The sequence below is a fragment of the Eschrichtius robustus genome, chromosome 11 (genome assembly GCF_028021215.1).
Source record: "Eschrichtius robustus isolate mEscRob2 chromosome 11, mEscRob2.pri, whole genome shotgun sequence".
In the NCBI taxonomy this organism is placed as follows: Eukaryota; Metazoa; Chordata; class Mammalia; order Artiodactyla; family Eschrichtiidae; genus Eschrichtius; species Eschrichtius robustus.
In genome coordinates, this window is record NC_090834.1 from 85,467,618 (window position 1) to 85,539,706 (window position 72,089).

The window sequence follows — 72,089 nt, forward strand, 5'->3', positions numbered from 1 at the left end:
TCCTCACTTCCTTCTGAATCCTCACTAGTAGTCATTAACATCCATATTTCTACTAACAGTCTGTTCAAGGCAATATATATGTTTTCTATTATTCTGCTCAAAATTTTTCCAGCCTCTGCCTGTTTCCCAATTCCAAAGCCACTCCCATTTCTTTTTTCAAAAAAATTCATTCATTTATTCATTGTTTATAAACACTACTGAGTAGCAAATACACACACACACACACACACACACACACACACACACAGAGAGATAGAAATGATGCATCCTATGCAAGGTTTATACGAGTTTAGAGAGGAAAAAAAAAATTGCCCTGTCCTTAAGAAGCAAAGATATTTGGATATCTTACTGGAAATGAGAATAAGTATTTGCTTCACAGGGCATTGTGAGGATTAAATGAGTTAATGAATACAAACTCTCTTTACAATTCCTGGCACATGATCAATAACCATTTCTTGTTATTACTAACATCAGTTGTTGGTAGAACTGTAAGAGATTACAGCCCAGTGGTTCTCAAACTTTCACATGCATCAGAATCACCTGGAGGACTTGTTAAAACCCCAAATGCTGGGCCTCACCCCCCAGAGTTTCTGATTCCATAGGTCTATGGTGGGGCTTGAGAATTCGCATTTCTAACAAGTTCCTAGATGATGTTGACACTGCTTATGTGGTCGTCACACTTTGAGAACCCAGGTCTATTCCAGCCTCCTCATTTTACAAATGAGTAACCAAGTTTCAAGGGAGTTGAACTGATTTGCCCAAAGACTCATCTCTAACCAGCTCTTCTGACCCACACCTATAATTATTACTCTGATGCCTCTCTCTGATAACTGCATATCATATCAGAGATTTTTATTTTATTAACCTTAAAGAAAGCAGTTTTATAGATACTATGTTTATACACGTTTGTGCATGGATAGGTGAGAGGAGGGGAGAGATCTCTGGACAGGGAGGCTATACAGGTGGTCACCCGTACAACCCGTATAACTCATCAATCAGTTTGAAAACCACTAGTATTCGTTACCTATTGTAGGGTAAAACATTCCCGCCCCAATTTTTTTTTTTTTTATTTTAAGTCATACTCCCCCAAAAGGGGAAGGCCCCGGGCTGTGGAATGTAGAAGTCTTAAACATAGAAGCTCCAACAGTGAACATTTAACCCAGTTTCTGAGCATCAGGAATTCAGGCATGACTTAATTGGATGCTCTGCTTCAGAGTCTCTCACAATACTGCAATCAAGATGTTCAATAGGGCTGAGGTCTCATCTGCAGACTTGACTGGACAAGGATCTGATTCCAAGTTTACTTACATGGTTTTTGGTAGGATTTGGACTGAACCCCTCAGGTCCTCACTAATTATACTGGCCAGAAGCCTCTCTCATTTTCCTTGCCCTGTGGGCCTCTCCAGTATATTAGCTTGCTTCATCAAAGCCAGGGAGACAGAGGTAGAGAGAGTGTGCTGGCAAGATGAAAGTCAGTCTTTTGATACCTGATCATAAAGGTGACATCCCATCACCTTTGCCATAGTCCATTGGTTATAAGCAAGACACTAGATTCAGCCCACTTTCAAGGCAAGAGGATGACACAAGGTGCAAATACCAACAGTGGAGATGATTGTGAGCCATATCCAAAGCTACCTGCCACACCACTCATATAAACAAAACTCTTCATTTTACAGATGAGGAAATTGAGGCTCAGAAATAGCAGATGGCTTCAATAAGATCACATAGCCAGTCTACATCCCTGACTAGAACCCTAGTGCTTGTTCTGTTATACATCAGTACAAAATTCTCTCCATTTCATCTCTTTTGCAGACATCACAAACAATACATCGATTAAAAACAAAAGAACAAGAAAAAAATGTTCTGATGGAATAAGAGCTTATAAGTTTATCATTCCAAAACTGTAATTCTAATAGAATTTGGAAGGCATTTGCCTAATCATCACCGTCATCATCAAGAACCCAAGAAATAAAAATGTAATAAAATAGTGCTAACGAATAATCACTTATTGGGTGCTTTGTTCAAATAACACAAAGATAAGCATTTTCTTTTGGATCTTATCTATACAGTCTAGAAGGCAATTTCCTTATCTCTTTACCAAGAGAATGTATATCTCTCTAGACCTTATGAGGTTCTCCTATATCTTTCAAAACTAAATGTACCTTGTAAATATATATATCATAGACCTCCTCAAGTGATACTTATTCCCCAGACAGCTGACTAGAAAAGGCTCATTTCAGTTTCAGTAAACATTTATTAACCACTAATTGTAAGTAAGGTATATGCTCACCGCAACTAGAGAAAGCCCGCGCACAGCAACGAAGACCCAACACAGCCATAAATAAATAAATAAATTTATTTTTTTACAAAAATTAATCATTGGTAATTTTCATTAATGACGAGTCATTAGTGCTGTATCATTCGCAATCCCCTTCCCAACAACAATGGGTAAAGGGATGCATCAGAACAGAGAGCTCTGAGTAAAAGCTGGGATGCCAGCCACTCAGGAGAAGCTGGAGGGTGATGCATTTGCTGAGTAGGAAATGCGGCTCACCCAGAGGAAGCCACAGCACTTTTTAAAGTATTTTTTACAATGCCATCTAGTGGACGTTAAGATCACTGCACAACAGTCCAAACACCTATGTTCTAGTCCTTGCTCTGACACTTAGCTCAAGCCAAAAGCTGATACCAGTCCCTGAACACTTTTGTTCAGTGAGTAATACCAAACATCATTTTTGCCATTACAATAACCTGTAAGTCTCCTTTATCTATAATATGGAAGGAAACAACAGCGACCTCTCAGAGTTGTTATGTCAATAAAGTTATTTTCAAAGGCTGGAGTTGTAGTACCTGGTTAATGGAGAATAAAGGCAGGAAAGGAGGAGAGAAATCCTTGAAATAGTCAAGAGTAAAGATGGTAAATGGTAGCGATGAGCTGGCCAGGAGCTTCCTATGGGTGTCCCAGTGTAACCAAGAAATGGCCAGTGTAGAAGAGAAAACACAGACTGAGGAATAGATAAAGGTGGATCAAAAGCTGATTCCATAACTTAATAGTGTTGTGACAACAGGAAAGAGGCTACCCTTTCAGAACCTGTTCCTTCATCTATAAAACGTGGTAGCTATACCTACCTCACATTGGTATTCCTAAGATTAAGAGAAAACACTTCCAAATAGAAGATGCTTATGGATGTCAATTCCCTTCCCACTTTCTGCATCAAACCCTCAGCTGGTTTTAGGGCTCAAATAATTCATTCTTTTCTATTAGATCACTTGAAGTTAGGGTTTTGGCTCTTCCAAATCCTCTTAATCCCTTCCCACCAACTTCCTACTCTGACACTCTTCACTCCAAGGAAGCAACTGGTTCCAATCAGGCTGTCCATCACAAGTCAGACATTTCTAACTAGACTTTTCCCAGAAGTTGCTAGAAGGCTATTCATACTTCTGTCCGCTCCTCACAGAAAATCTATAGTAATTGTTCTTCCCATGGGTCACCCAACACAGAGAAGAGAGCTGCAGCAGCCTGCTGACCCTTGACCCAGAAGATAATTTGCTCAGCTGATACTTTTTTCTGCCCATTTCCCCTCATTCTTCTCTCACCTTCAAAGTTTTTTGTTTTTAATTCATCGGAACATCAGTCTGCTGTCCTCACAGTATGAGACAGCTTTTTGCCTCTCTATCCTCTATGCCTAACTGAGTAATGCCCCGGAGCTGGGAGAGTAATAAAGGATGACAAGGTTTTTAATTCAATGCTGAGAAAAATAAGTATATGTCCCCTATGTCTATGTAAAGGTTCATTCTTAGTCGGAGGGACGTGCCATCACTTCAGAAAGGCTTCCTTCCTTCCTGATGTTGGTTTGTTCCTCTTGGAGACAAAAATAATATTTTCCTCAGCAAAGGTGATTTTCCTCCTGTGAAGCCTGTGGACAACTGAATTGATTTTTCAAGCCAAAACAATTTTAGAGTCTATTTATCTTCTCAGGATGATCACCTTCACTAAATCATTTTGTCATCTCTTTGCTGTCGGTTTCCGTAACAGAGAAGATTGTAGGCCTTCATACTTTATTTTCTTTTAACATCTTTATTGGAGTATAACTGCTTCACAATGGTGTGTTAGTTTCTGCTTTATAACAAAGTGAATCAGCTATACATATACATACATCCCCATATCTCTTCCCTCTTGCGTCTCCCTCCCACCCTCCCTATCCCATCCCTCTAGGTGGTCACAAAGCACCAAGCTGATCTCCCTGTGCTATGCGGCTGCTTCCCACTAGCTATCTATTTTACATTTGGTAGTATATATAAGTCCAAGGCCTTTGAAACAGAAAACTAGATACGGAATAACACAACGGCATCCATGTAACAGATAGGAGTTAAATGCTTTATTATTTTAACACTCTAGACTGGTTTTCTCCAATAGCTCTCCAAAAATGATTTTATAGATAAAATTTAGTAAAAGTGAGAGTTACTATAAAATAACTATATTGAAGACTCAATTTTTTCACATTTCTTTTTCTTCCCTTTGGAACGTTGAAAAAGACGCTTAAGACATGAATTTCACTTTTCCATTATAAAATCAATGCATATACTGGTTAAAAAAGAAACAACATAAAAAAGTCTAGAAGAATTTAAGATGAAAAGTAAGTCTTCCCCTACCTTTATCCCCAGATATAATCTGTATATAGAGTTTTATGTGTGTAAGTATATAGGTATATACACAAATAAAATCCTATTACCCAGCTTCTTCTATATAATATATTTTGGAGATCTTTTTACACCAACACTTATAAATCTACCTCGTGTTTAAGTGGCCACATATCACAAATATTTCTGCATCTATCATAAGTTATTTACCCAGTCCCTGATTGATTTTTTTCAGAAATTTTAGCAAATAACAATTACAAACTATGCTTCATAGAACATCCTTTAAAATCTATCTTTATATTTTTGGATGGGTAAAACTGCATGATATAGATGAGCAGTGGAATTGTCGGGCCAAAATGGTAAGAGGGGCAAGAGAGAGGATGCAAAGCTTTCCAGTTGACATGTTTGCAAGTCCAGTTGACAAGCAGATGCTGAGTCCTTAGTATATCTACCCCAATCTTTCTGGGAGAATGATGGAGCTAAAAATCAGCACAAGGTAGATTATAATCACATGAATCTTGCCACTTTAAATTCTCTACCATTTCTTCGGGTTTTTTGTTAGTTAGTTTGTTCGTTTTAGCTTTTCCCCATTTCCCCTCTTCTTACCTTCTCCCTATTGAAGTAGAGGGGAATAGCTTGCATAATATCATAATGATGGGAGAGGCCTCTAATCCAAGTTTTGTCCTCCTGAGCCTCCCTGATGCCACTGAGGTGTGGCTGGTCTGGTTTTGTCTCTGGACTTTCTTCCCTGATACCTGATCAGGTTGGCTGACCTGTACCAGGTTTTGAGCTTTTGCAGGTCCACTGCTGACAACCACCACGGACTTTACCGTTGCCTCTGGTCATGAATTCCCTATACTTTACAACCTTCCTGTACTAACCCCAGATTTCTTCAGTTCACTTGTCCTCTAAAGCAATTCCATGCTTCTTGATTAAGGCACAAAGTACTTACTGAATTTCCTAGGTGCTATGTCCAGGCTGGGGACAGCTGGGAGCACCATCTCAGGCTCATGCACATCAACACCAACCTCCCCCAAGGCTGCCCTACAGCTCCTGGGCTACGCTGCACGTGGCAGGAGGCAAAGCCCCAACCTGCATAAACTTGGGTCCTCCCTCCACCTAGTATCTTTGGTTCTTTGGGGCAAGTAAGTGGCCATAGGAATCCTATTGCCATTCTCAGGGTCCCAGGTTGTATCAGAACCTAATCTAATCCCCTTCAGATTTTCTCTATTTTCATCTACTCCTTTTACTTTATTTCCTTTCACAGTTTGGGAAAGCTTTTGCCATCATATACCACCCCTCTCTACATTATGGCTTTTTGAAAAACTCTCTGCTCAGGATCTCCAGCTTAATTCTTGATACATAAAGGGAAGTTTTTGGAACCTTGTAAATTCTTTATTCTCTTAGTAACACCAGTCTTTCAAGATCATTGACTTGCTATGGACTAAACAAAAGCCTAATTTGTAGCTCAGTGGTTCTTATATTTTAGGGCCTCTCTGCCCTAATCTGGAAGCAAGGCTTATTACTGATCAATAGGTGGAGAGTCTCAGAATGTCATGATTGACTGGAAATCAAAATATACAGGGAAAACTTCCTGGAATCTACAATATTCCTTTCCAAAAGGTCCAATACCAACACCTTTGGCATCAAGTGTCAGGAAACACATACTCCAGAATGTGAAGCAAGGGGCTAGAAGACAGTTAGCTAAGCAGGCTACCTGAAGGATAATCAAAGTCTGCAATAATGGGAGACAATCCTGCTGGCCTTCTTGGCTTGCCCACCAGGGTGTTTTTTCTTAGTCAAGCAACACTCATGGAACACCCTTAAAGTATTTTATGTTGATGCTTCTTTAATTTTTTGGGCTCCATAAAGTTCAAGTTGGTTTACAGAGTGGCTTCACATGATTATATTCTTTACCCACAGCCAGGCCCCTGGGCGCTGGGAATTTATTTTCTCCCCCTGCCCTAGAGAAATGGTATGAGCAGGTATAGCCCAGGGGCCTATCTAGGTCCCTGGATACACATTTCAGTAAGTTTGAGTTTAAACATTTTTGTATGATAATTTATGATAATTGCCCAGAAGTGGCAATTATATGGATAGAGGTTCGATAGGGGACCAGAAAGAGTCTTCGACAATATTTTATCATTTTCACATTTTATTTGTTATTATTAAAGAGCACTAAGCCTCATGCAAATACAGAAGTTCAGAAAGAGCCACAAACGCTATCAAGAATGCAAAAGAACACAAAGACCCCAAAAATGAACCAAAACTGTACCTGACTCTCAGAGTACCCCTCCTCATTTCTACCTACCCTGACTCTATTCCCATATCAGTTAACAATATTTTCTTAACAGCAAAAAGAGTTCTTTTGTCAGACTATCTCCATCTTATCTTAGCAGGTGAATAAATCATCAGGAAATCTCCATCTCAGTTGAGCCATGTGAGAGAGAAGGAAATCACACGAACTCAAGAGTAGGGAACAAAAATATACGTAAATCTTTCAATCTGTAACACCAAGATTAGACCCTAACACACAGTTTCTTTTTTTCTTCCTCCCTCCCTCACTGACCTTCCCTTTCTTCTCTCCCTTCCTCCTTCCCTTCCTTCAGTTTTTTTTCTTTTTTTTCCTTTCCCTTGTCTATCTTTTTTTTTTGCTCTTCCCTTCTATCTTTGTGTCTTTCCTTCATTCTTTCTATTTATCTTACTTTCCCTCCTTCTTTTGTCATTCAACAAACATTTGAGTGTCTACCATGTAACAGGCACTATGCTTAACACTAGCTATAAGAGAAAATAAGAGAGAAAGAGCCCTTGCCTTTTCAAGTTTACAATCTAGTAAGTGGGGCTCACTGCATGCTGATAAAGTAAATAAACATTTCCTTCACCTTATGGCTCTTTGTATTCCTAAATAGAATGGTTAGGAAAATCATCAGCGCTAAACAGCTCTAAAGAAGACTACTTCCAGTGCAGGGACCACTAACTATAAAGTCCTATAGGGCCAAGCAGGTTTAAAAAAAATAATTGAGTGAAGCAGCTCATGTCCAAAAATAGAAAGATGTAGGGTCTGTGGCAAACTGGAAGCACATGGCCCATCTAAATCGGGCAAGTGCTACTCAGCTCTCACTGATGGTTTTCACGCAGCAGTGTAGCCCTGTACTGCTACATCTCCAACTTTTTCAAGAGAAAGTAGAAATATGCATTGTAGCATAATTATCTCATTTTTAAAACACCATGTCGCCCAAGCAGGAAATATCTGAAAGCAAGATGCAACCAGGGAATTACCAGCTTATGGACCCCTCTTCTAAATATTCATTACCCTCAGCTTGTCTTAATAGGGAAGCCATCCTATCAGATGTATGGCAAAAGCCAGCCCAACCCAAGTTTCAGTCTTGGCCTTTTAGAACCCAACACTTGTGACTTCCATTAGTCCATATGTCTTGTAGATTCTTATAGTAAAAATGAATGACAAGGAAATATTGCCCAAATAGAATTCTATAAAAGTATGTTCTTCTTTTAAGTCATCTTTAGGTCTAGTAGAGAAGGATAAGTATTGAGAAGTAAGGCCCTGGGTAGTTAGCAGGGTTGATTTCTATGTTTGCATTGGAGTTCCTGAAAAGTCTAGAAATTCTTTCTAGCCAGTCTAATGCACATCCTAGCTTGACCATCTGGCCCTCCCTTTCAGCTTGCGTATTCGTTTGAGGGTAGTGAATACCGAGATGATGACTTCCTCTGCCAAACTAAATGGAGGCTTGTGACCAAGCTTCTTGGTCACATCAGAAGAATATATATATAGTATCTTTGACAGGTTATACCTGTGATTATCAAACTGTTCTTCTAGGTCTGTCTTCCAGCTAAATATGCAGGTCACAAAAAAGTTCTGGCTACCCCCTGGAGCAGCATTTTCTAAAATGTGTTCTGTGGAATTCTAGACCCAAGATACTCTATAGAAAAAAAGAGGGGGAGGGGACTCCATATTCATATATATTTAGGAAATACAGTAAGATATACTATACACACTGTACACCATAAATATATACACACAAACATATATATGCAAATTTTTTGGAAACGCCTCAAAAAAATTGGCACATCAAAAGGTCTAAGAAGTTATAAATATAAAATCTTGATGAGCTTTAACTCAGTGTTTTCCAAATTGATACAACAAGGAATGCTTTCTTGTGTAATACCCATTGACATACCATCAGAACACACTTTAGACATTGTTGATTGGAACTAACAATATGATTTCCCACAAAGGTGAAGTCATATTTAACAAAAAATAATATACATCTTCATTTATGTCAAAATGCTTTTTGGGCTTCCCTGGTGGCGCAGTGGTTGAGAATCTGCCTGCCAATGCAGGGGACACGGGTTCGAGCCCTGGTCTGGGAGGATCCCACATGCTGCGGAGCAACTAGGTCCGTGAGCCACAACTACTGAGCCTGCGCGTCTGGAGCTTGTGCTCCGCAACAAGAGAGGCCGTGGCAGTGAGAGGCCCGCGCACTGCGATGAAGAGTGGCCCCCGCTCGCCGCAACTAGAGAAAGCCCTCACACAGAAACGAAGACCCAACACAGCCTAAATAAATAAATAGCGTTCCCTTTAAAAAAAGAAAAAAAAAAAAAAGCTTTTTGAATGGGTTTATGTTTCTGCATTTTCTTTACTGAACTGATCCAGTTTAAGACATAGTCTAGTGTGGGACCCCAGCAACGTCATCATCAAAGCAATTTATATAGCAATGTACACATTACATAGCATTTTCACAAATAGTTCTTCATTAAACCTTTGGGACAAACCTCTCAGGCAAATATCTCCTGCGCTTTGTTTGTTCATCTCAAAATAGGGAAAACAAATGAGCTGCCTAAAGTCATCAGCTGATGTGAGATTGCAATCCTATTGGCTCCTGGTACATAGCTGCTGCAAAACTCTCATTCAACTCTGTGATTCCTGATGGCTCAGAGTTTCAACTGCTCTTCCAAACTTCAGGGCTTGTGGTAATAAGCATTTTCTATGTTGATAATGACAGTAATTAAAGGCATTGACTCATGCTTAGAAAAGAGGCAGGCCCATCAGAAATTTGTGATGAGTGTAAATTAGAAAGGCAAAGCAACATAATTCATTGTAGAACTCCTTCACTCATGTGTAAAGAGCAAAGCTATCCATCAGTTCAAACATTTGTACATGGAAGTTACTGTAACAGACAGGTTAGGAAGATGAGTAAGACATATTCCCCCCCTTCAAACAATTGGTTAAGAAAAGCAACCAACAGCTTTAAGACAACGTACATGATCATCTTCCAAAGGAGAAATTCAAAGGAGAGAAAAAAATGAGGCAGCCCAAGCAAGGAAGCTGAGAACTGAGAAAATGCCACTAAATTTCAAACCTGAAGATGTCTGACCAGTGTCCTTAGAGAGAGCAGATTGCTGTGGAAGTAGATCACAAAGGGTTAATTCATAAGTGGTTACATCTGAGAACACGCACCTCCAGTCTAACCTAAGTTTAGAATTTATTGTCAGAAATCGCAGAGCTTTGGATAAACCTCATTAGCTACAACACTGCAATGTGTTTAAAAAAAAAAAATGCTTTCATACCGTCCTTCTTTTCAACCTTGAAGAGAGCAGAAATGCTGTATTTTTCCACAGGCATAAATGAGTTTGCCTCTGCTACTTTTGAGTAGGAACTAAAGGATGCTCTCAAAATGCCTCAGCTTCTCCCTAAGACATACAGGCTTCCAGTAGCTGACCACAAACAGCCCAGCTCTGTATGTTAACCAGGCCAGGATGAAGGGAAGCCCCATAACTCCCTAGCTGCAGGTATTCTCTATCTGGCCTGACAGCTGGAAGCATGTACAGCTCTGATGTGCTGGAACCAGGAAGCTCCAAGGGCAGCCTTGAGGGACGCAGGGAAGGCGTGAATCCAGTACTCTCCGCAATTGTTGTGTCTTTGAACCTGACTCATTGCTGGCCTTAGATGTCCTCACCAAGGGAAATAGTAATGACACCGGCAACAGACTATGTTTTCCATACACCACACAAAGCTTAAGAGTCTTGCTATTACATTTGAGTGTATTACTATTCACATAACCCCCATAACCTATTCATGGGCTCCTTGGGATGTTCCATCTCCTCCTGTCTAGTCCATTCCTACTCACCCTTTTGAGGTCCTCCTCAAATTAGTCCTTTTCTTTTGGCAGGCCATTCTGACTGCTGCAGCCCACAAACGAACTTTCCCAGTTACACACTGCCGTGATTGTTTTCCAAATATTTCAGATACGACCTCTGCCTTGTCATTAACATCCAAGTAATTGGATCCAATGATCCAATCCAAATAATGGGACAGCTATGTAACTGACAGGCTTATGTGCTAAGCACTCTACCAAGTTCTAAGAATTGCCCTATGTGATTGAAATTAGTCTCTCTCTTTCACAGATGAGGAAACTAAAGCTCAGAGGTTCCCAAAGTCATGCAGCACAAAAACTATAAAGTCAGGACTTGATGCTAACTCTGTCGTAAAGCCCTTGCTTCGTCCAAGTGCCCCGCTGACTTTCACATTGGAAGTTACAAACTATGTTATATGTGCTAAGGCTTTGTGTATCTTAGGCTTAGATGTACTGTTCCATTTCTCCAAAGGTTAGAGGGTAAAAATACTTTGTCAACCAAGAAAGTGAAATATCACCTGTTGAACCATGAAGGAGAAATTGCAGCAAATGAAAACTCTTCAAAAAATAAAGCCATCTAACAAAAATGTCTGATCAATAGTGGCAAGGGTTCTATATGCTAATGAAACCAAGGGCTATATAAAAAATAAGTCTTCCTTTGTTCTATGATACCTCCTCAGTATTGAAGAGTATCAAAGAGACATAGCATATTCCAGGCACGTCAGCCTTAGTGGTAACAATAAAAACTGGGGCTTGCTGAAACATCTCTACTATTCCTAGAACTTGAAGCCATCCTGACATTTCACTTCTAGTTTCTCTGACCTTTTATTGTCTATTCTGTGCCAGGTACTGTTACGCAAAGGTGATGCTGTGTATTCCTGAGTACACTGTCTAATGGGGGAGATATTTTAGGGAACATTTGCAATAGAGTATGGTGAGTATATCAGACATATAATAAAGAACACTGATGACACAAAGGAAGGAGTAATCAACTCTGCTTAAATGAGTCAAAGAAAGCTTTTGCTGAGTTGCTTGAGTTGGGCTTTAAAGAGTCAAAGGATCACCAGAAATTGCCAAGAGTATTCAAGACAGAGGAATAATATTGGAAACACACCATGGCATGAAAAATCAGAGCATTCCTTTCCTCTACAATATAAGAGGCATGAGATAGAATGGTGAGGAATGAGGAAAAGAGGTAGGCAGGGCTAGGCTGGCTTCCATAAGGCTCCTAGGAAACACTTCTTAATCTGACTTGAAAAAATTCATTAAAGAGCTAAAAAGAGGTTTGCTTGTTACTATAGTATACTTTCCAGAGAGGCCATATATTGAAAAGGCTGATAGAAACACAGATTGTTCAATTAGACGTGCTTAGGAGAAAGGCAGGTCTCAGCCATTCTTAGAGCACAGGAACATGTGCATATTCAGGCCAGAGAGGGTGAAGAGCTGGAAAAGCTGTAGATGCCACCACCCTGGGATATAAACATGACTCTACGGGGTTAGGAAAAGAAACTGAGCCTCGAGTTTGTAATTTCTGGCTACAGGTCCAACCAAGCAGCTGAACACCATCCATCTCACATTTTTTCATTAATTCAACAAACATTTGTTGAGTTCGTACCACGTGCAAGGCCCTGTTTAAATGCTGGTAATAAAAAAAAAAATGAACAGAGCAATTTCCAGTCTTCATGGAATATTCGTTCTAGTGGAAAGAGACAAAACAATACACAGAGAAACAAGTACATCAGAGGATGATAAATGCCATGAAGAAAAATAAAACAGGTTAAGGAGTCCAGGAAGTATGGGAGTGAGTGGAAGAGGAATACTATTTATGTAGAATGGTCAGAAAAGGCCTCTCTAACAGGTGGTGTTTGAACCGAGACCTGAAGGAAGTAAAGGAATGAGCTGTGAAGCTCTCTGGAGGAAGAGCATCATGTTTGGCATGGCAGGGAATCAGTTAGGACGGCTGTGTAGCCCAAGAGGATTGGTGAAGAGGGAGAGACAGACAGAGAGAGAAGGATAAAGATGAAATCAAAGGTGACAGGATAGCAGCAAGTAGGGCCTCAGAGGAAGGGTGACTGTAGACCTGGTCAGCTTACATTTATATATGGCTATTGTCTGGACATAATTATTAATAGCATCTTCTTTCTTTCCCAAAATAGTCCCACTTGGGATAATAAATTATATGGTCACCCTGCTCACAGGTGATTTTAAGAGTGCTGGCTTTGACACTGAATAAGATGGGAAGCCCTTAGAGGATTTTAAGCAGAGGGATGCCATGATCTAACTTACACTTCAAAAGAATCACTCCAGCTTCAGGGATGAGATGCAAGGGTTAAAGCAAAGAGACCCTGTTGGGAGGCTATTGAAATCATCCAGGCAAGAGAAGAGATGGTGTGAACCAGGGCATAAGTGGTAAAGATAGTAAGGAGTAGCAGATTCTGGTTATATTTTGAAGGGTGAACTGATAGGATTTGCTGAGCGATTGGAAGTAGGATGTAAAAAAATGAGAGAAGCTCAGCTATGCTCTGCGTGTCTCTATGTGGTCTTGGTGCTTATGTCTGGCCTTTTTGCCTAAGGAAAAAGATAATTGTTGTTTGATTTTTTTGTTGTTAAGTATTTTCAAATTTGTAGAAAAAAATTGCAAGGTCAGAAACAAAGAACATCTATAAACCCTTCACCCTTTTCCCCCAAGAATGATTCCAAGGTTTGTGGACTGAGTACTTGGACGTTACTTACCTATTTCTCTTGCAGAAGTAGACAGTCCTTAAGACCTAGAGGAAAGTTTCGTCAAGTTTGAAATCTCACAAAAAGCTAGCAATGCTTTTTGACCACCTTGTTCCACACCTAAGAATCTACTCTCAGTGTAGAATGGTGTAATACAAGTAAAAACATATGTTTGTAGGAATCCTAACAGTATTATCTAGAAGACAAGAAAATGTAAATAATGGAAAAGTTAACCCTTAGAGACAGACTTTTATAAATTATGGCATAGTAACAAGATGCAAGAAAGCAGGCCTTCAAAACTAAAATTACATAGAAACATGGACAATTATAAATATGATAGGTTAAAATGGCATACCTACAGAGGAAAATGTATACTGATTGCAATACTGTAAAAATATTTATACATATGACAGCCAATATGAAAAAAAATTATTCACGGTGTTAAGACAGTAGACTAATGAGTTGCTGCATTTTTAAAAACATTGTTAATTCTTGTTTTATTCTTTTCAATAACAACAGAAAGAGGAAGTAGTTGACTCAGGAAAAGACTTCCTACTTTGATTCAGTAAGCCAGTTTCCTACCTTTTCCTCTTTTTTTAAAAATCTTTCCTGGGGGCTTCCCTGGTGGCAGAGTGGTTGAGAATCTGCCTGCCAATGCAGGGCACACGGGTTCGAGCCCTGGTCTGGGAGGATCCCACATGCCGCGGAGCAACTAGTCCCGTGAGCCACAATTACTGAGCCTGCGCGTCTGGAGCCTGTGCTCCGCAACAAGAGAGGCCGCGGTAATGAGAGGCCCGCGCACCGCGATGAAGAGTGGCCCTCACTTGCCGCAACTAGAGAAAGCCCTCGCACAGAAACGAAGACCCAACCCAGCCATAAATAAATAAATTTTAAAAATCTCCTTTCCTCACTATCTCCTGGCCATCCCAATCCACAGAATGAGAATAAAGAAACAGCAAAGGGAAGAGAGGGATAGGACACAAAGGAGAAGAAGCAGGGACCATTGATTTCTCCCTTGAAATGGGTCTTACATTCCACCAGGCGCACATCTGCCTCCATTCCATTCTGCCACTCCCATCCAGTGAGGACCCTCCACCCCCTGGACTCTGATAAAACCACCTAGGAAGTCTCTTCCTTCTATTCCTGTGACTGCCTGCTCACAATTCTTCCACAGCACGCCAGCCAAAGTAATTCTTAAAGCACATATCAGATTACGTCACTACTCTTGTTCTAACTGTCCTCTATCTCGGTAGTTCCCCTTTCCAAATCCTTAGCAGGGTCTAGAACAGCAGTTCTCTGGGCATCCCTGAGACCAGTTCAGGGGATTTATAAGGTCAAAAATATTTTGATAATAACACTAAGCCGTTATTTGACTTTTTTACACTTGTTTTCTCATAATGTACCAACTGAATGCAAGATACAAGAATCCAGCTGTCTTTTATTAAGCCAGGTATTAAAGAGATTTGCAATTCCATACCAGCCTGTAATAGCTCCCTATTTCCTATCACAACAAATTTTGAATATTTGGCATGATCTGACTCACTCTTCTTGTCCAACTATACATTTCTTCCTACTCCTTACATATACCCTTTCCTCTATTCGGGTCAGCATCTTCAATCTCTCCGAAACAGCTATGTTCTTCACCATCTCTACACTCTAGTTCCCATAGTACTCCTTCCCAAGATTTCTTATCACTTGCCCAAAAGCCACCCAAACTTCAAAGCCCAACTAATGTCATCCCTTCTACTGGGCCACACAGGATACTTCAAGCATTCATGATGTCCCTTTACTCTATGCCATACAACTTGGCACAAGAATTGGAAGTCAGTTTCATCTCAAGCACTAAATTCAATCATTTGTTAGTGTTTGTCTGAAACATGGTGTTGAGAAAGATGCTGAGTCTTAAAAGGGAAAGGAATGCCATGATTGATTAGCCGTATCAGCCAGTGGGCCCTGGCAGAGGGAGAAGGATCTACTTAGCATTTACTAATGGGTTCCTGGGCATCGGTTCCATATAACCTCTGCGTGTAGCTAATATAGCCCAATATTCCTATTACCCAGTCTTTCCTTAGCAAAGAAACATGGAGTAACTTGAATCCTGAAGGTAGGAAGAGTTTTGATTAGCTCCTCCAGTCTCCTACTAACTTCAAGTCAGAGCCCAGCAGAACCCTCTGACCTGGCTTCATCCATCCACTTTTCAGCTCTCTCCTCCCGAACGAAGGGAGAAATAGCTGTAGGTAGCAGGTTTTGGGTGTCTCACTTTTCTTTACCCTCAAGGCTGCGTTGCAGAAATATTGATTCCAGCTCTCTGGGCAAGTTTATTTGCCCCTTTTATCCCCTAACACATTTTTGTCTACTCATTACCAAAATCATCTAAATGGTACATTTCCTAAGACTGGAGTGTGTCTCTCAACACGGCCCCCACCACAACACACTGTGCCCAGGACAGAACTAAGGTCAAAGTAGGTGCTTAGTATGGCTTGAATGAAAAAGAGGGGAAGCAGGCAACTACCTTATGATTTTGAAGCTTAAGGGGCATTTTGTCATGACGCAAAGGAAAGCACAATGATTCTGGGATATTCCGTATCCACAATCAATTTCACTTGCCATGTTTACAAACACCCCTCTCCCCACTTTGAATGGAATTCCATCCAGATTTCTAATAGCAACAATCACTTTAGTATAGAGATCTCATCAGAGGTAAAAGCAAGAAAAATTAATATATGTCAAGGGGCAAAATATCGGGGAAAGTTCTATATACCATCAGTGGACAGCTCAGTTAAAGCTAAAGCTTGGTGTCAACCTGATTTTCTTTCTTTTATCAGGAAAATACAATATTCTGGTTTAACTTCCGTAACCTAGCTTTAGGATGCTAAGAACTCCCTTATCCTCTCTGGATTCCAGCTCGCTCATCTGTTAAATGCAGGGGCTGGAGGGAGAGATGGGTTTAACATTTCTTCCAGCTTTAAAGTTCATGATCCATCATCTAAATTGATGTTTTAAGTATTGAATCTGCAAAATGAAATTATTTTGATTAATATTTAACACAGAACGTGTTCTGTGATAAAGGACCTGCTTGGATTTTAAACATTTGGAGGAAGCATTTGGTTATTTTAGAGCATGTGCTTTAATCAGCCTATCTACCTACACTTTTGGAAAACACTTTATAATTGGAGAAGTGGGGAGACTGGATTTGATCACAATCTCAACTGCCACTCAATGTATTCTTTGCCAATGCAGAGTGACCTTTTTACAACTTTACTGTCTCCTCATTCCAAATGCAATTTCAAAACCAGCAAAGGCAGAGCTGCCACTGCAGTTGGAGATATTCTTTATCAAATGATACAAACTTAAATGTCCCTTCCTGGTTCTTCATTTTCTCGTTTCATTATCTCTACTTTCTGCCTCTGTCTCCTTCAACTGCTTGTAATCAAACCAGCCTGCATGACTGCCTCATTCTCTATCCAAATATTTCGCCACGTAAGATCCTTCTCTGAGAATTCAGGAGTAATGACCTCTCCCTATGGTAACAGGCTGCTTCTCTAAATGAAATAAAACTGGAATCCTACAGCTTTCTCTTTAGAAGGATAAGCCAACCTTATTACACTTTCTTTGTCCTATAGCAGTTTCTTCTGCCTGAAACAACTGTTCCCCCAACTCTTGGCAAAGCTAAATTACTCTTATCCCTACATTTCAACCCACATGTTACTATCTTCATGAGGCCTTTGCTGATCCCCACCCTTCCAACAACTGCCGTTCTCCCATTATCTCCTTATATGCTTCCAAAATAACTGTAGTAATTACATCATGCTTGAAAGGACTTTTTCAGTCTCTATAACCTGCCCTAGAATATAACTGCACGAGGTCAGGGACTGTGTTTATCTTATTCATCAGCTCATCAGTATCCTGAACTATGCCAGGAATGTTCTAGAATGAATGGAAGGCAGAAAGGAGAGAAAGAGTGAAAGAGATAGGGAATGAGTGGGCCTGGCTCTGTCTTAGAGTGTTACCTTCCCCTTGAGTTCTCTGTCTTTTATCACTGCCACTGCCACTGCCACCACCATGATGCTTCTAGCAAGAGAAGGCAGGATGGTATTGTGTGGAAAGACCTAGATTTAAATTCAAGTTCTGCTATTTACTAACTCTAGGATTTGAGCAAGTTACCTAGCCTGGCTAAACATGATTCTTTGTGTAGAATATTCTTTGCAGGGTTACTGTGAGGACAAAATGAGATCATGTCTAAAAAAGTACAAGATGGTTGCTCAATAAATATTAATTATTCTCTATCTCCGCTCTCCCCCAGCCCCCATCCCAAGTGTGCTATTGTTCCTTTAACACTTTGGCTCAAGTGTGGACAAAAACATCTTCTCTTGGTCTCCTTAGCACATCCGAGACAGACTGGCACTTTACTAATTGCTAAGGGAATAACAAAAGGTAATTAAACACAGAGCAGTGGCAGTATAAAGCAGCCTGGCTTCCCCAGAACAGGGTTTAGTTTCCATCATAGTTACTTATTTTTCAGACTCAAAGGCCCTATTATATTCCAAATGGGGTTCTAAAGAGAAAGAGAATTCTACAGAGCAAACTCTTTTAGTCATTCATCTCTTCATTCATTCATTCATTCAGTAAAAATTGGTTGTGTCCTAGTTAGCATGGAATTGGTGCAAACCACCTGGCCTCTAGGCCATACAGCACTGTAGATAGACGGCAAAACCTTAGCTCAGAGAGAGAAAAAGAACAGCAGAAACTAATAGCAATACAAGGAAATGGGGGTAAAATTGTGGTCCTCAAGCTAGGAAGGTAGAGTTGCCAGGTTTTAAGGGGGAAAAAATCAGGATACCCAGTTAAATTTTGAAAAATAGCCCTGTCATATTCTTGCAATTTTTTGAAAACAAAGCTCAAATCAGGATGCTCAGGATGTCCTAAAAAAGTCAATATATGATGCAAGTCAAAAAACAGACATGTCTTGTCAATACAGGATGCCTGGCAAACTTGCCCCAAGGGGAAGGGCCGATAATTAAAGGCCAAGGTCTACCCATTAACATGACATTTGAGAGGAGGTTGGATGAAGGGAGGAGCCTTCAATCACTGGCAGACCTGCTGCATGCAGAGGGACTAGGGACAGACCGCGTGGAGGACTGGAGGGGCTTGAGCACAGTGAGGAAGGGTGGTACTAGGTCCCAGACGTGGAGCTGGCAGGGCCAAAACAGAACATCAGCAGGATGGGAAAGAAGGAGAAACCTGCAGGACCAAGAAGGAGCTCAGGGAGCAGCTCAGTTACCCCCTGAAAAGGGGTGGTACTCAAAGTATTTAGCAGCTGGGAAGCAGGCACCAGAGCAATCAGAAAGGGTGCATCCTGGACTCCCTCTGCCATCCCAGGCATTAATTCTTCAGTTGCTGGACCACAGGGAGGTCCAGGAGGTCCTGGAGAGGGTCTAAGATGGCCAGGGTGCCGGTGGGAGGGGTGTGGTTATTCAGGGGGCTAAGAGCAGAACTATTTACTCCTGGGGAAAAAAAGTATTTCAGTATTTTAACAGCTAGCATAGCTGTTTCACTGTGTCCCACAGAATGGCAGACCTGCCCCCAATCAGTTCTCAGAAGGGGCAACGTGCCCACGAGGCTAAGGAATAGGCTTTGGCACTTATTCTGAGCCCTGATGGTTGTAGCCTGGTCCTTCTGACTATTAAACATCTGTAGAGGATGGTTGAGCTGACTTTGTGACAGGCATCTGGTATTTTTTTGGAGCTAGGGGAGAGGGTGGGATAGAGACCAGACCAAGCACACATTATACCTGTATCACCTATCTCACATCGATCTCTCCATGTGGTGAGGACGAAAGCAACGTCTCCTGGACTAGAAACTCCAGGAGGAAAGAGACTAAGATAAGTAAACACTACGATAATATCAGGTAAACTGGGGTAATAACATCAGTGTGGAAGGGTTTAAGCAATCTGAAGGTCATCTGTTTACTCATTATGCATTCATTTTTAGCACCTACCATGTGACACGCACTGTGCTGTACCCTAGGATAATAATAATTAAAAGTATTTTTAAAGTATTTTATTTAAATATTAAAATACTAATATATTAAAATACTAATACTAAAATACAAAAAAAGTATTTTATTTTTTAAAAATGCAGTTGATGTAAAACAGACATACTGATTTTTGAATCCCACTCAAAATATTGACTATATATATATATATATATATATATATATATATATACACACCCATACATACATATATGCTAAAAAATAAACTCTGTTAAAAAAACAAACAAACTTTATTTTACAAGATTCCAAAGTGAGCCATACTCATCTTCCTTGGGAAGCACTTTGTATTGCCTTGCTTGGCAACAAAAAGGGGAGCCAGGGCTTCCCTGGTGGCACAGTGGTTGAGAATCTGCCTGCTAATGCAGGGCACACGGGTTCGAGCCCTGGTCTGGGAAGATCCCACATGCCGCGGAGCAACTGGGCCTGTGAGCCACAATTACTGAGCCTGCGCGTCTGGAGCCTGTGCTCTGCAACAAGAGAGGCCGCGATAGTGAGAGGCCCGCGCACCGCGATGAAGAGTGGCCCCCGCTTGCCGCAACTAGAGAAAGCCCTCGCACAGAAACGAAGACCCAACACAGCCAAAAATAAATAAATAAATAAATAAATAAAATTAAAAAAAAAAAAAAAGGGGAGCCAGTATAACCATCAATCTGAAGTTACAATAAGTATCATCTTTCCTACAGACAGAAAAACAGACAAAATTAATTCCCTTTTGGTCCTGTGATTATTGCAATGTTTACTCTGACTTACTCTCCGTGATAAGAATGAGAACTACATGGCACAGAATTTAAATGCATGAAGGCTTGCTACGTGTTTTTTTTCTACTTTGTTCACCATGCTCTAGATTTGTAAATATGTACAATTTTCTGGGCATGGGGGTGTTCCCTGGGAGTCTGGCTACCAACACAAGCCACGACATACGTCTTTACCTCAAATTAGAGATAAAACATGTATGGGCAAAAATTCTGACAGCTAAATAAATTAACTTGAAAGAAATTATTTGCTGAGTAGGTATTAAGATTTTTATTCATGGTCTATACATTTAGATATATGCTTTTCTTGGACAGTAATGATGTCTATTTCTTTAACAGATTATGTACTAAAGGGAAACCACACAACTTATTCAAATGAGGATAATCTGTAGAGTGAAAGGGGAGTTATTAATAATTATGCCACAGGGAGATCAGCTCGGTGGTCTGTGACCACCTAGAGGGGTGGGATGGGGAGGGTGAGAGGGAGGGAGACGCAAGAGGGAAGAGATATGGGAACATACATATATGTATAACTGATTCACTTTGTTGTAAAGCAGAAACTAACACACCATTGTAAACAATTATACTCCAATAAAGATGTTAAATAAATAAATAAATAAATAAAAATAATAATAATTATGCCAGGACAACAACAACAAAAACAGATGCTAACTTGCATTTATTGAATGCTTCCATTGTATACTTCTATGCTCTGCACTTGAAATACATGTCTTCATTTAATATTCAAAAACTCTCTGTGAAGGATATTATTAGACCCATTTTACAGATGGGCTGGCTGAGATTTAGACAGTTAAGGCTGCTATTAAGTGGCAGAATCAGGACTTGAATCCAGGTCCATATGACTCTAAAAAACCTCACCTTAAAGAAAAAAGAAAAAAGAAAACCCACCTTCTAGCAAAGGAGAAAAACTCATAAACAAGCAGTAACAGTGCAGGATGATAAGAGCTCTGATAGAGGAAAATGCAAGGTACATAGGAACCCAAAGGTGAGCCCCTGGTCCAGACTGGGGATCTTAAGAACAGGCCCTCAACACATCCCAAAGGTGGCATTTGAGCTGGGCCCTAATCCCAAATGATTCTCAAATCATTCCAAAATAACTAAGTCAGCAACTATACACACTGACTAATTTACTTAAATATACCAGAGGCAAAGCATTTAAGAAATGATTACACCATTGGAGAATTTCAACAAATTGCCAACAAGACAGGGTAATAGGAAAAACGTAAATCTCAGTGAACAACTCAAAAGTGTAATGGGGCGCCTGGTAAACATCCCAATTATGTATTATCATACATCCTGTCATGGTGATCGATGCTACAGAATATAATTTCACTGAAATACTATCTGTCTTGTCAATAAGACAAGTTGTAGCTGCCCTCTGATGGCTGTGTGCTGCCCCAATCCTAAAGGAAAAGGAGTGGATGCTAATTCCTAGGAACGGTAAGAATGGCATAAGACACTGAGAAATAAATAGTAAGTGAAGGGCTCACCGTAAAGTGCTGCTCTTGGGTTCAGACTGTTCTCCCATTCACCAGCAGCGGATAGCCTTAAAAATAGAGTAAGTGGTAGAAGGGGTTGGTTGCCGTCAATAACTCCCAGGTACGGGGATGGCAGGACAGAGCAGAATGAGCACCAGCCTAGGTCTCCACGACCGCACTGCTCATCCCAGCTCTCGTACTGCATCGCAGTGTGGTCTTGGGCAAGTTCCCTAACCTCTCTGGATCTGTTCCACCTCTATAAAAAAGAATTCAGTACCAGGAATTCATCATCTGACATCCTTTCCATCTCTAAACCATGAGCAACTCACCAGGCCAAATTCAGGGTTAGTAACTAGAAGAGCCATTCACCTAAGAAAGAAACTAGAAAACCTTTGGTTCTGTGCCTAAAGATGGTCCACTCAGAGGTATCGTACTCTTTGGAAGACTATGTTTAATGACAAAGGATTAGCTTTCCACTTTTTTCCTCACAAGACTTACTAAGGCAAAATGACATCCTCTCTGATTTTTGACCTGGTTTCACATCCTTTTCAATATTAAATGAAATGATGTAACTAACATGCTCACCACAAGATCTGGCACTTATTAAATGGCTCCTTATAAATATTACTTCTTCTGCTTTCCCTAAAGGTTTTGGGTGTCTAATATTCAATTGCCTTGCTGGATTTGTGTTTTCTAAGTAGAGATTTTCTTTTTTTTTTTTAGTGTGATAAAGTTTTTTTTGTTTTTTGGTTTTTTGTTTGTTTGTTTGTTTTTATTTGGCTGTGCCGGGTCTTAGTTGTGGCACACGGGATCTTTAGTTGTGGCATGCGGGCTCTTAGTTGCAGCATGCGGGATCTAGTTCCCTGACCAGGGATCGAACCCGGGTCCCCTGCATTGGGAGCCTGGAGTCTCAACCACTGTACCACCAGGGAAGTCCCTAAGCAGAGATTTTCTAATCCCTGGTTGATACATGGAAACTTCCTCATCAGACATCTCCACTCGGCTAAAGAGACCAACTGTGTTGCTGACTCTCAGAGGCTTGCCAACATTGTCTCCTATAAGACTCAAATAAACAGCACTCTATATCCATTCCTGAGTCCCCAGAATTTTGAGAAATAGAACGAGGAATACATCAGAAGGAATCCCACATGTCCCCCTTATTACTGAAAGAGGCTAAATTGAAACACAGCAAGGTGTGAAAAACAACACTGGTCTACTAACTCCTCTCCAAAATTAGGTGGACACCCACTGAGGCAGAGGTTGGGCTCCCCCTAGAAAAGAGGAAGCGCAGTGGAGGAATGTTCTCTGTGGGCAAGTCCATGTCTAAGGAAGGAAGGGCAGAGCCAGGTCAAGCAGACCCAGCATTTCCTTCCATGTTTACAATCAGGTAAAACCCTCCATCATCCCAAGGGTGGAGCAGTAAAGATTTCCAGGGAGGCTAGGACAGCTCTTAAGGAAAATCCCTCCATATGGAAACCGGGAATGGAAAAAAGGCATTCTCATTCATGAAAGACTGTCCATCCAGAACATCATGGAAGAAATAAATGAAGAAACAAACTAAAAACCAGTCTCAGTTACACTAGGGAGAAAGGGTAGAAGCAGATCCAGGCAACTGAAGCCCTAACCTGACCACACAGAAGCAGTCAAGATGATCAGATCTCCATTTCAAAATCTCAAAATTTCTAAATGTGTGCCCTTCACGTCCAAAGAGAAGGGAGGCTCGGGTTAAAGTCCTGACCATTTTGAGGAGCAAGGCTGGGGTTAATTTGCTGTGGCCAGGGAAATGGAGGGAGTTGTATTAAGGGAAACGATGTCCTCTGGGATGATCACTCGGTTGAAAAGTTACTTGACCAAACACAAGCAGGTGGCAGCCCCACTGCCCAGAAGGGGGCCAGCTGCTAATTACAACGCCTCTCTGGAGAAGTGCTTCCAACAGTATTTCTGAGTTGTTAGCCGATTAGGTTTCAGTTAAATCGATAAAGCCTTTAGAGTTAACTATCTAGAAGATATTGCTCCACAATTATAATGCACAGAAAAGTGTTTATTATCAGCTTTCTCTTGTTTTGGCTTAATTATTTAAGCACTCGCGATTCAGTGGCTGTCTTCCTGCTGCCCCAGAAACAATCTGAGAGGGAAACCGGCGAACATTTCAAAGAAACCAGATCTATTTCTAATGGACAAATGAATCAAATGAAAAACGGGCTTTTTCTCAATTATATTCAGGAGGAGCACAATTATTCAATAAATCAATGTGCATTTAGCTTAGGACAGTAAAAGCCCCAATGTACTGAGTGCTCACCATGTGTTAGGTTTGAGCTAAGTGCTTTGCCAACACTATCTTATTTAATCTTTATAATTCCCTTGAAAGATAAGTAGTATTATGCCCATTTTCAGATGTGAAAACATGTCAAGTCAGTAAGAGAAAGAGACAGGATTCAAATTCAGATCTGTTGGTGTTATGGGTTGAACTGTGTCCCCCACCAAAACTCACATATTGAAGTTCTAACCCCTGTACCTCAGAATGTGACCTTAGTTGGTAACAGGGTCATTGGAGATATAACTAGTGAAGTTAAGATGAGGCCATACCGGAGTAGGGCGGGTCCTTAATCCCATATGTCTGGTGTCCTTATAAAAAGGGGAGATTTGGACACAGATGCACACAGAAAGAATGACATGTGAAGATGAAGGCAGAGATCAGGGTGATACTCTACAAACCAAGGAACTCCAAAGATTGCCAGCAAATCACCAGAAGCTAGGGGAGAAATATGGAACAGTCTTGCTCACAGCCCTTGGAAAGAACCAAATCTGCTGATTTTGGACTTCTAGCCTCCAGAACTAAGAGACAATAAATTTCTGTTAAGTCGCCTGGTTTGTGGTACTTTGTTATGGCAGCTCTAGCAAACTAATATAGTTGGGTCCCCAAAATCTGTGCCTTTCTGCTGGGTCATGCTAGAGGTCTAGGTGGGCAGAGTTCCTTGCTGCTCTTGAACCAACCCATCTGGTTAGACACCCTGGACCAAGCTTTACTGCAGTTTGGACTGAGATGGTAGAAGTAATCTCTGACAACATGTCTAGTGTGGCTTCTTTCCCGCCTTCCCCTGGCTTGACTATGTCTCCACCTGTCTTAGTGTTTCTGAGAAATCAATATTGCCTCACTCTTTGAGTTAGCAGACCATGTGTTATTCACTCATTCACTAAAAAAATACTGAGCTCCTTCTTTGTTCCCACTAGTCTCTCATGGAGTTCACAGTCTAGCAGAGGAGCATGATGTCAAGAAAATTACCACACTGAAAATTATGACAGCTATACAAAAAATGCTTGTCTTAGAGACCCCTACCAAAATTGAGACTGATCTCTTCTCTGTTCCAAGCTTTACCTTGATTCTTTTTAAAAATAATAAGATAGATATGTCAGAACACCAAGAAACAGAGGCCAAAGAAAACTTAATTGTTTTATTTATTCTGTATTCAAGGCAATGATAAGCAATATTTGGCAATTATCTGCAAATTTTCTCAAATTTAATAAAAACTATAAACCTGTATATCCAAGAAGTTCACTGAAACCCAAGTAGGAAAAACCCAAAGAAAATCACACCAAGGCACATCATAAATAAGCATAAATTCAGCAAGGCAGGCTGAAAATTTATGATAAAGATAAAAATCTTTAAAGCAGTCAAAGGGAAACAAGACACATTACATAGAGAGGATACATATATAAGACTGCAGAATCCTCATCAGAAACAATGCAAATAAAGAATATGAAGTGCTGAAACAAAACTACCAACAAACAGACTTCCTAACCTAGAATTCTATAACTAGAAAAACTTTCTTCAAAAATTAAGTTGAATTAGGACATTTTTAGTAAATTTAAGATTGAGAGAATGTATTGCCAGATAATGTGCATGACAAAGAATTTTAAAGGATGTTCATTAAGCAGAAGAAAAATAATATGTTAGAAAAGGTAATATATGAGTAAATATAAAACACTTTTCTAATTTTTTAAGTGTTTAAAAAATATAATTGACTATTTAAAACAAAGATAACAACAATGTATTGAGGGTAGAATAATGTTGAAGTAAAATAAATAACAATTCACACAGGATGAGGGTGGAGGAAAATGAAATGTTACAAGATACATACTTTAATTATGTGTGAAGTGGAATATTATTGAGATAAAGTATGTATTTTAAACTTGAGAACAAACAAACAAATAAATAAAGCAAGCTGATAAGCCAATTGTGGAAATAAAACAAATACTAAAAAATAACTAATTCAAAAGAAGATAGGAAAAATGGAAAAACAAACAAAGAAAAAATGAGACAAATAACAATATGATGACCATAAACCCACGATTATCAAAAGTATATTAAACATAAAGATTTTGAGCACTCCAATCAAAAGGCAAAGATTATCAGACGAGATTTTTTTAAAGGCAACACTCAACTATATGCTGCCCAGATGAAATGCACTTTAAATACAAAGACACAGGATGGAAAAATATACATTTGAAAACACTAATCATACAGTTAGAGTGACTATATTAATACCAGGTGAAATAGAGCTCAGGAGAGGGAATATTACCATGCCTAAAGAGGAACATTTCATAAAATAAAATGGTCAATTCAGCAAGAATATGAAAAAATCCAAAATGTACATGCACCTAATAACAGAGCTTTGAAGTGCACAAAGCAAAAACTTATAGCCTTATAAGCCTTAAGGAAGAAATGGATAAAATTATGGTTGGAAATTTCAACATTCTTCTCTCAGTAATCAATAGAACAAGCAGACAGAAAATGAGAAAGCATATAGAAGAGTCAAACAACACTATCAGGTTAAATTCATCAATACCCTTAGAACATTTCACCCCAAAACAGCAGAATGCACATTCTTTACAAATGCAAACAAATGTTCAACAAAACAATCCATAGGCTGGGATGTAACATATATCTCAAAAGGTTTAAAACGATAGAAATTACATAAAGTGTGTTTTCTAAGCACAATGGAATTAAATAATCAATAACCAAAATATCATGAAAATCCCTCCAAATATGGAAATTAAACAACATGCTTCCAAATGACCCATGGGTCAAAGAAGAAAGCAAGAGAGAAATTAGAAAATATATTTAACTGAATAATGACAACTCAACATGAATTAAGACTTGGGGATGAATCTAAAGCAACACTTACAGGGAAATTTGTAGCTTTAAATTTTTTGTTGTTGTTGTTGTTGGCTGTGCCACGCAGCATGAGGGATCTTAGTTCGACAACCAGAGATCAAAAATGTGCCCCCTGCATTGGGAGCACGGCGTCTTAACGACTGGACCACCAGGGAAGTCCCTTAAATGCTTATATTAAGGTAATCCTCTGTGACTTTTTTTTTTAATTGAAGTATAGTTGCTCTACAATATTATATAAGTTTCAGGTGTACAATATAGTGATTCACAAGTTTTAAAGGTTATACTCCACTTATAAAATATTGGCCATATTCCCTGTGTTGTACAATATATCCTTGTAGGTTATTTTATACCTAATAGTTTGTACGTCTTATTCCCCTACCCCTATATTGCCCCTCCCCTCTTCCCTCTCCCCACTGGTAACCACTAATTTGTTCTCTATATCTGTGAGTCTGCTTCTTTTTTTATTATATTCACTAGTTTGTTGTATTTTTTAGATCCCACAAATAAGTGATATCATATAGTATTTGTCTTTCTCTGTCTGATTTATTTCACGTAGCATAATGCCCTCCAAGTCCATCCATATTACTGCAAATGGCAAAATTTCGTTCTTTTTGAGGCTGAGTAGTATTCCATTGTGTGTGTGTGTGTATGCCACATCTTTATCTATTCGTCTGTTGATGGACACTTAGGTTGCTTCCATATCTTGGCAATTGTAAATTGCCAACATAGGGGTGCATGTATCTTTTTGAATTAGTGTTTTTGTTTTTTTCAGATATATACCCTGTGACATTTTAATCCTTAAAAAATTATATGAGGATTTCTGAACTGTACTGTGTTTCTCTTGTGTCAAAGAGTGCTTGCTGAAGCTGAATGTGATGGTGGAGTTTGGGGAGCAGGTTTACTTCAGTTCAGTTTGACTGGGTCAAAATACATGACAGTTAAAATACTTTGGGTGTCTAATTGCTTGCTTCCCAGCCCAGGATGAAGTCAGTAGTTTTTGCTTCCTTTTCTGTTGTTGGAGAGCAATGTGCTGCAGTAGCTGTGAGCTAACCAACATTATCATCACAGTAGAGAAAGAGGAATGTGGTCTCTGTAAAAGCATCAACACCATGTGGTGTGCGGGCTACTGCTATACCCAGGTAGGTACTTTGCTTTGAAGGAAGTGAGAGTGCTGAGGGTCTGGATGAGGCAGGCTTCATTTATTCCCACTTTGTCAATATTTTGTCTCTTCTGAATAACAGCCACGAGCCCTTTAGTCAACACTGTCTGTGTTGTGATTGAGGTAATTTACCATGATATCATTTAGATGTTTGGGTTTGGATTTAATTTGGGTAAAATAAATTCGGGACAGCTCAGATTGATGTAAATGAATGCTTCAGTAATGTGCCAACTCTGCATTTTAAAAGAGCATTTTTCTGCTAGCTTTACCTATTGAGGGATAAACATGGGCATGAGTACATATCTATATTTAATCATGGAATTTTGCCAATAGTCTTAAAAAGCCAATTGCAATAATAAAAGGCATACCTCTGCAACAGGAATAGTAATAACATTCATTTTAAAGCCAAATAACAAATGCAAGCAGCCAATTATAAAATTCATTTTATTGGCCCATCTTTAATACAATACCAACGAGCAGCCTGAGAGCAATCAATGCCTGTAGACTAGAACCAAAATGAATCATCAAACCCACACCCTTCTTTATGCTGTTAAGAAAATCAAGGAATAGAGGTATTAAACCATTTGTCTACAGTCTCACAGCTTCTTCAAAATAAACCAGTTAAAGGGGAAAGTGTTTCTTTGCCATTTTTCTGTTGTACCTGGCTGTGCAGAAGTTTGATAAACTGAAATTGAAAGTGGCTGCTTTTTAATGAAAATACTTAGTTTGATATTAAAAGAATTGATCAATAAAACTCAACTTACTGCACTTTGGGTGAGATATAGACCCAGTGGCCAGCTAGGGAAATGAATTAACCCCCAGTCCCCTTTCTCCCTCAAAGCCAATTATTTTCTCATTGGGCAAGTAGAAGAGTGAAATATATTTGGCCTGATTTAGATGTTCTGATAGTGAAACTGTATCATATACTTTTGGATTAAGAACCCCACAAAGGTACAGAATTTAAGGCAGTGGCAAGGAAGAATCTAAAAGGCAATAGAATATCCAGAATTCAATATGAGAATTCCCAAACACTTTAGGCAAAATATCAATAATTTAGCTTACAGCTCTTATTCCTCTCTTAAATATACACAGAAAAGAGTACTTGGAAATATTTTTCTTCCAAGTGCTATGTTTTTACCTGTCATTAATATAGCTTAAGATTACAAGGTACAAAAAAAAAAAAAAAAACACCCATCCTTAAATTGCAAAGGTCATATCTTCTAAAGATATCCTTTATCTTTACATGTTTTTATGCCATACAAACTCAAAGGTTTTATAGAGTTTCAGAAATATTAAATATGTGGGTACTCTCATGGCAGAGAGAAAAGAGACAGTTATATTTTCTATAACACTTCCACGACAGTTCAGAAAAGTGGTATAAATGTTCCTTTATGAGGTCAAGTTTCCTGTGCTTAAGTATCCTAGAAGCTGATCTTCTGAGAGCAAATATTAGAGCAAGCAGTATTAAATCCCTGTCTTATATTGACTAAGCCAAACAGAAGCTTGCAGAATATTGTAACCTAACTCTCTCTCTCTTAAACCACTCAGGATCTAGTGTACAAGGATCCAGCCAGGCCCAACATCCAGAAAACATGTACCTTCAAGGAGCTGGTGTATGAGACGGTCAAAGTGCCTGGCTGTGCTCACCACGCAGACTCCCTGTATACGTACCCAGTAGCCTCTGAATGTCACTGTGGCAAGTGTGACAGCGACAGCACTGACTGCACCGTGCGAGGCCTGGGGCCCAGCTACTGCTCGCTCAGTGAAATCAAAGAATAAAGAGCAGTGGACACTTTGAGCTGCCTACCCTTGACCTGAAGGACCAAGACATCCAAGACGTCTGTGTGTACATGTGCCCAGGCTGCAAGCCACTGTGGGAGACCCCACTGATGCCTGCTCTCCTGCAGAGGGGGAGCTCCAGGAATGGAGAGTGTTGGGGCCTGGGGCCTGTCACCACTCAACCCTATATTCCTAGTTCTGGGCTCTGTCGGTTTCATTCAACTTGAATGCAGGGGCTGTAAGCTGTTTCCCATTTTTAATAGACTTAGAGGTCCTCTAGAGCAACCCTGTCATTTTACAGATGAGAAAACCTAGACTTAGGAGAAGGAAGTCTCAAGATGATGGAGTGGGAGAACTAAATGGAACACAATCTCCTGTAAGATATATGGCCTGCAAGAGCAGAGCTGGTATCGCTTTAGTGTCATGGAGCAGGTACCTAACTCTATGTCTAATTGTTTCATTATTAAGAGGAGAGTCAGGAAGGTAGGGATACTAAATCAAGACTATCCACTTTATTGCCAGCCTATGCAGGTGCTACAACAGTTCCACCTCACCTGTGTTTTCTGGCAGAGAAGTTGTTGACTTGAGAAGGTGGGAGTAGGTGTGGGAGGGTGGTAAGCTGGGAAACAGTGCAACCATTCACAATTTGCAGCCTTAAAAACCACATCTTAATTTTTATTTCAAATTTGAATTAAGAGCCAAGATGAGAACTATGAATTTGGGTCTGTGGAAATTCAGTTGCAAGATCAACAAATATCCTTTCCTAACTTGCTAGCCCCTATGTACTTTGCCACTTAAATAAACTTGATCAAGAACTTCCAGCCTTCTCAAAGCTCCCCCTCAGGCAATAAGGCATATCACCTGTCACTCATTGCTGTGCCACCTGTACCAGAAATCTCCTCCATTGCTGGGATGGGAACCTTGAAGTCCACGTGACAGCACTTTAGGCAACTTAACAGGCTACATTTAACTTACTTGCCAATTAACTTTTCAGAGAAATAGTTCTCTCAGAAAGAGTTGGCAGTCTAGAGAGAATAGCTGTATTTTCTGGGCTCTCTCTACATTTGCTTTATCACTTGACTACATGTTCTCCCAAATCTATGATTTCTTTCAAAAGGGTGCACTCTGAAAATGCTTCGTGACTTAAATTACTTTTAAAGATAATAACTTTTTTTTTTTTACCTGAATGTTGAAACATACTTAAAAATCAAAAATGTTGTCTAACAAAGGCACAACTTTGGATTTTTCCATGCTCTTGAACTACTTGCTCATGACACATACATGTGTATTTTCATAATATAAGTGGTGACATTACTAGAAATCTATTTTTAAGTGCTTCTATAAATATCACCTGTGCTTACTGTTCACTTGGGAATATCAATAAGAATTTTGTTGGATTTTAGTGTTCTTTTTTCCCTAAAATAGACCTTCTGTCATTTCTTGTACCATCACTTTCTTAATTTATTCCTACTCTTAACCCCCAGTCTACACTAAAATTGATTTATTCCCAGAAAGCTCTTAGCATGTCTTATCTGTAACTCAGACTCAATGGGAAGTTTTCCTCATAACCTTTGGAATCTAGTTAAGTACTAGAGCTGATACACTTTCCAGCACATGGATATCAAGGATTATTCTTCTCAGGAGATGCAGAAAAAGCATTTGACAAAATTCAACATCCTTCATGATAAAAACTCTCAACAAATTGGATATAGAAGGAATGTACCTCAACATAATAAAGGCCATATATGACAAGCCCACGGCTAACTTCATATTCAATGGTGAAAGATTGAAAGCTTTTCCTCTAAGATCAGGAATAAGAGAAGGATGTCTACTCTCACCAGAGAATATTCCAACATTACCAGAAGTCCTAGACATAGCAATCAGGCAAGAAAAAGAAATAGAAGTTTTCCAAATCAGAAAGGAAGAAGTAAAACTGTCTGTGATTGCAGATGACATAATCTCATATGTAGAAAGCCCTAAAGACTCCACTCAAAAACTGTTAGAACTAATAAATGAATTCAGCAAAGTTTCAGGATACCAAATCAACGTACAAAAATCAGTTGCATTTCCATATACTAACAACAAAACTATCTGAAAAAGAATTAAAGAAAATAATCTCATTCACAATAGCATCAAAAACAATATAATAGCTATGAATAAAGTTAACCAAGGAAATGAAAAATCTGTACAATAAAAAATATAAGACAATGATGAAAGAAATTGAAGAAGACACAAATAAATGGAATAATATCTCATGTCCATGGGTCAGAAGAATTAATATTGTTAAAATACCCATACTACTCAAAGCCATCTATAGATTCAATGTCAAAATTCATCTTTTATAGAAATAGGAAAAACAATCCTAAAATTTGTATGGAACCACAAAAGACCCTGATTAGCCAACTTGAGGAAGAAGAACAAAGCTAGAGGCATCACAGTTCCTGGTTTCAAACTATACTACAAAGCTACAGTAATTACAACAGTATGATACTGGCATTAAAAAGACACACTGACCAATGGAACAGAATCAAGAGCCCAGAAATAAACCTATGCATATATGGTCAACTAGTATTTGACAAGGGAGCCAAGAATACACAGTGGGGTAAAGATAGTCTCTTTATTAAACGATATTGGGAAAACTGGATATCCACATGCAAAATAATGAAATTGGACCACTACTTTACACCACTCACAAACTAACACAAAGTTAATTAAAAACTTGAATGTAAAACCTGGAACCATAAAACTCCTAGAAGAAAATATAGGGGTAAGCTGCTTGACATTGGTCTTCGCAGTGATTTTTTGGATATGACACCTATAGCACAAGCAACAAAAGCAAAAATAAATGGGACTACATTTAACTAAAAATCTTCTGCACAGCAAAAGAACTGATCACCAGTTGAAGAGGCAACCTAGGGAATGGGAAAAAATATTTGCAAACCACATATCTGATAAGGGGTTAATATCCAAAATATAACTCAGTATAAAAAAAAAATCTTATTTTAAAAATGGGCAAATGACCTAAACAGACATTTTTCCAAGCAAGACACATAAATGGCCAACAGGTACATGAAAAGGTAAAACAGCACTGATCACCAGAGAAATGCAAATCAAAACCATGATGAGATATCCTTTCACACCTGTTAGAAGGGCTATTATCAAAAAGATAAGAGATAACAAGTGTTGGCCAGTATGTGGAGAAAGGGAACCCATGCACTGTTGGTGGAAATGTAAATTGGTGCAGCCACTATGAAAAACAGTAGAGAGGTTCCTCAAAAAAAATTAAAAACTGAACTACCATATGATCCAGCAATTCCAATTCTGGGTATATATGAGAAGGAAATAAAGTCACTATCTCAAAGAGATACCTGCACCCCCATGTTCATTGTAACATTATTTAAAATAGCCAGGACCTTGAAACAACTTAAGTGTCTGTCAGTGGATGAACAGATAAAGATGATATGGTATGTACACACAATTGAATATTATTCAGCCATAAAGAAAGAAGGAAATCCCTCCATTTGTAACAACATGGATGACACTTGAGGGCATTATGCTAACTGAAATAAGTCAGAGGAAGGCAAATACTGTATGATCTCACTTACATGTGGAATCTAAAATAAACCACAGAGAACAGACTGGTGGTTGCCAGGGGCGGGTGGTCAAGGAGGGAGAAATGGGTAAAGGTGGTCAAAGGATACAAAGTTCCAGTTATCAGATGATATGGGATCTAATGTACGTCATGGTGACTATTATTAACAATACTGTATTATATACTTGACAGTTGCTAAAAGAGATCTTAAAAGTTCTCACCACAAAAAGTAAATAAATAAATAAATAAAAATAGAAATAAATAAAAAGGTAACTACATGAGGTGACAGATGTGTTGACTAACCTTACTGTGGTAATCATTTCACAATGTATACATATATCAAATCATCATATTTCACACCTTAAACTTAATGGTGTATGTCAATTATATCTTGATAAGGCTGGGAAAAAATTAAAACTAAATTTCTAAAGAAAAATAATTATTCTTTCCAAATGACTTCTTTTTCCATTCAATTTGAAATTCTTGAATTGAGAATGAGTACATGTTAAAACAGTGGGCCTCTCATAATAATCATCTGCTTTGTTCTTCACGAACAGATGTGATTATATTTTTTGACTGTACAAAGATCTAAGAACAAACAAAATGAAAGCTGAATAGAATCACGGAATGGAGAGAGGACTGAAGGCCATCTAGTTCTGTGTTGCCATTTACTGTGTGCTAACACTGAGGCCTGAGATCATATAGGATCAGAATTAGAATCCTGTACCCCTTATTTTTAATCTCTCTTCAGAATATCTCCCATTATGCCATCAAAACACCTTGCCAACAGAACTAGATCATTCAAACAAGGCTATCTGCAAAGTGTAGACTATCACATACATCTATATTCTCTATAACATTTTTATGTCAAGACTAGACTGCAGTTCTGGTGATAAAAAAAAAAAAAAAGTTAGTAACTCTCTGGATGTAGGGATTCTGTCTGCCTCTGTCTGCCTTTGGGTAAACCCTTGGCACTTAGTAGGTACCATTAGTGGTATAAATGGATTGACTCAAACTGAACCGAGAATCTGTTTGCCTGCAATTTCCATCCAGTTTTCTCTTTTGGAACCATCCAAAACAAAATTAATCTCTTTTCTGTTTGAACACCATTCAAGTAAGGAGAGCAGCTATGTTCTTGTTTCCAGCCTGAAGATTAGCAGTTCATTCAACTGTTCTTTGAATAATCCAGGGTTCAGACAGACCCTTCCACAATCCTGATCAATATTCTTTTGTGTGCCAAGGGCCTATATAAAGTATGGGGATTCATAAAGGGCAGAATGGACCCAGACTGAAGACATTAAATAACTGCAGACAACAGACTCAAATGGAAGATCTTTGAAGAGACAACAAATGTATTATAATTATGTCCTGAGCACCTGGCCCATCCTAGGCTCCAGCGACTATGTCTAAATGACTTGATCAGAGCATTGTCTTGCTGCTCTCCATCTGAAACCATTAAGACAAAGCCTTTTGCCCATTTCAATGGTAAGCATTCTTTTTTGCACTCAGTGTTACTCCCTACCAATGTACTTCAGTTAGCCTACTGAGTTTGAAATTTATATCATTACTTCTTCTATTTCTCTTCACATAGAAAAACAGGAAAAAATACTCAAGGCAAGAACTTAAAAGGAGGAGGTGAAAGATCTAAGACCTATCGAGATTATCAATATTTTACCAATATAAACACAGAAACTTTGTTTACATACCATGGGCTGCCCAGACAGGTAGCCAAGGAATACTGGTCTGAGCAAACCTGAGTTGCTAATAGGTAGGTAATATAATAGATGACTGATAGCAGAGATGTGAGTTCAAACCCCAGCTTGGCTCCTTTCTGTGTGCTGTTGGTCAAACTATGTAACCTCTCCGAGCTTGGGTCCTCATTTTCAAAATAGCAATAATATTTATAGCTAACATTTATATGGAAGCTACTATGAGCCAGGTACTATTTTATAACTAACTCATTTAATCCTTGTATAGTCCTCTGAAGTAGGTTTATTACTATCTTTATTTCACAGAAGAAGAAATAAGTTTAGAAAGATTAAATAATTTGCACAAGTCACACAGCCAATAAGTGGTGAAGCTGGGATTTAAACCCAGGCAATCAGCGCCAGAGTTTCTGTTTCCAGCCATTACACCGTACTGCCTATACTCTCATAAGCATGAATTCCAAAATATTCTCTCCTATTGCCATCACTCCCCTCAGCAGCAGGAAAGAAAAGAGAGAACTGGGCTAGAACTCAGTCAGGAGGCCTGGATTCCACTCACAGCACCTCCCTGACTGCCTCTGTGACTCTGAGCAAGTTACTTTCTCTCTGTGGGCCTCAGAATCCTCATGTGTAAAATGAAAATGTTCAGGGGTCATGAATTCATGCTTAGAGATGCCCAAGGAATGAATGAGACAGACTAAAGTGTATCCTTTCCACAGAGAAACACTTTGCTTGCATATATAATACATAAATTACGTGAGGACATAAGAAGCACTCAATACAATTGCATCTATCATTATCATTTACTTTTCCCTTTCCCTCTCTGCCCACATACCTCGAGTGTTCAACCTTAGGAAAAGTTAGAAAAGCTACATCTCTCAATTACGCTCACCATTTCAGATCCCAGAGAAAGTTAATAGCATGGAAATAGCCTTGCAGAGCTAAGGCTAGAGGAAGGCCAGGAACCAGCCCATTTCTGAGCCTGTTTACTCTTCTAACAGCTGACCTCGACTTTCTGGCCGGCTCTGAGCCTGCCACACCAACAGTTCTTCAGACGCAAGGCTGTGAATGCACAGTGTGCTACAAGCAGTCATAACCTCCCAAATCCACTTAATCCCTTAATCCTCACCTCCCAGCACGGCAGGAGCTCGCACTGAACACCTGCCTCTCAGCCTTTACCCAACAGCTTCCACAAAGACCTGAGCCCAGTCCCAGCTACTCTGCTCCAACTTTCTCAAACCCTGAGGTTCCTGCTTTTAGAGGAAATGTTCTAGCGCATGGCTGAAGTTTGCTAATATGTAAGAGAGAAAATCCGAAGTACATTTGGTGTTTGGACAAATGTCAAATGTTTTCCCTATGCACCAGATTTAAAATATAAATGGGGGAAGTTAAAAAAAAAAAAAAGCAAAAGGCAAGCAAGCAGGCTGCTCTGATTCTGGTGCTGCTTCTTCTCCTCCAGTAGAGGATTCTAGAAGGGTAAGTGAGATTCCCACTGTATTCTAGAATGTTGACCTTATTATGCCCTCCCTATTGCCATTACTCCCCACAATAGCAGGAAAGAAGAGAACACTGGGCTGGAAGTCAGTCAGGAGGCCTGGGTTCCACTCACAGCAACTCCCAGACTAGCTCTGTGACCATGGGCAAGTCACTTTCTCTCTCCCAGCCTCAGAATCCTCATCTGTAAAATGCAGATGTCTGCAGGTCACAAATGAATGCTCAGGGAGGCCTAGAAAGAACTGCAATGAGTGAAATAGACTAAGAATCATTCAACAGAGAAACACTTTGCGTGCATGTTAAATACATAATAACATTCTCCATTTTCATAAAGAAATATGCCAATTTCATTTAGTAAACTTTAAATTTAAAATAGTTTAAGATTTACAGAGAAGTTGCAAAAATAGTAGAGTTCCAATATACCCCACACCCAGTTTCCCCTTTTGTTAACATCTTACATGAGCATCATACATTTATCACGACTATTTTTTATCAGCTTATCTACAAATATGAATACAGAGAAGTATATCTCTACTTAGGAAGAACAAAGACAATTTTGTGTTGATAATTCAGCTTAAATTAGAGATACAGTAGGGAGTAGAGGAAATGATAGTTAACAGGCACAAATCCCAGGAATGGGAGGAGCTGCAGCCCAGATTCAGGGGATGAATGCCACACAGAAATGCAGATCCTGTATTTCTAGATTTCTGGGTTTTATCTTTGTTTTTTGTCTTACAAACAAACCAAAAATCGAGATTTTTATGTCAAACACATCAATTTTTAAAATTTTGTTGGTAGGCTTATTTCTTTTCCTTTCTCAAAATACTACGCTGGCCAAATAAAACAGATATACTAACTGGATTTTGGCCTATGACTTTCAGTTTGGGATCTCTAGTTATATTAGTTTCACTTGGCCAAAGTCAAGTGTTAGCAGGACTGGTTCCTTCTGGAGGCTCTGAGAAGAAGGTCTATTTCCTTTCCTCTTTCAGCTTCCAGTGACCACCTGTTTTCCTTGACTTGTGGAGTACTGCTCTGTCTCCAAAGCACATGACTCCAATTCTGCCTCTGTCATCACATGGCCTTCTCTGCTGACTCTGACTGTTCCTGCATCCCTCTTATAAGAAGTGTTACGATTACTTCAGGCCCACACACATAATCCAGGATAATCTCCCCACCTCAAGATCTTTAATTTAAGCACATATGAAAATTCCCTTTTGCCATGTAAGGTAACATTCATGGCTTCCAAAAAATTAAGACATGGACATATGAGGGGGGTAAATATCCAGTCTACCACATTAGTTTAGAGGCTTAGTTCCTTTCCAGCTTTTGTATTTAAGGATTCTCTCTCAGATCACTTTCTTAGGATGCCATCTTCTTTCTTATGATTCCATTTTCTTGGCCTCCTATCAGAGAAGCCACTTCAGCAAATATTTGGGGGGCAGCTGTCATAAGCCCAGCAGTGTGCCAGGGACAAAGGGAAGAAGTAAATACACAAGGACAAATATTCTCTATTTCAAAGATTTCTGATATACTTGGGAAGCACAAGAATTTACAGAAGGTACAATATTCTGAAAACTCACTTTATTAGAAAGATTTTCATTAGATCTAGGGGAAGACATTGGGGATACACACATTTTTGCAGAAGAATTTTACAAAACTATGTATTATTATCATCAATTTACTGACACTTGACAGAACACCTATTAGTCACCATGTCCACATATGAACTTAATAATCTGTACTAGAGAGGACACAGCCTGTGAAAACACAGGCCCAGGATGAAGGGCCTGAGAAAGGTCAATATCTCTGAGATTAAACTCTTGGAGGGGACATGGCCAGACCACCTTATTCCCCTAAACCAAAATTTATGCCCAACACTACAGCCATAAACTATTAAGCCAGAAGGGCATCTTTTCACTGGAACCCTAAAGTGGACATCTTTTGGAGTATCTGCCCCATATTCCTACATCCTTTCTCTGGGAAATACATCTCCCTGTAACTCATTAAAACGCCTTCTTGGCATATCTTTGCAATCACTGATTCCAGTTGATTGAGCCAGTAGGCACTTGCTGCGTACACTTCCATCCCTAGACATTTGGAATTAAAACCAAGAGTTGAGTTGGTTGAGGCCTCTAACATAGAAATCTGGAAGATGAAGAATTATAATTTTTCTCCATCATAGACTGGAGTAGAGGGAACCACTCCACACAAAGAGAGAGCAAGCAAGGCAAGAAACAATCACACACAGAGAAACTAAAGTGATATCCAGAGAAGCCTCACAGCTTTTACGTTTTGCTTCCAGTCACTTCTTTGATTTGGCTGCATTATTGCCTTGAGTTCCAAAAGACAACTCTGTTTCTTTAAATAAATTTTCTGTCTTTCTTTAGGTGAGACCAAGTTGACTTCTGTCATTTGAAACTAAAAAAGCATTACAGTCCCCTGCGAGCTCTCAAAGAGCTTTCCCTGAAGGCTCCCACTCACTGCCGTCTCCGCTGAAAATGTTTCCTACTATTATTGCATTTGGATCCTTGTCCTTCAGGAACTACTTCAGAAGAATTTGGTACCTGGCATCTATAAGATTTGAGGACAGAGGACACCTTAGGCAACACAACTCACACATCACTTTTGCAGAAGTGAAATGTTTGGCCTAATTTCTCAAAATAAAGTCATTTTTATGGGTGGTGAAATTTCTCATGTCCCAGTTGCTAAACGGTTTCATGTAAACCTTGAAAGTTTACAGGAATTTGATCCTCATCCCAGGCGCTGTCCAAATTTTAAGGAACGAAATGAGGTTTGACAGATACCTGTTTAGTGCTTTCACTTATTAATTAAACAAGTATGTTTTGCCATTTATAGAATATATTCACTCACAGTACCTCATTTGACCCTCACAACAGTCCAGTGAGAAAGATCCTGTATTCCCATTTTAGAGATTTCAGCAGTGTTGAATGATATGACCTAGTGAAATGGCACTGGATTCTGAGGCCCTTAATACTTACTTAGGGTAAGTATTAAGTCTAACTAATCCTAATATGCTAATCACCCTGCACAGTAAATGACACATAGTGTTTCAGGAGTGACAAGTCATTTCATGTTACACAGCCACTCCAATCCACTGATATTGGCTACCTGCAACACTGTGTTGAGAAGGATTCTGGGAGTGCATCTGGACTCTGAACAAGCGCTGTGACCGAACAGTGCCGCCTGCTGACATATAAGGGAGAGGACAGTGGCAGCACAGTGCTCGGTATTTCCATCCCTACAGTCAATGCTCTATAAATGTTCATTGAGTTAAACCAAATTGGCAGACCCAGGACTGAAAACCAAGTCACCTGATTCTGTTTGCTGGTGTTCTTTCCATTACACTAGACAGCATCTTCCCTCTCACCCCTAAATTCTAAACCAGGGGTGAGAAAACTACAGCCCAAAGATCAAATGTGCCCTGCTGTCTGTTTTTGGAAATGAAGTTTTACTGGAACACAGTCAGGCTCGTTTGTTTATGTATTGTCTGCACATGCTTTCCTGCAACAATGACTGAGTTGAGCAGTCACAACAGAGACCACGTTGCCCACAAAGACTAAAATATTTACCATCTGTCCCTTTATAGAAAAAGTCTGGCCAATCCCGCTCCTAAACCAAATCAAAGAAGTTCAAAGCAGCTCCAAAGAGATCAATGTTATTCTACTTTTTTTTCTCCATAGAAGAAAACTGCCACCTTTGAGCTTTGGTGACTACATAAGGTACACCTTACCATCATTAACATTCTAAGGTAAAGCAGGCAAGTGTGTACTCCTTATTTGCACATTCATGGATTGGCATTTAGAAAAGAAGTATCTGTAATATGAATTAAGGACTTTAACTAGTGTGTGCCTGAGGTAATTTATTCACTGAAGAGTAAAAGAAAAGTACAACATAAAATGGTAATAATCAAATTAAAACCTACTGTAAACTCCTATTTGCCAAGGATCCAATCAGCCAGAGTCATTACTTTTTTTTTTTTCCTTTATGGGGAGAAATACTGAACAAGGATTGGTTAATGAAATTGATGAGAAAAACAGTTTTCAGCATATCCACTCATAAATAAAAGTAACTGATTTTCATAAGTATAATACTAAAGCCTTATGAGTTATGTAAAGATGACTTAGTAATCTTTATGAGACTTAGAGGACAATATTAAGCTAACCAGTGCTAATGAGCCAAGTTGCCCAAGTTCTGAACACACAGGAGAATAGTACATTGGTTTACCCTTTAACTTTTGGTTTTTATGCAGTATTATAGGAGTTAACCCAAGGAACAGAAAGAAAGAAAATGTATTGAGTTAGTTCTCTCTTTCTCCAACAGATTGTGTGGATCACCAAACTACACAATACAACACTCACCTTGGTGATCATTAAATACTTGTGAGCAATAAGGTAATTTATACATCGCCACCAACTGCAGCGGGAGAAAATGATAATAAAACATCAAACACAAACATGCAATGTAGTATCAGATATTACGGGGAAAACATTGTGATAGAAATTCTGCTGGGTTGATTAAAAATATGGTGGCTAATAATTCCTCACATCCAAGTACATACATATTACTCCTGAGAACAAGAAGTGGATCTATTCTCTTCCCCCCTTTGAATTTGGGCAGGGTTTGTGACTTACTCTGACCAACAGAATGCAGCAAAAGTGGCATTCTGAGATTTTCCAATCAGGTCGTAAGAGAACCGTCTCCCTCTTGGAATCTAGCTGCCATGCCGTGAAGAAGCTCAGGCCGAACTCTAGAGCGAGAGAGGCCATGTGGAGAGAAGCCCTGCCAAACAAGAGGCCATCTTGGACATTTCTGCTCCTAGCAGCTCCCCACCAAATGCAGCTGCTTACATGATCAGAATTAGTAGAATCACCCAGCTGAGCCCAGTAAACCCACAATAATAAAGTGTTGTTTTAAGACACGATATTTTGGGGCGGTTGGTTACATAGAAGTAGATCCTCAAACAGAGACAGGTTTTGTGGGGAAGATCATTTAGACTGATGGTCAGAGATGGACTTATGAGAAGTTGTTGTTTGAGCTGAGTGAAAAGAAGGAACCAGTTGTGAGACTCTCTGGTGGCAGAGCATTTCAGGCAGAAGACATAGCAAGTACAAAGCCCTGGGGCAGGAATAAGCTTGGTGTGCTTGAGAAAAAATTAGAAGCCTGATATCACTGCAATGTAATGAGGAAAGGTGAATCAGAGAGAGAGGGAGGGGCTAGATCCTGGAAGGACTCGTAAGCCACAGTAAGGAATTTAGATTTACTTTTAAGCCAGTGGAAAACCATTGGAGATTTTTAAGCAAAAAATGATACAAACTGATTTACGTTTTGAAAATATCATTCTGGTTGCTGTGTATAACTATGGCTTTGCCTTTCCTAGAAATTTTATATAAATGCAATCATACAAAATACAGTCTTTTGTGTCTGGCTTCCTTCACTTATAATGTTTTTGAGATTCATGCATACTACTATGTGTATCACTAGTTTCTTCCTCTTATGCCTAGATAGATTCCATTATATGCATATGTCACATTTTGTTTATCCATTCACCAGCTGATGGGCATTTGGTATATTTCCCATTTGGGGCTAATACGGATCATTCTACTACGAATATCTGCATATAAGTCATTGTGTAGACACAGGTTTTCATTTCTCCTGTGTAAATATCTAGGTAAGTATATGCTTATGGAAGGGTATGTTTAACTTTTTGAGAAACTGTCAAACTGTTTTCCACAGTGACTGTACCATTTTAAATTCCTGGCAGCAGTGAATAACAGCTCCGGTTTCTTCACATTCTCATCAACACTTAGTGCTGTCTTTTTCAGTTTGGCCATTCCAAGTAGGTGTACTGTGGTATTTCATTGTGGCTATAAACTGTATTTTCCTATTAACTAATGATGTAGATCCTATTTGCTTTAATGTGCTTATTTGGAGAAATAGCTACTTGAATCTTTTGCCTATTTTTTATTAAGTTATAAGAACTCTTTATATATTCTGGATATATGCTCTTTATCAAATATATGCTTTGAAAATATTCTCTCCCAGTCTGTGGCTTGCCTTTTTTTAATTTTCTTAATGGAATCATTTGAAGAGAAAACATTTCTAACTTTGGTGAAATCCAATTTTCTAATTTTTTGTATAGCTTGCTTTTGTGTCCTATGTAAGAAATCTTTGCCTAACACAAAATGAAGAAAATTTTCCTCTATATTTTCTTCTAGAAATTTTATAGTTATAGCTATGACATTTGGGTCCATTATCCATTTCTTCAGCAGAATTTTATGTACTGCCAGATCACATTTGAGGGTCATCTCTGCTTATTTTAAGGAGTTTAAATTCAGTAGGTTAAAATTTATTTTATAAGTCAAACAAGTAATAGGTAATCTTTGGAAAAGGAGGGATCTATCTATTTTTCAATCATTATATCTTGGCCAAAACTGTGTATTCCCAGTCATTGACTCATTTACTCTATGAAATACATCTTGAAACGTCTTCACACCCTCCAACCTAAATCTTCTTGATGTTGGGAGTGAGGGCAGGCAGTAAGGAATGTTCTTCTTACTCCTAATATTTCCTTTCATGTGATGGGAGATCCACTAGCTTAACATCTTGAACTCCTTCTGCCCCATCACTTATCCCCCAGGGAAGAAAAGAGAGGTATCTAGTTGTACATTTGTAACCCTGCCCCTTGTTTCCTCCTTGGGAGATGGTGCATATGCAGAGAATGTGTTCCCACTTGCCCTCAACCATGCAGTAAACTTGGTGTAAAGGTCCCACCACTGGGAATGGGGTTGAAGGGAGCGGGGGGCCAGCACTGCCTGTGACTGGATGGTAAGTCTCTCTACCCAGGGATTTGTTATTAGGAAGCCCACTAGCCCACAGATATAAGCCACATCCTGCAATATCAGCTTTATCCATAATAAAGGTAATATTTTGGCTCTATTTGCTTAATCTGTTCTCTGGTTTCTCATTTGGTTCAGAACCCAGATGTGGAATGCTGTTATTTGCTTGAACACCCCCCAAATATTTCCCAAATGTCATTCCTTTGGGTTTCCTAACTCTATCCCTCTGACCTTGTAAATTTTTGTTTCTCTCTTCCTATGGCCAACAGATTGAGAATTCATATTTATAGACAGCCAGCATTTTTATCTTTAAAGTATTATTACAAATTTTTGTAAAATACAAATGCACAAAAAAGGAAGAATATTAACATTACTTATTTTCCACCCTCTAGAACTGTGCACTCCAATAAGGTAGACACTTGCCCTACATGGCTATTTAAATTAATTAGAATTAAATTATATTAAAAATCCAGTTTCATAGTCATACTAGCCACATTCCAAGTGTCTGATAGCTACATGTGACTAGCGGCTACTGTATCAGGAAACAAAGGTAGAGAACATTTCCATCATCATAGGAAAGTCTATTGGATAGACTGCTCTAGAAAAAATCTGGGATTTAGTATGGCCTTCTATATTCAATATATATATTTATATGTATATAAGTGTACATATATATTCATATTCCCCCCTTCCGTAATATCATTTTTGGTGGCTCTGCAAAGTATTTTTCTGTATTGATTTCTTTACTATAATTTCTTTATCCAGCTGTTGGATACAGACTCTTCCAAACTTTTTTCACGACAGCCAATGATGCACTGAATATTCTTGAATACCTTCAAACTGTCTTAAGTTCCTGCAATGACTCACAGAGTCAAATGGCACACACACTTTTCACATTGCTAAGAGTTATCATCAGTTATCAATAGAAAGAGGACCCTGGCTTGGAACACGTCCAGCCCTCCTACTTGTCTGAGAGAAGTGGAGAATAATTTAGAATGACTTTACTTCTTTACAGAAAGCCGCTAGAAAAGCAAAAAGGCCAAAATGTGAGCTGTTCGTTAATATGTTAAGGATTCCTGGGAGTCTGCTGATTGCAGTCACACGAACATGCCTCCTGGAAGCTGCTGCTCTTTTTTATTCACACCCCAGGAATATTTCTAGTGTTCCTTTAAACACCGTGAGAATCAAGTTGTTCTCATAGAGATGCTTGGAACCTTTCTTGCTGGGAACTGGAGAGTTAACTTAAGGCTAACCGCGGTGTGTTTTGCCACTGGCATGCCCTCATTCTCTGCTTGGCATCTCCTGCCATATCATATGTGATACTGTTACCACTTTGGTTTCACTAGGGTGGCTAAGGGTATCTCCCAACATGGAAGGCACTGGAAGCACTTTTCCAGCTGTGGCAGGAGAGTGTAAAGACTCTAGAGACAGACTGCCCGGCTTTGGACCCTCGCTCTGCCACTTGTTAGCTGTGCGACTTGGCCATGTTAAGAAGTCTTTCTTGCTTCAGTTACCTCATCCATAAAATGTGATAATTAATAGCATGTTCTTACATGTCTGGCACATATTAAGCATTACGTAAGGGTCTGATACCTTTATCTACCTTTACCCATACACTGTGCTTCTGGTGGGATGAGAGAGCAGCAAGTTCAGTCCACCAAATCATTAGCTAACATTGAACCTGAGTCAACTAAAATACCTAAATCAGCATCTCCCCGAGGGTGCCACATGGGTGGCACATTTCCTCTGTAGGGAGAATGGGTTATGATTCAATCAGTTTGGAAAACGTTGCTCCTCTCCTAGAGTTAGAATACACATTAGCAAATCCAGGGTTCTGAGAAGTCCTACAACAAAGAAACCTGTTGACTTTAACTATGCATTTTCCAAAATTATTTGATGCAGACATTTTTCATTGAATAGCCCCTCCTTGAGAACAGGCTTTGGGCAATGCTGCCCTCCTATTAGCACAGTGTTTTTATTTATTTATTTTTTTATTGGAGTATAGTTGTTCTACAATGTTGTGTTAGTTTCTGCTGTACAGCGAAGTGGAGTTCCCCGTGCTATACAGCAGGTTCTCATTAGTTATCTATTTTATAAATATTAATGTATATATGTCAATCCCAGTCTCCCAATTAGCACAGTCTCTATAAAGACATCAGTTTGTGAAAGGAACCATTAGCTGTACTTTCCCTCAGAGACATCTGTTAAGCTTCCTCCCCTCACCCCCATCTTGTGCTTGTACTATTGATGTATTTAAACTTTTGGCAGAACTTTACATTCTTTCTAATCAGTTCTGTCTTATCTTGTCAGCTTCTGTCTTTTATTTTAGCTTACCAAGATTTGGGGAGAATCTTATGATTAAGTATGCATTCCGGCTTGTCTCCCAGAAAATTTATCAGCTTGATTTATTTTGTCTTCCTGCAGGCATTTGGCAAACATATCAAGGAGAGTAGGCTCAAGAATAGTGCCAGTCTGCTCGGGATTGTTTTCAAATTGTCTGGGTCAGTGATATCTAACAACCCTGAAAATAATTCTCACTAATGTGTTGGTGGTAACAAATATTAAAATAAAATATTCTTCCAAGTATTTTGATAGGAGCCTGGCTGAAGACATCACCTTTGATGGAATGAAAAACTGGTTTTATTACAAGTAACTGCTAGTCAATTGGTGGCTGAAGGGGGCATGCTTTAAGATAGTTTTGGGCCACCTCTGGGACCCATGTATTTACCATAGATTCAGAAGGAAACAGTTGCAGTATATGTCACATATTTGCAAATTTGGCCTTATCCTAAAAGAGAGACTAATATTCTTCCTTCTGCCTGATCCAGTGGCAGGCCTTGCAGACATCTGGGGTCAAAGATAATTTTGGAACCTCTTAGGCTTGCTGCCACCTAATCTATTCAATCCCTAGCACTAGCCCCGCACAGAGTTTCATTGATTATCTATGATAGAATTTCTTTAGCAAAGCACAATTTATATTAACAAAGCAAAGGCAATAGTTTAATAAAATTGCTTTAAAATCAAAGCAATATAATCAAAGTCATCAGAACCGGTAATCAAAACAAATTATGAAAACAGGAAATCCAGGAAGTGTTTTATATTTCCCTTTTGCAAAGGACAGTGGGATTCTATTGAAACAGAGTTTACTGTTCTTCATATTCAAGTCTATTAAGGTTACAATCATGCCAAAGCCCCTTCTAAATAATATTATCATATTTTAAGAGGTATATTAAAAGTGTGTTTTAAAAAGATTATTCAGAAAATAAAGTGCCTTTGTAGCACATGAGGAATTGTGGAAAGAATGAGGGGAGATAAGACAAGTGTCCTAAAACATCTGAATATTGAAATGTGCTTCATTACAACTTCCACTAGCATTCAGTAATGATCACCAAATTCTTATGTCAAGCCAAGACCTTGCTGCTGGGCTCCAGACCAAAATTTCCAACAAACTACTAAAACTTATCTCTGCAGGATTACAAAAAACACCTAAAAATTCACAGGTCCAAAACTGTACTCATTGTACTGTATCTCCTCAAACTGGCTTCTTCTCCTTTGTTACCTATGCTAGGAAATGGCACTAACACCTCCCGGTCACAAAATCAGCTATGCGGTGTCATCTTAGACTCTCTTCTCATCCCTACAACCGGCAACTCATAAAATCCAGTTCCTACAAAAACAACAAACAACTATAGTAACAGTAGCTTACACTTTTTGAGTGTTTCTATGTGCTGGTCCTCATCCCAGGTGCTTTACATATATTAATTCATGAATGGCCTTAAATATTACTCAAATCCTTTCCTTCCACTCCATTTCTAATGCCAGCTTCCTAATTCAGGGCTTGTCATTTCTCCTTTGGATCACACTGCCTCCTAATTGATGTCTCTCACTCTGGCCACGTCAGCCCTCTGGTCTCTCCTCCATATTGGGACAAAGAACCTTTCTAATTCTGAAACCTGATCTTGTCACTTCTCTGTTCAAAATTCTTGCATGGTTTTCTGTGGACTACAGGATAAAATTCAAATTCCCTAGTATGATGATGGACAAGCACTCTTCAGCTATTCCATTTACTCTCCACCTTGCACTTTCTTTATAAATCACTCTGATGTCCTGAAACACAGCACACCAATTCACTCCCCGCCCCCTGCCTCCACATACCATGTGCAGGCTGGAATGCCCTCCCCTGCTCCATGCTGGCTCTTGAACTCCTTTACTCCTTCAAATCCCAGTTCATAATTCACTGTGTCTTTGAAGCCTTCTTTATCCAACTGCAAAGTCCTAGCTCTGTATTTGTATTTATTTTCTTTACAAATTTCCGTCCCCTAATAGACAGTGAGCTCCATAAAAACAAGTCTAAAACTTTATATATTTTGATATCTTCAGGTCCTGACTGTACAGCCTCCTTTCAGAAATAAAAGTTTTACTTCATGGAGAGTGAGAATACATAACCTCCCTTCCAGTTCCAACATTCTATAACATAATAGCTTCTGAGACCTAACTATATACAGGGAATGCTTGATATTATACAGATATGAACCCCAGTCATCCCTCCAGTCATTCATCAATGGCTGTCTGAAGATAAGGTATTGATGTGTGCCAGATGGCATATTCTAAAAATTGCCACAACAATATCTCCCATCCCTCTTGGTCTTCTTGCAATGGACGTGACTCTCTGCCCATTGAGAGGTGAGACATGTTCCTTCCCCTTGAATCTGGGTGGGCTTGTGACTTTGAAAGAAGTGCTACTACATGACTTTCAAAGTAAGACCATAACAGGTGATACAATCTCTGCCTGGGACTTTTGGGGATGCTCGCTGATAGAAAGCAGCCACCATGCTGTCAGGAAGCCCAACATCCACATGGAGCCACCGTGTGTAAGTGTCCCTGCCAACAGCTACAGCTGAGGTCCCAGCCACTCCAGACTTGTTAAAGAGGCTGCACGTGATATCAGCCTTCAAGTTACCCTGAGCTTCGGAGTCTTTCCCACTGACATTTAAAGAACAGAAACAGCCTATCCCTACTGTGCCCTTTACAAATTCCTGGTCCACAGAATCTTGAGTATAATATAATGGTTGTTCTTTTATGCCAGTAAATATGGCGTGGTTTATTATGCAGTAAAAGAAAACTGATACAATAAGCAATAAGGTAGGGCAACCTTTCTTGTACTGCTCTAAGAGAAACACTGGTGCCCCGGGAGGTATCACCAAGTTTTCTGAGAAAAAATAAAGGTGGGGGAGGGAATTCCCTGGCGGTCCAGTGGTTAGGACTCTACGCTTTCACTGCCGAGAGTGCGGGTTCGATCCCTGGTTGGGGAACTAAGATTCCGCAAGCCTTGGTCAAAAATAAAAAATAAAGGTGGGGGAGAGAGTGGTAGTACTGTGGTCACTCATACTGTATCTCCTTTTTAAAAATGTTCCATTGCATAAAACTAATGGCTTTAAGAACTCCACAACATCAGGTCTTGAGATACAGAAGAGACCATGACAGTAAAAGGCTATCTTTATAGAGTTTAGATTCTAATCAGGAGCGATAAGCATTAAACAAATAAATAAACAAATTATGGGTACATAATGGCACTTAGAGGTATCTGAAATAAATGACGATTGCATCAATTAAAAAAAAAAAAGAACTCCAGAAGCAACAACCCAAGGCACCTACCACTGTCAACACAGTATTCCCCAAATATATTTAACAATGGACTCCTTTTGTCATCATACACAAAACATACCCCCCAAAACTACAGCTTGTAGAATAGTCTGAAACACTGGGTTAAATTCACCAAATCAAACAATCCCAAACACTGGCCAATTGGAAGAGAATCTTATTTTGTTGCTAAAGCATTATACTCAGGAGGGGCGGCCTTAAATGAGAAGCACAGAACAGTCCAGTTGTGGTTGGAAGGCTCAGCTAGCCTTAGTGCCTCCCCTCAGAGGTTCCTACAGGAAATCAGTCCCTGTGAAGTAATGAGAGGGGGAAAGGGAAGGTATTTGATAAGACCCCGTGCGTGTTTAATTTGCATAGAGTGTGCAGGCCCAGCTTCAGCTGTACTAACAGGCACACAGGTGTCCCTGGCAAAGAATGACAGGTCTGAATGCATTCAAGGAAAGGAAAGATGGGAAAACAGGGAGACACCTGCTCAAAGGGAGACTATTTCCAAGCAGTAAAAACCCTTGTTTTTCTGCATGGCTTCTTTTTATTTCAAAATAAAAAGGATTCACAAGCCAGAGTGGGAAAGTGATCCTCAGTGGCCCAGAACAGTTAATCTTGGTTGTTCATACAGTGATAGAAGCCTTGGAATCAGTGAGTCTGTCTCATGCCTGGGGCTTGAGGCTTAGGTGGCATTTCCAGTTCTCAGGTTTCCCATCCACTTATGTTCTGCATCAAAACACCAGAGCCTTGCTCTTTCAGTGTGATTTGATGCTGATGAGAGGCAGGGTGGTACACAAGGTTACGCATCACCTCGAGCCAAGTGGCTGGCTCCCAGCACAGGTTACCTGGGCTGTGGGTGAGCGCCACTGCCACCTAGTGACCATCTTTCAAAAGCACACTCTTCTTCCTCCACTTTCAACAGTCCCGACTGCTCAGACTTTAAGAAGATGAAATTCTCCAGATCAAGAAAGACAGAGTAAAATATCATATCTTTAGCTTTATTTCAAAGACATCCACTGGTTAGCACCTTGAAATTATCTTTCATTTGAAAATCTAGAAGAGGCAAACCATATAGCAGAAAGCTCCTGGGCTTTGTCTAAATGGAGCTGGACTGCAGTTTAAAAATGTACGACTATGAGCTGTAATAAGTACCACAGACTGGGTGGCTTAAAACAACAGAAATGTATTACCTCACAGTCATGGAGGCTAGATGTCTAAAATGAAGGTGTCAGTAGGGCTGGTTTCTTCTGGGTACTTTGCAGAAGAAGCTGTTCCATGCCTCTCTCCTAGCTCACAAGGGTTTCTGGCAAGCCCCGATGTTCCTCACCTTGTGGACACATCACTCTAGTCCCTGCCTCCATCTCTAGTGTGTTCTCCCCGTGTGTCTGTGTCTCTGTTTCCTCTTACTAGAAGAACACCAGCCATTGGATTAGGGTCCACTCTAATCCAGTTTGACCTCATTTTAACTAACCACATCTGCAAAGACCGTATTTCCAAACAAGGTCACATTCGGAGCTTTTGGGTGCACATGAATTTGGAGGAGACACTATTCAGCCCAGTATAATGACAGGATGTGAGTAGAGGGGAGAATGAGCAATTGGGTCCTTTTTGCATAAACTGCATCATTACTGCAACTGTGAAGTCTTTATATTTTTCTATTTTATTTTAAGGTGGATTTGCTCCAAAAAATTTAAAAAAAAAAAATTATTGGTCTAGGCCCATCTTCTCCTGTAAGAGATGAGGACAATGAAACCCAGAGATGGAAAGTAGATGGCCCAAAGTAGTGGAAGGGCCAAGAAGAGGACTCAGTGCAGATCACCTCTCCCTCCCCTACACAGCAACACCACCCAAGGCAGCAGCTCCATTGTTGCTGCTCCTGTTGTGGTGGTGGTGGTTTAATAGCAGAGCACCCTGCTGGGCACTGTGGCAGGCAGAATAATGCCTCCTCCAAAGATGTCCACATTTTAAGAAATTTCATTCACTTATTCATAGTTCAAACCCCATTTATTTAAACTCTGCTACACAGATATCTTGAGACAATTTTATTTTTCTGTACATTCACTGAATCTTTTCAGCAGCTGTTTATTAGGAACCTACTACTTCTAGAAACGATGGATTAAGAAGTGAACAAGACTCAAAATCCCTGCCCTCAATGGAGCTTACATCCTAGTGGGAAAGACAGACAGTAAACATGTCATCAAATGATTATGTAAGAGTTTCAAATAGTGCAAAGTTTTAAAAAGTAGTGATGGGACACAGTGTAACTACGTAAAAAAACCCAGAGGACATGAAGAGCACTGTAGCCAGGGTCAGTGAAGGTCACTTAGGGGATGTAACATTTAAACTGAGATCTGAATGAGAAGAAAGCAGCCATGTGACAATTTGAGGAATGAATATCCAAGCAGAGAGAACAGCAATGGCAAAGACACTGAGGTAGAAAAGCTCTATATATTTAAGGGACAAAAGAAGGCAAGTGTGGCTGGATGATCAGAGTAGCTAGGGGTAGGCGGTGGTGACTTTGGTAGAGAATCATAGGCAACAGATTCAGAGGCAAAGACTGGGGACCTTTAAGAAACATGATATTGCATTTAGATTGTATTCTAATCACAAAGAGAAGCTATAGGAGTGTTTTAAGCAAGAGAGAGATATGATCTGATTTATTGTGGGAGAAACAAAGATTTTTAGAAGAGTTGTTCCCTGTCCAAGGACAGGGGAACTCAGAGGTGTAGCCCTAGACCAACCTGTGTGGGAGGATTATGGGAATGCCTGTGGGAGGAACTAAGTCATCTCGTCAACCTTCATAGCTGATTTAGGCAAAGGAAGTGAGAAAAAGCGAGGAGACAGAGAGCGTCCCATGAGCACACACAGCATAAGCAAAGGCACTGTGGCAGACAGTGTGTGTGGGCAGGGGTATTGTAGCAGGTCTGAATTAGTGGAGAAATACAGTTAAGGCACATTATGGTGAGGTCTGAGGTAGAGCAGAACAGGACAATTCCTGGAAAGGCCTTGTATATGCTGAGATAAGAAACATGGACTTGATCCTTTGGGTAAGATATCAGAGGATTTTAAGCAGCATGGCCAAAGGATCCAGTTTATGACTTAGACAGAGTAGCCTGAAGGCACTGTTGAAGTCAATGTGACAACAAGAAGAGATGCAGAAGGAAAGTTAGGAGGCTGATTAAATAATCCAGATAGGAGTTGATCAGAACCTGAACATAGTTGTGTTGGAAGTAATAATAATTAATAATAGCATTAACATGTTGTGGTACTTGCTCTGTTCCAGGTACTCTTTTAAGCAATTAATAAATATTAATTCATTTAATGCTCACAAAAATCCCATAAGGTAAGACCTATTACTATCCCCATTTTACAGATGAGGAAACTGAGGTAGAAGGTAGTTAAATAACTCTCCTAAAAGTAATAGAGCAATACAGTAATAAGAAATAAGTGGTAAAGCTGGGAGTGAGGATGAAGGGAAGGAGTTCCAGAAATACTTAGGGGAAAAAGTATTTCAAGGTGTTTAAGGAAAAAATTGGTAACATTTTCTGAGTAGGAAGGATTATGAAAATATCCTACATTTCCAACTGTGCCTTCGGTGTTTGACTATGGCACTGAATGAGATAGAAAAACAGCGGGTAAACCAGTAGGCCTGTCGGGAGATGGATGGATTCAGTTTGAGATGTTTGAAACACCTGTGGAATATCCAAATGGGTATAGGTGAGCAGCAATTTGGAAAAGTAGTTTACTTTTCTTCTTTAAGTTTTATTAAAGTATAATCAGAAAGATGTCCACATTTTAATCTGTAGAGCCTATGAATAAATTATGTTACATGTCAAAGGGGAATTAGGTTGCAATTGAAATTAAGATTGCAAATCAGTTGACCTCGAGATGAGGAGATTATTCTGGACTAGCCAAGTATGTCGAATGTAATCACAAGGGTCCTTAAAAGTAGAAAAGGAAAGCCAAAGAGTGTCAGAGAAAGATGTGACCACGAAAGAAAGGCACAGAGAGATGAACGTCATTGGCTTATTGAAGATGGAGGAAGGGGACCACTAGTCAAAGAATGTGGGTGGCTTCTGGAAGCAGGAGAAAGCAAGGGAACATTCTTCCCTAGAGCCTCCAGAGAGGAACACAGTCTTGCCAACACCTTGATTTTAGCCCAGCGAGATTCATTTTAGATTCTGACCTCCAGGACAGTAAGATAATAAGTAAATGTGTGTTGTTTAAGCCTCTGATTTTATAGTTTTTTGTTATAGTAGCAATAGAAAACTAATATAGACACTCTGAGGAAGAATCTCTGCTCAATAACGAGAAGTCTGGAGTTAGTGATGGTAGTGTGGTTCAGCTGCTCAGTGAGATCATGAAGGACTCAGGTTCCCTCTTATCAGAAACCTCCACACAACTCCTCCAATAATACTATATTACATGTCTTATTGGTCCAAACTGGGTTATACAGCAATACCTAGTTGCAAGGGAAGGTGAGAAATCTAATATCTGGCAAAGAGTAACAGCATTATCAGGACTAGATCAGCCGAGCCGTGATTCATTGCTTGGAGCTGGGAATATTACTGCCCTGAAACTCGCTGGTAAGGATGCAATGAAGATGGGTATAAGGAGGTAAATAACCTTTGGCAAAGATATAATCTAGCATCTGCCCGACTCTGAGAAGCTTAAAATTCACAGGTGTTGGGACAACTATTCATTTCTAAAAAAAAATCTAAAAATCCAAATACGGCACTTATATAACCAGATGCCCCCAATCAGAGAAACACAACATACAAACGGGGGAGGCTAAAGTGCACTAACTATGTATAAGAATTAATACTTTCAATGGGTATAGAAGGCAAGAGTCACTGTTCCCACTTAGGAGATAAGGAAACTCTCTCTTAGTCTTAAGGAGGTTAAGTGATGTACCCAAACCCATCTAGTCAGCAAAAGTCAGATTCTCATTCTGCTTTTCCCTAGTTGAAAGAGTAAAGAGGAGCAATCGATGTTAATTAAATGCTGGTAGTTAGAAACTTCACAGATCTATCTAGAAGGGCACCTGAACGGGAGTAGCCAAACTGCTGTTACTAGGAGGCCACTGAACATGACCAGCTCTGAGGAATGAGGAAGGGAAGCATGCAAGGAGGCACAGGGGTTTTTTGCCTCCTCACCTCTGGAACGCTTGAATCAGAATATGATTCTTCTTCTGTCCCAAGAAATTAAGTTTCACATAACTTCAAACTTTTCAGAAATTGAGGGCTGCTTATAGTCTTAGTTATAAAAAAAAAATCATTCCCTTGGTCTGCACCAAAGAGTGATTTTGTAATAGCGGTTACCTCTGAAGAGGAAAGAAAGCGAATGGGATCAAAAGAGGCAGACAGGGACTTTCAACTAAAACCATAATGTTTAATCTCTTAGAAATATGAAAAATCTGAATAAAAACAATGGCACAATATTAAGAGGTATTAAATATTAAAGCTAGCTGATGGGTATAAAAGCATTTGTTATGGTATCCTATTTTTTTCTCTAAATTCATGAAATATATCCCAATTTAAAAAAATATTTTTAAAATTAAAAGATAATTTTAACTGCACAGTGCAAATGGGTTTTATTCATTATTCATTAACTATATGTGAGTTAAGTGGTGGTTGTGTGCTAGTCACGCTTCTGGACGCTACAAGCAAGACCGACAAAGTCACTGCCTCCACGGAGATGACATTCTTGTCAAGCCAGACAGGAATCAAACAAGGCCACTGCAGTGAGTGTGAAGTGTGTTACAGGAACAAAACAGAGGAATGTGATAAATAGGGACCAAGAAACTGTTGATTCTCATGAGGCAGACAGGAAGAGGAACATGGCTGAGGAGCTGGCATTTGATCTAACACGTGAATAATAAAAACAAGTCATTCAAAGAATAAGGAAAAGAGTACTTCATGAAGAGCAATCAGAGCATGCAAAGGCCCTGAAGGCTTACAGTATTCTAAGAACCAAGAGCGGCCCAGGCTTGCTAAGTCATAGCAAGCAATGTGGTGACAGATGTGGTCAGAAAGGTAGGCAAGAGGGCTTTGTAGTCATGGCAAGAAATGTAGATTTTATCTGAAGTGCAATGGGTAGCCAATGGATGGAGGGTTGAGGGAGAGGGTTTAAGGAAGGGTACAAGGTGTATATATATATATATACATATATATATATATAAAACATGTGAAATATATTACAGTGTACTGACAAGTGGAAAAAGCATATTAAAGAACACTATGATAGTAACACATGTTTGTCCCCAAAATGCATATTGTTTGCATGGCAGAAGTTGGGAAACATTTATTCAAATGTGGTGGGATTTCAAGTGACTTTATTATATTTTCTATCTATATGTTCTATCTATCTATATGTTCTTCCTTTTCTTTCATTGCCCAGACACTAAACCTTACTTCTAATCCAGTACTCTTTCTGGTGAATCGTAACATCCTTCCCATATCTGGCTGTCCTGATAAATGTTTTAGAGAGAGTTCTACTGGCCCTCAGGCTAACTTTGGATCATCCCCTGTAAGTGCCTGATTTGGGGGCCTGGGAGGGAGATGATGGTGGGGTTTCATTTTAAATATGTCAAGTGTGAGATGTTTACATTAGTTAGGACAGCCATAACAAAAGACCACACACTGAGTGGCTTGAACAACAGAAATTAATTTTCTCACAATTCTGGAGGCTAAAAGTCTAAAATCAAGGTGTTGGCAGGGTTGGTTCCTTCTGAGGTCTCTCCTTGGCTTGTAGATGATTATCTTCTCTTTGTGCCTTCACACGGTGATCCCTCTGTGTGTGTCTATGTCCTTCACCTCTTCTTATAAGGATAACACACCTTTTAGACTAGGGCCCACCCTAACAACCTCATTTTAACTTAATTACCTCTATAAAGAACCTATCTTCAAATATAGTCACATGTGGAGATACTGGGGTTTAGGACTCCAACATATGAATTTGGGGGGTAGGGGGAAGGGGACAAATTCAGCTCAGAACGATGTCCATCCAGGGGGAGACTTTCAGAGGATGTTACAAACGTGGCTCTGCAGCTGAGCAGAGTACACTGGCCTGGAGGTAAAGACTTGGGAGTCTTTTCTGTGTAAATGCACTCACCCTAGGAGAGCCTGTAGCAACAGGAGAGTCCGTGACAGAGGGACGCCAAGGAAAAGAGCCTATGAAAGAGGTAGAGAAGGCCTGACCCAAGAAGTAGGAGGACAATTAGGAGAGACTGAGGACATGCAAGTTGCAAGAAGGAGAGTGGTCATTAGTGTCAAACTCTAGGTTCTGAAACCGTATCCTACAAACAATCCTTCTAGGGCCCCTCTTGGATTGCACCTCTACCGTCGGCTCAAGGTCACCACCATGGCTCCCACTGGCAATAAGACAATCAGTCCACCATCCAAGGGTCTCCACAATATGATTCTAACCCCTTTTAAATGTTATCTCCCTTTAGCGTCCTTCAAAATCCTTCAGCATTAGTGACACAGAATTGTCCCTACATACTTGCCCAAAGTGCAGTGGCCTCTGTCCCTTTGTGATTGTTACCTCCCCACCCAGGAATGACCTCTCCATTATTCTGCTCATCCTGATCCTACCGTCCTTCAAGGACAACACCACCCTCAGCAATTTCTCCATATGAAGTTGATTTCTATGTGTGTCTATCTGCTGCACTGGGGCTGTGGACTCTTTAGGGAAAATCCTTTCTATTATTTATCCCTGGCACCCCTTGAAGCCTGCCATAGTGCCTAGTATATAGCAGGTGCTCAAAAAAGGGCTTTTTGCATGAATGAACTAATGTTGTTTTGTATCAAACAGAATTAAATAGAATCCAGCAGCTGACATTTAAAAATGTTAATGCTACTGACTCACCTGTTTGGGGGAAGGGATGAGTTTTCTTTGAAGACTTAGTGACTTTCACATCTGCCAGATGTGCCATATCCTCTTTAATGTGGTCATTTATTACAAGGAGAAACAGTTACTCGTGATTCAGGTATTTTCATACAGTTGGATTATTATGCCTGAAAATTAATATTGTTCTGCCCTTTGATATTTACTTCAGGGTCAGTAGAAATGTAACTATCCTCACTCTCTATTTGTGTTCAGTCTAATCACTTAGCAAGAGGATTAGAGCCAGTACACACTGATTTTTTTGAAGACTTGGGAGTGATTTTTTTTTTATTCTGACACTGTAAGTATTTTCCAAATGTATTAATATATGATAATTATTTCTGAATATTTTAATCGTCTTAACATGTTAACATTCTTAACATGTTCTTAGTCACTGAATATTGAGGGTAATATATACATAAGGTTGTACACTTGTACACAAAATTTTTTCTATGATGTTTTATTGTAATTATATGTACAGATAAGATAGGGTACTGCTTCCTTCAAGACCTTCATTAAAGTCAAATTGGAATTTTATTGTGGATTAAGGATGTTAAGGCATTAATTACTGTAATTCCTTACATATGATGCTATTCAAAACCTTTCCAAACCCATCAACTCATGTAACAACACTTTGAGATAGTTTGGCTAATGTTATCGCCACCATTTTACGCACTAAAAAAAGGGACACAAGATATTAAGAAGATGTAGTAAGTTATCAGACCCATGACAAAAACAGGTCTCCTTTCCTCAATTCCATGTACTTGCCAAAGACTATATAAACCTCATTACACAAATAATTCATGATTAGATTAAATGACCTTTAAGGTCTCTTCTAATTCTGAGATTCTATGAGTCCACAGATAAACATATTCCTTTCAAGAGTCCTTCATATACCAACCTTTATTTTTTATTAGCTGTAGTGCTTAATGGTTAGGAGCCAGTGATCTGAAGTGAATCTGAATCATAATATTCCAGCTAGGCCAATTATAATAGTGCTTTAGTCAAGTTATATAATTTTTCTGAATTTCATTTTTCTCATCTGTAATTTGGGGATAATAATAGTACCTGCCTTCTGAATTATTATGAAGCTTCGATGAAATAATACCTATAAAGTCCTTAGCAAAGTACCTAGGACATATTAAGCACTCCATGAACACTAGATGCTATAATTAATGTTGCTGCTGCTATTATTATCATCATTATTAAATTCGAGGATATATTTGTACTTTTAGAACTATGTCCTAAGGATAGTAAGAATAAACTAGTTAAACATCTTCCCTCTATGAACTTTATACAAACCAGGGTCATGAAATATAGTTAGCCAGTTGATCATTCATGTTGTAGAAGACAGAGCATTTAGATGCCCTGGAACTGGAATTCAACCATGAATTAAAATACCCAGTCTCCTGACTGTAATAAAGACAAATTCTCTAGTGGAAATAGTTCACCAAGGATTTATTAAAACTTCCCTGTAGGAGAAAAAGATTCAGAGGTTTTCACTATAAGTAGAAAATACATAGAATCAGAACTTAAACCTCAAAGCTTTCATCTTTCTTTATGAAATTCAACAGAAGTCCTTTTAAGAAGTGTTAATCCAGTTAAATATTTACCAAACCTTACTCTCAGCTGAAATGGGTGTAAAATCTCAAATTAGAAAGTCTCCTATTTGGTTAACTCCCATCGGATTCGGCTGCATTTTAAGGAGAAGAGCATTAGCACAAAAACTTCAGTATCAGTGTTGGAAACTGACACACCGGTGAAAAGGAAAACATGACAGTCAAAGATAGAGCGGATTTCCTGTGTGTGCTAAAAAGAGAAAACCATTTCTTTGGCTATTACGGATACAATTAAAGTAAAGCTTTAAGATAATGTTTCTATCAGATGTTGAAGGGATGAATATCAAATCCCTATTATGAGGCAAATATACATATATCTTATCAGTTTTTCTTTATACAACCTTATAACAAAAGAATATTATTCCTTATCAACCTAAAATTGTGCAGAGACCTAAAGAAGTGAGTAGCCTGTGATCACATAGCTGGTGAAATATAAAAGTGGATTCAAGTCCCAGAGCCCAAGACCCTCAGCTAGCTCAGACGGTTCTTCTTTATTTATTCAACAAAAGTTTATGGAAGTATATCATTTTAAGTTTATTAGGAATCAGCTGGAGAAACAGTGGTGGATGAGACATTGTTCCTACCCGCTGTAAAGTTATAGTCCTGGAAGAGAGATAAACAAATGTGCTAAGACAGCAGTAAGAGAAGTGAAAAAGGAAGCAAAAGAGGGGCTACTAATTCAGACCTGCTCTCTCATTACAGGTCTCAAAGAGGGTTGCATTTTCAAAGAAACACGTGATACAGGTTTACAAGTATACAAACTGTGAGCACATCGAGGTTTAATTTCACTAGCAGGACCCCAGCGATCCAATCCCTAAGCAAACACCCAGGGCTGATCTCCAGAGATGTTTCTGAATCTCAACCAGTACCTCCACAGTTCCCAACCCAGTATGGATTTCAGCATGAGGATGAGAAGAAGAATGAGAAAGAAGGTAACTGAATGACTCTAAACTATAGCTTAAAACAAAAAATCAACTCCCCTCTCAGAGATACTTGTTAACTTTCAATATCCCAGTTGAACTTTAAAGGACACTTCTATTTTGGTTAAGGGAGAGTATAGATCCACACAACAAGGTCAAACATATTAGAGTTAGTTGCTTTATACCCTTTCCCACATCAGCACACCAGCCAGCAGCTAGACTAAGGGGGAGACAGCTATGCTGAAACTAGAGTGAGCTCAAAATTATGAAAGCTCACACGTAGTTTTCACAGTCTATAGATTCTCTCTTTCCTTGTCACACTGACCCCATATGCAGTCATTATGTTCTCCCCACAGTCACTCTCCTTTGTGCCATGTTCTTTTATCTGAGTTGGGACGCTGGGATGTTCAACTCTCCTTTGTTCATTCATCATCAAAACTTTAGTGGGCTTCCATTATGTGCCAGGCAACATACTGTGGGTTGGAAATACCAGAAAGAGAATGAAGGGTCCCATCTTCTCCCACATACATACTAACAGTCTACTGCTTGGGCAACAGACTGCTAAAGCAGTGGTAGCAAAGAATGGTTAAAGTGGTTGAACTAGCCCAGGAATGGCAAATAAGCTAGGTGAGGAAAACAATTAGGAGCACTAGAGTCAGGCTGTCGACACTCAAGTCTTGATTCCACTAGCTGTTTGACCTTGAGCAAGTCATTTATGTCCTCTGTGCCACAGTTTCTCCATCTTAAAAATCATGATAATAACAATTCCTAGCACATAATGTTGTGTGATGGTTTAAAAAGAGAGTACATATTGATTATCTGGAACAATTCCTGGCACATGATAGGCGCTCAATAAATATTGCTGTGTCTCTCTCACCAAGTGATTAGTACTTATGCTGGTTGGGGTTATTTGGATGTAGATGTGATGTGAAGTTAGGAGTGCAAAAGGTGTATTAGGGGGTAATACCTGTAAAAGGAAATGGAGAGGAAGTGGGATTGGACAGAGGGAACTATCTGACAAGCCCGTCTAGGAGCTCTAGAGCAGACTGCCCCTTAGAGGTGTCTCACAGTGGGCACAAAGGGGCTGGGCACTTATACCACAGCCCCGCTCAAGGACTGAAAGAGTACAGCCTCAGTTCAAAAGTTAAGACAGACCCCAAAGGACCTAACAGCGAAAGGCCACTAACTAACCATACCGTTGGCAGCTGGGCAGCAAGTCCTTTCCTGAAAGGAGACCTGGGCAGGCATTTCCATGTTGGCCGTAGCAGTCACTGTCTGGGGCGCTGGTTCAGAAAGATTCGGAGGAGGTGCTGGAATTCAGTGGGCTAAGGCAAGTGGAGACATCATGACTGCTTAAGACTTCAGCCACGACTCTTGAGCAAGGAGGAGAGGCCCACCCGCCAGGAATCTGCCCTACTCAAATAGATTGTCTCAAAAGGCTCCTCCACCTCTGACAAACTCAGTTCTTTATTCCTTCTTCAGCAGTTTCTTTTAGACCCCAAGGATGCCAAGAGGGCCCTGGCCCTAGGACTCCGCTGCTCCCTAACACAGTGCTATATATACCATGCTCTTCTAAGGGAGGGGAAAGCAGCCAACTGTCCAGAGGCTCAGGATTTACAGAATCATAGAGCACTAGTGGCTCAAGCCCTCACCCTTAGCTTTGGCTCTGTGTGTCCTTCTCAGAACCTCTTCTAAGGCCCAGAGGTTCTCATTTGCATTCAGACTATCAATCTAGGTCTAGAAGAATGACAGTCTGCTTAGAGCAACACTAATTACTTACACCCCGAACTTATTCCAAAATGCATTTACAGAATCTTTAAAAACAATATAACTAGGCTACTTCTAATAAAGGCTTTATCTAAATTACTGATGCACTTGTAAGGCAAACAAAATATAGATAGAGTACAACTGTGGGGAAAGTTTCTAGCAAAGAGGGGCTCTGGATAAAAGTAAAATGCTATCAGGGAACAAAATCAGAGTTATCAGCTCAAGCAGGTAATGGATCTTTTAGCACTTAAATATTTTCTTGTTGTTTTGCAACTGTGCTTTCAGTAGGAGGGAATCTGTGATTTAGTAAGACAGCTCATTTTTGCTGTCCATTGTATTTCATTTATGGTTAAGCACAGAGAGGATCTGGGCTGTGGCAGGTGTGTGTTCAGCTGCACACAGCAGAGAGCAGAAAATCTGAACAGCTGATGGCAGTACCTAGTCCCATCTCTCACCTGGTGGCAGCCACCTGCAGGGAGGTAAATCTCCCAGGAAGAAACTAAAAGTCTCAATTGCAACTTTAGAGTCTTAAACTTCAGAACTCTACGTGCACACAAAAACTAAAACAACCTCTGATGTCGATACCTGAATTCTGGATTTTAAATGTTCTCAAATTTTTAAAAATATTTCTTCGTGAAGCATAACTGGTGGTCATGAACAGTGCCTAGAATGGAGCTGGTTTCTCAGTTCCGTAAACGGTTGCTGACTGTGTAAGAAATAACAAAGCAAAGCTGTCTTCCATCCTTGAAGTTCATGAAGCAGATTTACCAAGTTTAAGACCACACACTTCACACACTGTATGTTGGTCCTAATGTCCTCTCTGTGATTCCAAATCACGGACTTATCACTCTTTTCCTACTAAACCACCACCCCAACCTCCCTTAACATCATCAACTTTAACAACACCTGCTCCTGATCCTTGTTCCCACAAGCCTGTGATAACAGAGATACCCATCAGGGCCCCTGGTCGAGCTTCCCATCCCTCACCTCACCTTCGATTTTAGACTGCAGCTCACTTTGAAAGTCAAGAAAGTAAGTGACCCAGAGGTGAACCTTGGGGCGGTTCCAACTGGACTGGGAATGGGGTTCCTCCAAAAGGCCACAGCCATGGCCAGAGACACCTTTCTCATTTCCAGGCAACAGAGTCCCAGGGAATACTCTGTGACTCATCCTCAGCAGCTGTTTCAAGGGCACTGAGCTCTGCAGGCTGAACAGGTGGGGGGTCTGTCTTATTTATTTGACAGAGTTTTTCATAGTCAAGCGCCAGGAGAAATGAAAATTACAGTCATAGCTCTTAAGAAACTCCTAAAGGAACACAGGGTTGGCCTTGGGTAACTTTTGATATCAGGCAATTGGCTTTAAGGCCCTCCAGCTTCATTTTTTTGACAATCCTCTTGCTCTATGATGCTCCTGATTATCATACTCCAACTCTCCCCTAACACATATTACCATGTACCTATCAGGAAGTATCTGTGAGCATCTGAGAAGGCTGCTCTGACTCTAGCTGGGACTACTCGCTCCCTTTTCTGTGATCTTATTGCAACATACTGTGGCCCAAATCATATTGCAGTATTGCCTGTGATCCATGTATCTGTCTACTTGATAGACTGTAAGATCCCTAAGGGCAGGCACCAAGTATTACTCATCTTAACCTAGCACATAGGAAGCTAGTTGAATTGTTAACTGATTTGCATTGAAGCCTTAGAGGGAAATTATGGAGGAAAATATTATTTGGAGAGATTAAAATTTAAAGATTCTTTATGAAAACAGATATCCTTTTACTCACATTTTAAAATGAGCAAATTAGATGAGCCAATAATTCACCAAAGAAATGCAAATAAACAAATAAGAAAAAGTTCAGCATTACTAATAAAGAAAATACAAACAAGTTACAAGTTTCTGAGCCGCAAACTGCCAAATATGCCACACACACACACACACACACACACACACGTACACACGCACCCCTTCTTTTAAGATTTTCAATATAAAGTGCCAGCAGTGTAAGGTCCTTGTTACTATAACCTCATCAACTTTTACGTATGTATGCGTGTGGGTGTGTATGTGTGTGTGTGTGTGTGTGTGTGTGTATATACACACACACACACACACACACACACACATATATATATATCTCCCCTGTTTGAGAACATTTGCCCTTTAATTTGCATTTAAAATCAGTTTCTTTAAATATTTTAGTTACAAGCTCTGAATAGTGAAGACATAGTAGATACTGCAAGCAACTCAGTATCTGTTCCCAGCCCCAGGCCTTGCTTTTTCGGTCAAGAGACAAATGAGCACTCTGCACTAAATTGGAGCCCGAGGGTCAAGTGTCAGCAGCCTCAGGCCTGGGTGCAGTTGGATATTCCAATGACTGTGCCCAGACCTAATGGACAGTACCTGAGAGGTGACATCAGCCGTTTCCCCACTGTGCACTAACAACTTGCGATTGGTTTCTGCCATAGGCCATCCTCCGCCAGACCTGTGTTCTGAGGAGGAAGAACCAAGGCCCTGCTCCCTAAGAGCTGTAATGCAGTAAGGGACAGAACTGCCTCTTTAGGCAACGTGCTTACACCAATGAAATTTAAAAGCTCAAGTCAAGCTGAGCCAGTCTACAGGCCTCCCTCACCCCAGTCCCTATATATACATTATATATATATATATGTCAGGCCATTCAAGATGGCTGTTCTCTTGCTCACTGTACATCCCCTGCTCAACCAGTCCCTGCTTCACTCACGTGACTAGCCAATCCTCTTAATTATAGGGCTTCATTAGACCCTGATAACTGATAAGCCCACCTGACGGCAATTCGCCCGATAAATAGTAGCCTCCTTCTCCCCTGGGGTGGTGAGGGCTGCTGTCATGTCTTGCTCACCTTCTGCTGTACACGGTGGAGGTGCTGCTCCAGGACCTTGCTTTGGGCTGGTAAGATTCCATGTCCTTTAAGCCACTGATGTCCCTGTCACTGTCTCGGGGCTCTTTCTTCGGTCTCGAGGCTGGGCGATTACAAGAAATGCAGGCCTGCGGGGTGTAGTCCAACATATATATATGTGTTTTTTTTGTTGTTTTTTTTCCCTATTCTCCTAATCCTACCTCTAGAAATCTAACCTTAGAAAAAAAATCAGATACAGATGAATTATATTATGATACGCTGGCAGTATTGCTTATAATAGTGAACAAAATGGAAACAGCTTATCCAACTGTATGTAGGAAAGTGGTTGTTAGATCAACCAAGTTCATCCAACAATTGAAAACAAACTTTATAAGGATATTTAATGACATGAATGAAAGCTAATGATAAAGTATTAAGTGGGAGACTGCAGGAAAAAACAATTATTTTAAAAAGAGGAGAGTAGTCAACCGGAAAAATGGTAAACAAAAGTCATGTAAGATAAAGTCTAAGAAGTGAATAGCTTATTACTTTGGCAATTTTAGGAGGCTAAATTTATCCTCAGCAAAAGTATTCTTTTGTCTTTATCTTTAAAAAAAGCCAGTTGCTTTTCTGAGTGTCTAACCAGCTCCTGGGCTCTCTGAGAGCTAGAGGTAGAGGAAAGCACACAACATTGAAGTCGAATATGCGTTTAAGGTCTTGATTTCACCACACATTACCCTCATAGGTCTCATAACCTTGGAGACATTAATTAAACTTTAATCCTCAGTTTTTGTCATCTGTCAAATGAGCATAATACTTGTCAAGAGTCTATCTAGCAGAGTAACTAGCAAATACTGATGATAATCTTTTCCATTTCTTGCATATTAAATATATTTATAATTACCTGTCCCACTCAGCTTCTAACTGGACATTAACCAGGTGAAACTAATCCTTGACCATCGTTAATGGGACCAGGTTAACTGACCCTAGAGGAGGCCCATCCATAAACTAATCTGACTCAATCAATATTTCTCACCTGAAAATCTGAATAGTAGAGGAAAGTTCCAGTAACTGGAAGGAAGTAGAGCTGAAACATCAGAATACAGACTTGAAGCTGATGGCTACAGCCACATATAGGATAAATAATATTGAAAGCTCATTAAGAGAGGAGTAGCAGACATGAAAAGAAAGGAGTGAGGAGAGCGCTTATACATTCTTGTAACAAATTATCACAGGCTTCTCAGGCATGCCAGCCCAGGGTCAGGCTGGACATGGCTGGGGGCTTCTGCAGAGCTACTCTCCCCTGTGGGCCTAGTGGTCCCTTGAACTGGTGGAACCTCACCCTGGAGTCTGCCTGTCTCTCCCACAAAGCTTCAGCCCCCAGAAAAGCCTCAGCCCCTTAGTTTGGCCCATGGACGCTAGCTGGGCTGTCTATGCCAACCCAGGCCCTCCAGCCAGGTGCCACCCAGCCCTCCTGCTCCATCCAGCTCCTGGCCTTGGTGGCTGCCACCCGTGCCTCTACCCTCTGAGTTTTGCATGTTCCACTAACCCAGGCAGGCAGTGGGTAGAGGCGGGAGCTTCCAGCTGCATCTGTGAGAGCAGAACAGTAACTCCCCGCTGAGGCGCCTACCCCCAATAAAAGCAATTCTAACCTTACAAAAATATTCTCAAGCTCAGTGACTTAAAGCAACACAAACTTATAATTCTGACGGTCAGAAGGCTGAAATGGGTCTCACTGTGTTTAAATCAAGGTGTTGGCAGAACTGCATTTCTCCCAGAGGCTCTAGAGGAAAAGCCAATCTCTTGCCTTTTCTAGCTTCTTCAAGGCCCCTACTTTCCTTGATTTGTAGCCTCCTTCCAGCTACGTCATCACTCCAACCTCTGCTTCCATCATTACATTTTCTCTCCTACTTCTGCTGTCACGTGGCCTCCCCTACTATGTCCTATTATGCCCCTCAGACCTCCCTTTTTTAAGGACTCTAATGTTTACACTGGACCCATCCAGATAATCTCCCCATCTCAAGCTCTTTAATCACATCTCCAAAGTCCCTTTTGTCCTAATTCCCTTAGCCTGCCATATTACCTTACATGACATCTGGGGAGCATTATTAGCCTACCATTGTGACCACGCAGCCTCAGACTATTTCCAGCCCTGACTCTGTAAGGTTGCTTACTGTAATCTCACGTGGCAGAAATAATGCCTTTCCCGAGGCACATAGGAAGTGTATGCTCCTCAACCCCTTTGCAGTTAGACTGGGGCCAAGTGAGAGATTTAGGCTAATGGGATGTGTTCAGAAGGGAGACGAGCCCTTGCTTCTCAACATGTGGTCTGCAGGGCAGCAGCAGCACCATCATCTTGGAGCTTGTTAGGCTCCAACTGAGGCCTCTGAGTCAGAATCCTCATTTCAATGAGGTGCCAGGTGATTCTGATGCACATTAAAGTTCAAGAAGCACTGATACAGGCCACTTCCAACCCTGGCACTTAAAAATACAAAATCCAATCCTCTAGCTGTCTCTTCCTCTACTGCAGTGACCTCAGAGGCCAAGAGTTCCAGGTCGCAAAGCTACAAAACAGAGGCCACCCAAAGCACAACATAACATAAGCAAAAGATAAACTTCTAAGTTAAGGCACCAAAATTTGGGGGATTGCCTATTGCGGCAACTACTTTTTTTTTTTTTTTTTTTTTTTGGCTGTGTTGGGTCTTCGTTGCTGCGCGCCGGCTTTCTCTAGCTGTGGTGAGCAGGGGCTACTCTTCGTTGCGGTGCGCGGGCTTCTCACTGTGGTGGCTTCTCTTGTTGTGGCGCATGGGCTCTAGGTACGCGGGTTTCAGTAGTTGTGGCACATGGGCTCAGTAGCTGTGGCTTGCAGGCTCTAGAGCTCAGGCTCAGTAGTTGTGGCGCACAGGCTTAGGTGCTCTGCGGCATGTGGGATCTTCCCGGACGATGGATCAAACCCGTGTCCCCTGAATTGGCAGGCAGATTCTTAACCACTGCACCACTAGGGAAGCCCGCGGCAACTACTTTGAATTATCCTGGTTTTCAGTAAGATATTGATTTGAGCTAGCTTGGGTAGATTTGTTTCATGCAATCAAAACTTTGCCCACAACAGCAGTTCTCAAACAAGTGTGCATCAGAATTACCTGAAGAGCTGCTTAAAACAAATTTAAGCCGGGCCCCACTCCCTAGAGTTTCTGATTTACGAGGTCATGGGTGAGGCACAATAACTTGCATTTCTAACAAGTTCCGCAATGATGCTGACGCTGCTGGGCTGAGACCACATTTTGAGAGCCACTGGCTTACAATTTCACTGTTAGGAGCTTTCCATCACTATATAATTCAATTCAGACAGTATAGACCAGGAGTCTGCAAACTATTGCCCATGGGCCAAATCTGACCCACTGGCGGTCTTCCCGAATAAAGTTTAATTGGAACTTTGGAACATAGCCGTATCTATTTATTTATCATCTATGGCTGCTTCCTCACTACAAAGGCAGAGTTGAATCACTGCAATAGAGACCATATGGCCTGCTGCTATGTACTGAGTGTGGATTAGTTGAGGGCTAATCCACTAAATTGGTTGGGGGGCACTTATAATAGTCTCTATACAAATTCACATGTTGATCTAATCACCAAAGTGATGGTATTAGAAGGTGGGGCCTTTGGGAGATGCAAGTCATGAGGGTAGGGCCCTCATGAATGGGATTAGTGCCCTTATAAAAGAGACCCCATAGAACTCCCTTACCCCTTCTGCCATATGAGAACACAGCAAGAAGATGGCTGTCTATGAACCAGAGAGCAGGTTCTCACCAGATACCAAATCTGCTGGTGCCTTGGTCTTGGACTTCTGGCCTCCCAAACTGAGAAATGTCTGTTGTTTATAAGCTACTCAATCTGTCATATTTTATTATAGCAGCCCAAATGGACTGACACCCACAAAACCTAAAATATTGACTGCCTGGCCCTTTACAGAAATGACTGCTGATCTCTGATATAGACTACAGTGGAATTGTTTTCCTTATATTATCCTGAGACTACAGAACAGGCAGTCAATACACTTGAGTATATTCGTTGATCATTCTCTACTTCTACTATGCCATTTTCACTTTGACAACAACCACAAGAAAATTATTTGAAAACTGGTATTTACTATTACTATTATGTCCCTAGTAAGAGCATTTGTTATCAAGTACAAGTCTCCCCAACATGGAACTGGAAAGATTCTTGGGAAGCAACAGGATTTTCAAAGCGCTTGTAAAAGTTGGCAAAGTCAGGGTTGTTTTAGTATACCTAGAAGAGTGCTGAGGCAGAAGAGGTGTTGCACAAATGAAAACCAGGCATTTTTCAATGTTATAAACACCATCTTGATTACCTCACGACCTATCTGCTTGAGTTACAAATCAAAATGGGCCTCTATGTCTTTCATCACTCTAGGGTCAACCTAGTTTATTAAAATTAAACTGCCTGTTATCCTCCAGAATGGTACATAAGCCTATAATATATGCTCTTTCCACCCACTTCAAAAGCCCTATGACCCATTTTTTTAAAAAAAATCCTTAAATGTGCCAACCCACACACACACAAAAGCACTGTCTTTTTTTTTTTGGTAACTATTCTTTCAGGCTTATGCCTTTTAAAATAGTAGTGTCTGCAGAAATGTCACATCAAAACAAGCTGCCAGAGGTAGAAGTACTTAACTGAAACTTCTTTTATTAGTATATTGGAAGAAATCTGCTGGCCTAAGAATGGAAAAAGGACTGATACTGAATAAAAACACCACGGTGCCAAAGGGAGATTTTTTTTTTTTTTTGCTATTAAAAAAAAATCCCACCTCATATTTTAAAATCTAAATGAGAACATTCTCTACTGACTGTAGCCAGTTTCTTTTTGTTTTTTAAAAAAAACCCTTTCAGAGCCTCCCCAGAATTCTGATCCCTAAATGGAACTTAGGGATCAAAATGGAACTTAGGGCTAATGGAACTTAGGGCTAATCCATTAAGTTGGTCAGCTGGCATGTATACTAGTCTCTGTGTAAAGTCAGTCTCCACTACACAGTTGTCAACTATGTCAATCCCCCTCATACTCCTTTAGAGCTACTCACACCAGAGCTCTTAGTAGGCACTGTGCCCTCACTTTTTTCTGGGGTATGCATAGACTCTTCCCTTTATCTGAAAAACCTTAAGTCCACTGTTTTGATTAATCCTCATTCTATTACCTTATGACTCACCATAGCCTCCTCCCTTACCCACCACCTCAGGAAGAATCCTGACCCTACCTCCTCCAAAGTGTCCCCAACTTTCTAAGAGGTCCACAAAGGGGTGCCTCACATGCCCATAGACCAGGCATCCAGTTTTGTCCTTTACCTAGTGTCCGCCATGTTTTCTCAGACTCTGGCTCCCTGTGTCTAGGGCCTGAGAGCAGTATCCACTGCAGATGATGCCCGTCGTATGAATGCCAAAGTTCTGGCCAAAGATATTGTTGCTGCAACTGATAAGATGGGAAAGAGAGGGATGCTGGCTTCCCTGCCGGGTAGGGAATTGTTCCTCTCCCTCTAACTCTATACCACACTTTGTCACTTGGGCCCCAAAGAAAACATGTGTCATCTTCCTGGGGCAAGTCCCTAACCAGAACTCACACATCTTTCTCCAACAGTATGCAACAGTTCTTCCTCCTCAGGACAGTCTAAATCTAGTCATTTAAAAATATATACCCTCAAGTTCTCATTTTACTGACATGGTATTTTCCTTCCAATTAGTCCCCCAGTCACACCTCCACAAACATGTCCATTTTATAAGAAAGGTTTGGCTTTATGTAACCCCTTCTATGACCCACAGCATTGGGCAGGCATAAAGATGGATTATTAGAAATAAACATCTCTCAGGAATACTCATAGTCATCCAAACATCTCTTTACTTTTCTTGATCACTTCTGATCCACACTGATTCAGACTCAGAAGAGTATCTGAGAATCTTCTCTCCCTGATCTCCCTCCAGCTTCTCTTTTCTACCCTTCTGTTCCTGGCCTGCTGGTTTCCCCACTCTCTCCAAGATCAAGGCCATACATATCTTTTTTTCATGGCTCCTCCATAGTTGTATATTGGGTTTTTCAAATTTTTCACAGCTGAGTATCTATAAGCCAAACATTCCTTTCTTGTCTCTAATAGCATCACATTGATGCATTATGCCAAAAGACCCTTTTCCTACCAGTGCCAGGAAGGAAAATGAGGGAAAAGAAAATCGCTCATGTCACATGTATGTTTGTCTAACTAAAAGGTTCTGCACCAAAGATGGATTAAAATCTCCATCTTTGGAGGGGACCTTCAAGATGGCAGAGGAGTAAGAGGTGGAGATCACCTTCCTCCCCACAAATACATCAAAAATACATCTACATGTGGAAAAACCGCTACAGAACACCTACTGAATGCTGGCAGAAGACCTCAGACTTCCCAAAAGGCAAGAAACTCCCCACGTACCTGGGTAGGGCAAAAGAAAAAAGGAAAAACAGAGACAAAAGAATAGGGATGGGAACTGCACCTCTGGGAGGGGGCTGTGAAGGAGGAAAAGTTTCCACACACTAGGAAGCCCCTTCACTAGCGGAGACAGGGGGTGGGCGGGGGGGAAGCTTTGGAGCCACGGAAGAGAGCACAGCCACAGGGGTGCAGAGTGCAAAGTGGAGAGATCCCTGCACAGAGGATCTCTGCTGACCAGCACTCACCAGCCTGAGAGGCCTGTCTGCTCACCTGCTGGCCGGGGCGGGTAGGGGCTGGGAGCTGAGGCACGGGCTTCAGAGGTCAGATCCCAGGGAGAGGACTGGGGTTGGCTGCGTGAACACAGCCTGAAGGGGGCTAGTGAGCCACAACTAGCTGGGAGGGAGTCCGGGAAAAAGTCTGGAACTGCCTAAGAGGCAAGAAACCATTGTTTCCGGGTGCAAAAGGAGAGGAGATTCAGAGCACACCCTAAACGAGCTCCAGAGATGGGCACGAGCCGCGGCTATCAGCGCAGACCCCAGAGACGGGCATGAAACGCTAAGGCTACTGCTGCAGCCACCAAGAAGCCTGTGTGCAAGCACAGGTCACTATCCACACCGCCCCTCCCGGGAGCTTGTGCAGCCCGCCACTGCCAGGGTCCCGTGATCCAGGGACAACTTCCCTGGGAGAACACACGGCGTGCCTCAGGCTGTTGCAACATCATGCCAGCCTCTGGTACTGCAGGCTCACCCTGCATTCCGTACCCATTCCTCCCCCCAGCCTGAGGGACCCAGAGCCCCCTAATCAGCTGCTACTTTAACCCCGTCCTGTCTGGGTGGGAACAGATGCCCTCAGGTGACCTACACACACAGGCAGGGCCAAATCCAAAGCTGAACCCCAGGAGCTGTGCGAACAAAGAAGAGAAAGGGAAATTTTTCCTAGCAGCCTCAGGAGCAGCAGATTAAATCTCCACAATCAACTTGATGTACCCCGCATCTGTAGAATACCTGAATAGACAACGATCAAACCAAAATTGAGGCAGTGGACTTTGGGAGCAACTGTAGACTTGGGGTTTGCTTTCTGCATCGAATTTGTTTCTGGTTTTATGTTTATCTTACTTTAGCATTTAGAGCTTATTATCACTGGTAGATTTGCTTATTGATTTGGTTGCTCTCTTCCTTGTTTTTTTTAATATATATTTTTTTTCTTTCCTTTTTCTCTTTTTGTGTGTATGTATATGCTTCTTTGTGTGATTTTGTCTACATAGCTTGGCTTTTACCATTTGTCCTAGGGTTCTGTCTGTCCTATTTTTTTTTTTTTTTGCACAGTTTT

The 72,089-nt window shown here is 40.3% G+C and overlaps 1 protein-coding gene across 1 annotated transcript; it reads left to right on the forward strand.

The window, feature by feature from the left end:
- The first annotated feature begins 23,630 nt into the window (after positions 1-23,630).
- On the forward strand, positions 23,631-29,934 carry LOC137772246 (follitropin subunit beta-like). The gene is made up of 4 exons (XM_068556111.1): positions 23,631-23,755; positions 27,849-27,874; positions 27,972-28,135; positions 29,704-29,934. Exons 1-4 carry the CDS (start codon positions 23,631-23,633, stop codon positions 29,932-29,934), a joined length of 546 nt encoding a protein of 181 aa, XP_068412212.1.
- Positions 29,935-72,089: the final 42,155 nt, after the last annotated feature.

Excerpts from the sequence above, each read along its gene's own strand:
- LOC137772246 (XM_068556111.1), top strand. The coding sequence starts at position 23,631 with ATGTCCTCTGGGATGATCACTCGGTTGAAAAGTTACTTGACCAAACAC. Across the intron at positions 27,875-27,971 it reads TGCTGAAGCTGAATGTGATG|CCCAGGATGAAGTCAGTAGT; the intron begins GTGGAGTTTGGG and ends CTTGCTTCCCAG. Across the intron at positions 28,136-29,703 it reads CGGGCTACTGCTATACCCAG|GATCTAGTGTACAAGGATCC; the intron begins GTAGGTACTTTG and ends TAAACCACTCAG.